Source organism: Dufourea novaeangliae, unplaced genomic scaffold, assembly GCF_001272555.1.
Source record: "Dufourea novaeangliae isolate 0120121106 unplaced genomic scaffold, ASM127255v1 scaffold16, whole genome shotgun sequence".
NCBI classification, from domain to species: Eukaryota; Metazoa; Arthropoda; class Insecta; order Hymenoptera; family Halictidae; genus Dufourea; species Dufourea novaeangliae.
In genome coordinates, this window is record NW_015373891.1 from 747,884 (window position 1) to 817,141 (window position 69,258).

The following is a 69,258-nucleotide window of genomic DNA, read 5'->3' on the forward strand; positions in this document are numbered from 1 at the left end:
ACAAGGGAAGATGATAACCATTTAGGTGAGATAGGGACAGAGTCAGTTGTCAGCTAATAGTCTGAGTTTAGCACGTGACTGTTTTGGTTACTTTTGCTGATTCCGTTTCGGTAAACGGATAGAAGGTTGGCGAAAATTCATTACTGTGCCGCAGAGATGGGCACAATTTTATTCGAATAATACATAGTGAGAAGCAGCAGTATCTAAGATCGTCATCCTGACCTTTAAACATTTTATGAGATTAAATAATTGTTTGCAAAGTGTCTACTTATTCAAGAAGAAATATTATTTTATGATAAAAATTGGAATTACCACGTTCAATCAAGTAAAAATGACGAAATATTTTTTTCCTCTTTTATTCGTTATTCGAAACTTTTTATCTAGATAATGAATTTGCCCATCTCTGCTGTGCCGACGACGAAAGGTTTTCTCGAAACGATATACGATACATTACACGAGAACATTTTCTGCTATTCAAAATTGTCAGCTCTTTTTCCCGGGTACAGGATCACGCGGGAAAACTCGAAGAAAGGAAAAATCGTGGGCCAACACGAGCAGCAGAGAGTCAAACGCCGTCGCTTTTGGGGCGAGCAAAGAAAAAAAAAATTGGTGAACGCGTGTCGCCGTGGGCGGTTTGCACAATTTGTCAGCGAGGCGGTTGGATGGCACGCGAAAGGGTGGAAAAGACGTGTCGCCGATATTTGCCCCGGCATACTTTTGCAGGAACGTGAAATTTCATCACGATCATGAATATTTACGGTCGTGCGCTCCAATCTGGAAGAACTGCAGCCCCTGGCCATTGAATTGGGACGATTGATACTTTTCAATATCTTTCGTATTTTCACTCAAATTGAAAGGCGTAAACAAGATTTAATTACAAACTCCAGTAAAATTAAGTAATGACATACTACTACAACAGGAAACAGTAAAATATCTCGGGGTTCATATAGAAAAAAAATTCATACCAATTAAAATTAATATAATCTGTGCTAGTTATCAGGGTAGGATAGATTGCACACACGCAGACTACAATAAAAAGAAAAAATTACTATCAACTATTAAAATTTGACACACATACATATTAATGTAAACTTGGAAATCCGTGGAATCGCCGCGCAAAAAAGCTTTTCATCGACAGAATTAATTGCCCGGTTACTGTGACGACCCAGGAAAAGATCTGAGAAACCATTGAATAATGTTCCCTCTTCGAACGTGAAGCGGAATTAACGCCGAACGATTTTCCTGGGAAACGAAGTTCTTACTGGCGATACGCCACTTCTCGTTCGAACGGATTTCCATAGAAGAAAAAAAGGTGAACACCTTGGATCGTTGAACGGCTGGATAACGGAGAAGAAGACCATAAAAGGTTTCAGACGCGTCCGCACGCGGAAAACTTTTCATGCCGGCGCATAAAATATCGCGGGCAGCTTTGAATTGTAAATTATGATCGACGTTCGTGGAGCCCCTGGAGCTCCAATAAAATAGTGGGGTTATTGTGGACAATGTTTTATCGCTGCCTCACGTTAATGGCTACCTAAAAGCTGCTTTCGAGAACCTCTTTATTCGGTTCTATGAAGATGCGACAAGCTCCTTCCCATGAAATCGAGGAGATAACACACGTCAGTATCGAAAGATGTTGAATAGGTAACTTTTCAAATGATCATTGAATGATTGCTGTTTACACACACATATATATTTCAATAATATTCCCAAAAATTTTAATAATAACTTCATTACATTTTAGTCATAACTCCTTTTTTTAAAAAGCGCAGATAACACTTTTTGTGCGTCTATATAATTCTATGTTAAAAACTGAACAATTTCATTCGAAACATTTTTCGATACACGACGAAAAATAATTCAATATTTCTTCAAACTATTTTTAGCGAAAACAAAATAAATGCTTGTTCGATAGATTTTAATTCTGTACAAAAATTATGCCTGTTTAAGCGAAAAAAAATGGTCACATTGGGGATGTTTCCTGTCAGTCTAGATCCATTAACATTCTAATATTCTTGTTGTTAGTTTTAACCCTCAGATATTACACCAGCGAAACATTGTTTCGTTCATTCGTTTTGAAACCTTAGGTTAAAATCTTAGTTTGTACTAATCAAATCAAATTTGCTCCGTCATTTCCCGTCCGATGTGCTCGTAGCTTTAACTTCCGTCAATATTTCCATTCACATTGGTCATATATGTACATATCTCGCGTTATAGCGACCGGACGGAAAAACAAGTTCCCGCCACGTTGTCTATTTTTTTTTTTTTTTCAACGACGAAGCCCGTAATATCATCCCGTCCGTTCCGAATGAATTTCGCGGCCGCGACGAAACGGTTAAAGCGCGCACGGCCAATTTAAATCCGTCAGTCCACGGGGACGCGCGGATCTGTTCGAAGAGTAGCGGCGGGGGCATTTGAGTGACGTTTATCAAAACCTGCCGTTAATTTTCCGTTATTTATAGAGACGTGACGGCGGCGTGCTGCTTGCCCCCGTGACGTCGAATGTACCTGAATTAACTACTGACAGAAACGTTATCAGTGCAATCGAGCTGAACACGCTTGCCCGGCCCGGACCGTCTTTGCGCGTTCTATGTCCGTAATGGACGAACAATGCTGCCCAATGGGCGGTGTTTCGCGTCGACAATGACCACTAAGTAGACCACAATATCGCCCTTATGTATTCACAATTGTACTGTACTTGCCTCGAGTTTGCTGTGGCTCCCCTTGGTCGCTGACTTTAACATTCTGTCGATGATTTCAGGATTAATTGTTGAATTTTGTGAATGATGATAGGGGTTGTAGAACATTTGTCCTCTGCAGTGGCGAGGATGATTTTCACTTCTGGCCAACAGTACCGTTCCGTATTTGATCGGATCGATCCTCATCCCCTTTTTAATACCGCGATAGAAAATAAATGATTGTATACTTCGAGAGATTCTATCGGCTTATGATTAGTGGGATTAATGGCAGCCTGGGTCAGGTGCAATATGGATTTACTATATTTCGAGGAAGTCTGTTCATTACTTTGTTTTTTTATTTATACGCTTCTTACTTATTTTCTTTTTAGTCTCGTTTGTGCGTTATTATTATTAATCTTGATAGAGTGTTCCATTATTTTCTGGTTCCTTCAAGCTTGGAGGGTATATGACTTTAGTGACTTGGAGACATTGTTATTTTTAATTATCCAACTATAAATTTTAAATTGGTTAGTTTTAATTTTAGCCTTTTATTTTCTGACAGTATTGTCCCACTTCTATTACAACCAGTATACCTAGAACCTGGCTAGGACTTATAAATATCTACTACTTCTTTAAAGTCCTCTAAGATACTATTAAATTTTATAACATCTTTAGCTAGTTCAATAAAAAAATAAAAAATACAAAATTAGCTAGTTAGCATATAATAAATACTGATTGAGACAAATACCATTAAAGATTAGCGATACACCGCAAACCTATAATAGATATTTAAAAAAAGTGATCATTTTCGTATATACAATTCTATTATCCAATGGCGGCGTGAACAGTGCTGACCTTCGACCACACTTATCGTATTATGCATATTCATAGATACCATTGTCCACGCAATTCTTTTTCTATCTATTACCCCTTCAAAGAAACCAACGACACTACATGACCACCTGCAAATTCTAGCATCAGAGTAATTTCACCTTTGACGTAAAACCCGTCGTTTTCATGTATCATTAATTCTCCATAATAATTTTCCGCATGAAAATACCCAGCCATGAATATCGAGAAATCGAGCAATTTCGAGATTTTCGGGATTAAAGCACGGATTTCGGAATCACCGACGTTTCCGAGGCCATCACGAAAAATGGGAAGCTTATTATGATTTTCGTCGAAATCGTGGCGTGAGCTTATCATTCGTATAGAAATATAAAATCCGGGAGATTGGTCTCGGATAGGGGTCAAGCTTGCCACTCACGCTCCTCCTCTGCAAAACGAACGCCCCGATTCGAGCAATCTCGTTGTCCGATACGCGCGTGTCCTGACGGACGGCGGATGATTGGATGCGAACGAAAGTTGCCATTTCCATTTCGCGTTAAACTCTGTCGACACGCTGTTGCGTAAATTTCCAGGTACAGTTTGACTGACAAGAGATATTCGCGAAGTGATACACGCCGATTATTTCTGTGACGTTGCTCACTTGTTTATGGGGCCAATATTATCAATCCGTATTTATTTAGGAAGCGTCTCTTTTATTTACTCGCTCATAAATTACAGAAGATAGGATGAAGAATACATCAGTAAATGAATATTATATATATGAATATTATGAATATTAAACCGAGTAAATTATGTTATTAAAATAAGCAAATGATAAAATATTGATTTCTTCAATTGTTTGTTTTGTGTTCAAACAATTGTCGCGCTATTGGTTAGAAATGTTCATTTATTACATTTTGTTCATTTACTGGTGAAATCTGTATTTTTCCTTTTTAATTTAATTAACCACATTTGCGCAATTTTGCAAATTGAAATCTATATGTTATAGAAAGGTATTGATATTAAAAAATCTATTTTTCATGGGCCAAATATTTATTAATGTTATTATCATGTAAAATTGAACTTTAATAGTTGCAAAATTTTTTAAGTGTCCGTTCATTGGTGTGTTCACTCTATGGAAAGGAAGTTTAAATTACTTTTATATCGTCTTTATTTGTCCATATATCGATAGGAACAAATTTTTTGGAGATTTTTATTGATACATGACTTGATTGATGTCCCAATAGAACTAATTAATGAAGTAACAATGAAATGAATGAAGTCCACTCGTGAGACAGTTGAAGAACGTGTCCCTCAAGTAGAATGACCCCTAGCATCAGACGTATTTCACGCATATTTTGCCCGTATCTCTTGAGCAATTAATAATTAATAACTCTGAATCCTATGAAAGTGTCCACATGTTTATCAACATTCTATGTAAATTTAAAACGGGTAATTTTTCACCAATTCGTGGGTATATATACTTAATTGTTTATGTATATACATATATTAAACCACTTCTATTTAATATGTAAAGCTAAAATTAGATTCGGTATTCATTGTTTCAACTACATCGGACCCAACAAAATGTTACCGTCTCGTTACGAACAGCCGATAGACGAAACGTTACATTAAAGGGTACCGTTCCGGACGAGTACGAACGTGGTAACCCAATTGCCTATCTCCGATCAAAGGGTTAATTCGTTTTCAATTATCCGCAACAGAATACCTGGCCCACCCGTTCACGTGTATGTACGCGCGTGTACCGTTGACAGTGACATTTACATTTGTTTATAGCCGTCTCGACAAGGGCGCACGGTGTTGTCGCGCCTCCTTTTTAAAACGTGCCGTCCGTTCACATATTAGATTAACGATTTAATGGATAACTCGATGAATGACTCTATGTATGGTACGTGTCGGTGCGTAAATTGAACAAATTATAGAAGAATGTCTTCGGTGTTGGTAGATGGACACCCTATGCACGTACACATAGCGACCGGCGTTGCAATAGGGTGCGACGGTTCTCAGCTCGTACGGGTCTCTTACCCGCTTCGATCTCCTGAACCTGTTAACTGGGTGTGACGAGTGAGCTCGTTATTGAAAAATGCTTCCATACACGAACAAAACGAATGAACTCGTCACTGAAAAACGCCTCCATAATTATTTGTTCTTTATTCTACGACGTGACCATTTGATTTTTTTCCATTTTGAGTATATTATAATTCTCAACACCCTTATCGTAGATAATATTATATTCACGCGAGTAATTTATTTAGTTCTTAATCTGGGACCACATGCCGTTTATTGGCTTTATTTCTCTGAACCTGTAACTACACGCACAGGTGATGTTTTTGGTCGATGAATGTTCGAGTTAATAGGTCGAGAAATATCACATCGTCTTGGAAGAATGATTTTTGAAAACAGAAAGGAATTATGTAATTGTACTATCTTATTTGATTATTAACACGTTTACTGCACAAATTTTTATTGTTTGGACAATATTATGGTAAAATACAACATTTCTCGTAATAATTGTTTAGAGTCGTTGACACGACTTTGCGATCACTTTTATTGGATGACCACCTACTCGCTCCTATCTTGGCCAGTCTATTGTCGACTAGAGCCACATGATGATAGAGATGATACTGTAACCATATGAGGGGGTTCACAAAGTGTGACCTTATGGGGGAACACTGTACTTACATCTATCGAGTTTCCTATTAGATACACCGTTCAACAAATTTTAATTTTTTTCGATTTTGTAACTTTTAATAGGCGTTTTTGATCGATCTTTATGAGCTGAATACGAATCTGGAAACCGTTTTTCCCTTAGTACGTACAATTCTTGAAAAAACCAGTTAAAATAAAACTGTGCAAATGTGAATAAACCGCGCAACTAACATTGCAAAAAGAGACCCAGGTGCATTTAAAACTCATCGGTAAACTATTATAACGACTTAATTAACAAACTAAGAAAACTTAAAATCCAACTACCCCTTCAAATAGTGAACCCAATTAATAATTACTGTCACATACTAATTATCAATAAATCGCACTGTACAAAATCTAATATATAGCATTATAATATTATGTACAGTATTGCAAAATAATTTCTTTCCAGAGATTCAAATAGCATTAAGCAAAAAAAAACTATTATAATCATTACTGTAGAAATTTCGTCGTGATCCTTGGAAAGACAAACTTGTGATCGTTCTGAATGACCCGAGTGATGTTTCGAACGGTCGGGTGGGTTACGACATGAGCATCCCTGAATCGCAGAATGGGCAACTGGTCATAATTACAGGCCAACATGTGTGCGTGAGGAGACAGCGTGCGTGTCCTCTGGCGGGTCTTTGTGTGCGTTCGAGATCGCGGGGACACACGATTCACCATCTTAAGACCAAGATCAGTGTCTCGTGAAAAGTCGAAGGGTTCACGCGCGCGCGCCACCACGCCGCGACTATCAACAATATTTCCTCTTGTTCGTGAGTTTCGCGGTTCGAGGGCTGTGGAACGTGTATACATCCGTTTTCCCCTTTTCAACATGGTGCTACTCGGTTGGACGCTTTGCATTTTCGTCGTCGGTGAGAGAAAAAAGCACAGGACGAAGGCACCAGTAAATGAACACGTATCAATGAATTAACGTTATACATAAAAATGAGTAAATTGAGTTATTAAAATGATCAAATATTGATTTCTTCAATTCATTGTTTCATATTCAAAAAATTTTCGCTCTATTGCTTGGATATTCATGTAGGTGCTGATTAATATTATTCATTCACTGGTGAAATTTGTATTTTTTTCCTATTAATTTTATTAATTACATTTTTTTAATTTTTAAAATTGAGGTTCAATTGTGTCAAATATTTATTACTGTTATTATCGTTTAAAATTCGACTTTAATAGTTACAAAATCATTTATTGATTTATTGATGCGTTTGCCTGACCATGCATTTTCTGATAAATGTTCGAGACCCATTTGCGTACAGCCACATTCGTTGCTCTGAAATATTATTTAATCTCTCAAGTACAACAGCAGATCCTCTTTTACTAAATGAGGACATATGTGTTATTTTGAATCCCTGTTATATAGGATAAGCGTGTCTAAGATCCGCCTACACAAATTCAAATCGTTCTCGATTGCCCTAATCGATATTTTTGTGTTTATTATAATTGATCTTAGATGAAAAAGAAACAGTTTTTGTTTTACGTACGGCAAGTTAAAATTGTTAAAAATCGGTAGATTTCCAAGTGTGCTTGGAAAAAGAACAGGACAAGCCAAAATAATGATAGTGAACAAGTGCACGTAACCTTTCAAGTTATACATATATACGTGTGTTTATTATTTTTTTTAATCATATGATTATTTAGAAGCCTTGTATGAAATTTTGTTTAACTGGACTATGCTTGAGAAATATCTTTATTATAAAAGTAAAGAAATACAATTTCAAAATATTTATGGGTGCCAAAAAATAAATACGTTAAAAGTTTAAGTACCCTAGATTATGCACATATCATTTTTTTAAACGATCTGAATTATGTACATATTTTTTTAAACTGTTACAATACCTTTACACACTTTGCAAACAAAGTTCTGTAGATTTACGAATTTCGTGTTCCTGTCAAATACATGCTGGCCAAGATACAAAAAAAAACTGTTTCCGTTAACAAAAATGTTGGAACCGATTAAATTGCGGAGTTATTCAATTAAATACTCCCACTGAATATTCATGCATTCGTAGAATTTCGAGGAATCACCTGCTCCCGATATGATGAAAAATTCCTGGAAAAAAATTCTAAACATTTCTCCAGTTCCTTTTTCAGCTCGAACAACCGTTTGGAAATTAGACCACCAAAAATGTCGGAAACGTTATCGATGCGAATCAGATCCTGGGGACACTTTTTCCACTGTCATTCCTCGTTGTCCTCTCGTTCCAAACCAGTAGTGACAGTCGACCCATCGCAAATCTCTGCCGGATAAAATCTTTGACGTTTGTGCACGCAGCGTGACGAAACCGCGCGCAGGTTCTGACTTTCGGTGGAAAATTTCACGCGACACCGAATTCCGCGTGTGTGAATCGATCCTTGGAAAAGTGTAAAAAAAGGATAATCAGACACCTGACGTATTCTCGCGACCCCGTGTTGTTCGAGCTTTTTATTCGCAGAACAAAAACGGTCCACCTTTATTCGATTGATTTAAATAAAAATTTTCGTTCTGACATTTACACCTTCGGTCCGTTATAATAAAGTTATTGAGAGTAATAATAACAGGTGTTGCGATCTAACGTAGTTCTAACCCTTTGCACTTGGAATTTCTAATTTTCCATTCATTTTGTCGCTTCAGAGGCGACAGTCGAGTACAAAGGGTTAATAGAACCTGTCTAACTAATACATTTCATGAAACATTATTAACCCTTAATTTTGTTCTCTGTCTAGTTTCAAAAACAATATTCATATATCTTTGCCTAGAACAACTCAGTACTTTACATTTTCAGGTTTCACATTATATTTCCCTTTTTTGGTTCAGTTTTTTTCCATCGCTCTTTTATTTTCCGTTTCTCCATTGTGCCGTCGTTCTACGATCCTTTTGTTTTCTCTCACGCATCACCTACAATCCGTTTTCGTTTTCATGTTGTATTTGTACTTTTGTACCTGAATCTGTCCTAATCCTACGGCAAACTAATAAAAAAAAATAAACTTATTCTATAATTGAAAATTTCGCCGTTTATTTCGGGGAACAATGGTCGAATAATTTTTACTATCCATTGTCCCTTATTCGAGGGCTCCGTAATCCGGATAATGAATTTACCCCCCGACTACGTTCTGAAAACGGTATATAGAAACCGGGACGAACGGAAATAAACGGGCAGAGGACACGCGAGGACCGCGTTAACATTTTTTCGTTTATAAACCGATCGGAATTTAAACCGTCACAATTATTTATTCAATTCGCCGAGGAACTTTCCCAATTTCCTCGGTGGCTCGGTGTTTAATTTGTTGCGAATTAATTTACTTCGAAACCGATTGTTTTCGCCCCTCCATCCTCTCCCTGATTTGTCTTTTACTGATTTACCACACGGCAAACTTCGTTTCGAAAATGTAGTATATTCTTAATAAATGGTAGGCTAAATGTGTTCTATGTATAAGAGTTAATGGTTCATCCCCACTATTGGGCTAGTCCTCCTTCGAACCAAGCAAGTATATGTAAAGGTACGTCTCCACTGATATTTGTAAACAGTTCACGAAAAGTACATACAATTGCTCTTTCTAGGGATCACCTATTCGTCCTACGGTAACTGACGTGTTCCCAATGTATACAGTTATCTGAGGCGTTAGTGATTATAAAAAGTTTTCGAAGTTCTTGCGAGTATTGTTTGAGAACAGTGTTCATGAATTGTTTGCCCGTGAATACGTATCTTAAAGGAGTATTCTAGTGTCGACGTCCCTTTTCAACAGCACTGTACTGGTAGTAGTACTACTCTAATGTATTATAGCAGAAGTAACAGTAGTATTGTACTACTTCTACAGTAGCAGTGCTCGTGGCAGTAGTAATGTACTGCAGTAGTATCAGTATGTTATTCGATTCTTGATGAAGTTAGCTGCAATGCTCGCGAAACGTTGGTATAATATTTCCAAGAGGGTATAGCTTACAGTTAAAAGCCTCAACAGTGATAATCGTATGATACAATTATATTTATCGAACCGTACTTATATGATATATACGATCACGAAGAAGGTTGCGATGCCCTAAATCCTTAGAAGAAGCATAGAATTCTAATTGGCCCCGACAAGATTACTAATACGATCGTGGAGATTATACCATAATGCTGAGATCGTCCATGATTCTCATTTTTGATGAACTATTAAGCCAATTACAGAATACTAAGTTTTATAATATCATTGAAATGATTTCTCAAAGAACTCATAGACGATTCGAAAGTATGCAGTCAAAGTTGGATACAGTTTGCAATGTACTAACGAGGGATTTTCGGTAACACGATAATTATGATTTTTTTTTAACTTTGCAGGTTTGTAAGGAATCTCAATAGAAGTAGGTGCATTAGGTAATTTATTTGTTCCTTTTGGGGTTCTTCAGGGTGAAAGCATCCCTTAAAGGTTAATATGTGTTTTCTTGTTTTTCAGTACATCCTGAAAACTATAGTAGATATGGAACAATTTTTGAAATTAAAATTCAATGATCAATGGTGCTCTATTAAATGATGCAATGAAATTGTTAAATAAATTTGTTAATTTATTCATTTGTTTATTTAAATGATACATTTTGTAAAGAATAAAAGGCCATTAAATTTCCTTTGTAACAATTTCTTTCTATCTGCTATAATTTCAGAGTTATACAGGAAAATATGAAAATCCACATTAACCTCCAACGAGTGTCCTTCATCCAAAAGAATGAAAAAGTAGCAATAACAAAATTGCTTGGTACCTCTATCAAGGGCACCCATAAACCTGCAAAGTTTAAAAAAAATCGAAATTTTCAGGTTCACAAGATCCGAAACTGCTGTTTCTCCACCATTTCCCTTCTTTTCAATGAGTTCTCCACGATCGTTACACCGAAAACTTCCAACGACTCCGTGAAAATCACGGCCCGATGTTCCACGCGTCGACGCAAAATCCCGTGTATACATAATGCATGGGAAATCTGCATTAAACTTTTCGCGTACGCGCCGCGCGAGACCGTGAATTCACCACCGGGGGACCAGAAAAGCGAATATTATAGCCTCACGACGATCTGAAAAGTAGAATTCCGAACAGCCGACAAAAATCGTACGGATAGGAAACTAGTTGAAACGGAAATGTGCAGCGAAAAGTTACGTTTCCTTGTTTTTAAGCAATTTTTTCGAAACGTTGATTAGTCAACTCGATTTCCGCTAGGGAAAAGTGGCGTACGGGAAGGGTCTCCTACCACTTGGTAAATTTATTACAAGTATGCTGAAGTAAATGTTCAACCCGAATGTTAATTTGGCATAAATTTCAGTAACTCCCAAGACCACATGGTAAGAGGCCCTTCCCCTACGCCGCTGATTCCCCTAGCGGAAGCTGAGTTTGCTCGTTAGTGTAAAGGGTGTAAAGAAACTAATGGTAATGGCGTTAGGGAATGAATCTCACATCCCTGGGACATTGGGGACATTTATAAATGGAACTTGCTGCAAAATTGTTTATAACATTGAGAATTAATATTAAATTTTTATTTTGTACCAACACGTTCTTTTCATTGAGAAGAGAAGTTAAAAAGTAGCCATGTACTAAAAGCTTCAAAATACATGAATTAATTTTCCAGGTAGACGATATTATGCGCACTCTTTCATGATAAGGATTTTTGCTTGTTCTGTTTTTTAAAATCGTGATTGAAATATCTTTAGATTTTGAACAGTTCCAACCTGTCGTACATGAAACACCCAAAACAATTTCCCTTTCTTATTCGAAAGTAATGTCAAGTATAAAAATATCGATTACCCGTCAAACGAGAATGATTTGAATTTCGATAGGCGGATATTAGGCGCGGTTACTCTACATCTCGACTAACGGTGGCGCATCCTTTGTTCATCAAACAAATAATCCGTTGTTTGCAGGAACTCGGGCGGCGGTGAACAACGGCTTCAAAAGTTACCCGACAACGGTGAAGACCTTCGAGAACGATACGGTTCTACTTCCGTGTTACGTCGAGGACCTTGGTAAGTTCTTCGAGTAAATCTCTCGCTCAGGGGAACGTCTTTCGGGACGCGACTGATTTCACTCGATATGGCGGGACCGTGAACTTCAGCGAATCGGCCAAGACCGAAGACGTCCTTGGGGATGTTAATTGATTGCGGTTTAATCGAGACCTCAGGGGAAGTTTGTCCGGCTAGATATCGATAAACTGAACGTATAAATAGGGGAAGGTTGCTAAATTTGGATCATTAAAATAGTTTTTATTCTAGGCTGATCATAAAATGTTTCCCTCAACGAAAGTTGAAAAGTGTCACTACTTATGTCTTCAAGATAATGTAATTTATTTTCTCACGATATAATACAGAAAGGTAGTTTTTTATGATTGTGGCATCGGGCCAATCGAAGCGATTTGTTTCCGAAGATTCTTTTAGTTTCCAAAGTTGAACAATTAGATTAAAGTGTAAAGATTAGGTTTTCTTAAAAAGAGCTATAAAAAAATCATTAATATAATTCGCAAAATCTGGTAGTAAAAGAGTTTGCTCAATACATTTTGCCATTATGAATAAAAACGTCAATAATTTGAGCAATAGTATTCTTGGATTTTTGCACTGTGACTCAAAGGAAAGAAGAATCACGGGAGCGAGTAAAAAGATCGTGGTTCGCTCTAGCTCTCGGTCAGAACGTTTGTAAACAACCATGTCACCTGTTGCGCCTCGTAAACTGTTACAACGATTATATCTTTAGGTTCTTTACGGTACATCTCACTGGGGAATCTGGATTCTGTTTTCCTTTGAGGAAAAAGATTTCAAACCCAAAAGATGTATTAGGTCGTTTGAAACATCTATCTTTCATGAAATCGCCGAGCCACGGCGTGACTGGAATGGATTCGAATTGTACCATTTAATCGGTTACAAATCGACATCATTCGTAGGGAAGACAGTTGTGGACTTTGTAATAAAGGTCTATATTATCAGGAATATGTATTGCATCGTGTATTTCTATTGTTCATTAACATGTTGACTGTCACAGTGAAAAAGGCCGTACATGGTCGGACACACTTTATTTCGTCATAAATCATCGAAAGTATATGCGTTCAGTTAATAGTGGCTGTTAGTTTCTTTAAATTATACTGCGATATTAATTTTACACAAAAATTTTGTGACGATATTTAAATAATCTAGCCTTTTTACAATTTACGTGTCACCCATATTTGGGTGACGGGGCAGTCAAAGTGTTAATGATTATCATTTTCTTGGATACTTAATTTTTCAAGTACGTAAAAGTCCAATTCGTTTTTATTTTTCTTTCCTGTAATTTACTGGTACGAACAATTAACTTTATTTTATTCAGGCTTTATAGGTTTTTATAATATCATAAAACAAATTTAATCCTCGAACCTTTTGGTTGAAACGTACGGTTAAATAGTTGGCTACCAAATGACCATGCGCTTTCGAGATTTTAACTAAAAGTTCAGTTGCGGTTTCAGAGCGTCTGAAGGCAACTGTATCGTCAAAGCCACACGAACTTTCTGACCAACTCAATATGTGCAACTACGTGTACAGTCCCTATGAAGCACAATTTTGCCATTTTAGAACTTTGAACATGTCATTTGTAAAAGAATTAAGAACCTTGTAGCAAGAGGAAAGCAGATCCATTTTTGACATATTTTTGCCTGCCTTCTTACACTTCCTTTGCTTTTTCTACAACCTACCAATCACATTGACGGCAAACAATTATGCATTCCGAATTCCTTGAAACTTATAGAATAATATCTCATTAAGAGTTCTGGTATCGGAAGAATCATAAATTTGACTACTTTTCACCTTTGAAGAATTCGCTAAAAATTGAAATAAAAACTTATCAACTGAATAATTACTAATTATTGCGCGAAAAACATATATTTACAATTACTACCTTCTTTTTAATAATAAATCAAAGCAATAATTATACAAGCAGATTTTGTTAATTTCCTCAAGTCCCCAATTTCTGTATTACAAGTCGAAACACCCGATAATCGGTGGTCATAGCCACGTTAAAATCAAGAACATGGGTCGGAATTTCGGCCAGGTGATCGATACTAATTTCCCTAAGCAGAAACGCGTCCGTCGGATCGCGACACTTGTACACAGGTACAGGGAGTGCAAACCATTTGTCGTACAATCGATCCAAGCTGTCATCGGTGGTCTCCTTTAACGGGATTGCCTGTCAGGTTATCCGCTGTACCTCGTCGCAACTTCGACATGAGGTCATGTACGCTAAGACGATCAACGATTGCAAGATCGCCGTGGATTAAGGACTTGATACGGATTAAGTACTTGGCCCTTCGGTCCCCGTCATGAGCACGAACTTTACCTCCCCCTCGGTGAACTATGGCCTCGACACCCTGTCGGGGTCGGGATTAAGGCTGGAATCAGGTCGAAGGAAGAACACTTAACTGACTCCCGCGGTTACGTATCACTTCGGAGCTCCGATAAACTGCAGGTTGACGCGCAGTCTGTTCGGGGAAAAGGGCAAGAGTAGGGGAACAGTCATTGTTAAACTCCGCCGCGATTTAAGGAGTCCGGGTTATTTGGCAAAGTCAATTTGTCTTAGCTTTTAGAGAACGGGAAGCTTATTTCTAGGTTTTAAACTGTTTTCAATTTAAAATATCCTACATGAGGGCTTTTCCGGTCGTTGGAATCAAATTTCATTTGGGAATTAAATTTCGACAGGTCACAGCTGTTAATATTATTAATAGCTAGATAAGTGTCGCTGTTTTTATGTAGTCTTTAGATATTATTTTCTTACTCCACTTTCATGTCGGTGATATTTGTCGAAGCGTTCATGGGTCGTAAATGTGATGTCTCTGTGTGTCATACTTTGTTTCGAAATACAGTAACTCCTCTATGACTGTTCGAAGGCTCCTCGGCAATGAGTGTTCAGACGTCATCCCCACCACTGGGCGCTTCACTGATTCCACGCCTCCTCTCCTCCAGTGGCGGGGATGACGTCTGAACACTCGGTGCTGTGTTGTCTTCGAACACTCATCGATAATTTACTGTATATCGAAGATTGAAGTTTCCTCTGCAATAAAGCTCTGCCACGGATGGTATGTACTTACACACAGAACGTGGTTAATTTTGTTTTCCTATTGAAGCCCTCGTCGAAAGTATACCACCCGGGTAAAGCAAGACCGGATAAGAGAGAGTACTGTATATCGTGTTCAAAAAGGGACTACAGATTGCTGCGGAACGTTACGAAAGCGTCTCAGCGAAAGCAATTGAACCGACCGAACGGATTAACTGCTTTTGCCTCGCGGTGATTGAAAAGTGTCTTTCCTCCATTCGTGCATTCAGATAACGTGCAGACCAGGGTGAGATGGTGGAGGGACGGAATCCTTTTGGCTGATAGCGGTGAACCACGACACGTGTCGCCCGAAAGAGTTCGAATGTACACGAACAGGAGCCTGGAGGTCTCCCACGTGAAACGGAACGATACCGGGGAATATGTGTGCCAGGCGTCTCGACCCGCTCCCTGGGGACACGCCACGCAAGTACACGAGATCGAAGTGATGTGTGAGTACATCAGCGCCTGAGCTATAAGCTTTCCTCGTTTATCCTGTTTATCCTGCAAATACCTGGTCCTCGTATCAGCCTGGATTTCCTAATTTCGAACGGCTCGAACATCCCGTGGATGATCGGTGCCCACGAAGCTTTCGAAGAGGATTCAGGATGTACAGGATAAACGGGAGTGAGCAATCTCTCAACGAGAAATTCTTAACGGGGGACAAAACGTATTCGTACGGTAACATCTTGGAAATAACGAGAAGTACATTTTAAAATGGAAAGTGTTATGAATCTAGACCTCCTTTATTCGTGTATCATACGCATTGTACCAGTAATAACATAAAATATAGAAGAATAAAGTTGCTTATACTATTGTCTGTGTATAATATACGAAATGTACGAATACTTTTGTCTCTCACTGAGGATATAAAAATGAACCTATTGCCTTAGGATACCTTCAGCAGATAAGTACGTAAGAATTACTTTATCCAATCTTCAACGAAAAGTGATCATTTTATCTATTCTCAACTGACTTCTTCGCAACAGACTCCCCAGCTTTCCGACTGCATCCAACAGTCATGGTATTCCATGTATAAATTCCTAACCTAAAACTTCTTCAGTAAGAAGTAAAAAATCACTCGGACTCGCATTGTGCTCTAAACGGTTTAATAGCACTACTGTATCGTCCGTTTAATTATAAAAAAATGGTTACAGAACTGTATCACCTTCAAACTATAGTGAATCATCGATGGGTGTTCGAAGGCTCCTCGGCACTAAACATTAAATATTTCATAAACTAAGGGTCATATGCGCGTGAAACAAATAGCATTACTCCTGAGGACCTCTCCTTGTCAGTGCCGAGGAGGCTTCGAACACTCATCGATGATTTACTGTAGTCGTAAGAAAGCCTCCTACTCTTTTGTAAATCATTTCTGGAAGCCTTCTACCCACGAACGTATTCAAGGCTCTACGAAGAAACTCACTTCGACGTTTTGGCCCACGAGAATTAATAGGACAGGTCGCAATAGTTTGGCAATTTCGCCGCCGTTTTAATTGCTGGCCTGGAAGAGCGCAACGAGGCGCGGCAATTAATTGTGATCGATAACTTAAAACCACCGTGCGCCGAGTGGAAAGAACGAGGCGGGTTCCCCTCCACCGTTGAACGAATAGGTATCGATCCAATCGGCGTATCGTTGTCCCATCGTTAAATTTGTTGGACGAGCAGAGCCTTCGAACCTTCCGTCGTTCCGCAAACAAATTCCGAGAAGTTTCCCCGACTATCGGAATCCTCCACGGAGTTCTTCCCAGCCGCGAGGATTTCTGTGCCATCTCGCGGATCCCGCTACCTTGTGTAAAAACAAAGAAAAAGTGTCCCCGAACCCGAACCATGATCCTCCGCGAAATCGAATTTTTTGCGGTTTCTACCCGTGTCCCACGGGACCGGAAACGAGCGTTCTTCCACGGCAAGTCATGGATGGGTTGGATAAACTTCGTGAAATTGGGTTTGCTTAATATGTACATACTTACACTCACGTTCATAAGTGTTAGGACATTGTTACAAGGCATTAAGGAATTGCTGTAAACCTGAAGTAAATATTGTTTAGGGGATATTGAAGCTAGGTGGACAAGGTTTATGCTAGTATGAAGTTATAAAGGTGAGCTGAAATGTACACTTTTTACGAAATATATTTTCCTTACATAGACCAAGTGTCGTAATACTCATGAGTGCATTTAGGGGTGGGGGCGATAGGGGCGCTCGTAAGAGTAATAAAATGTAAAAATATTATGTTACTTATACTTGTAAAAGTTGGTTCAAAACTCCCACTCTTAAAAAAGTTTCATGGATCCGCCACTATGAGCAGTAGTGAACATAAGTGTTAGAACTCAAATGTGAGCCAAATTTGAACAACCATTAGACAATTACTGATGCTGTTGAATACGTATCGTCTAGGGTCTAGAGAATATTAACCCTCCAACTTACATAGATACCTGTATGTGCCGCCTTTTATTTGGCTTGTGACATAGTGAAATTGAAATCGTTACAGGATCTATTGTACCTTAGGTGAGGCGTTTAGAATCTTTTCAACATTTTAGTTCATAAAATACGCGGTAGGGGCTCTAGTTTGATTCATATTTTACAATAAATTCACAATAAATATGTTTCACAATATCTGACGAAATGATTTGTTTATGGCAATAAGTGATAAAAAATTAGCAAAATTATCCATATCGAATTACTATTTAAGCTACGGGAATTTGAAGATTAAATTTCAATAATTAATACTTCAATTTCAACATCCAATCTTGGAAATGGTGCAAAATGTGCAATCTCTGCGAAATGTCACATCTTCACCAGTCGAAACAGGTGTCCTAATACTTACAACAGGAGTGTACATATTAGGTGTATAAATAAGTGATCCACTTTTTTTTGTCAGATTCATTTTTCACAATTTATGCATTGGTTCCCATAAATATTTTTATTTATTGTCGCATCTTTCCGGAAAATTGCGTGTTCCAACTCAGAAGACAGATTGTTTTTATTCGTGGAAAAGTCGCCAAGCCCTTTTCCTTATTTCGTCCACATTTCTCAAGTTATTTTTCAGATAAGGAGTGTTGCATCGATCGGAACGGATGATAGTCTGTTATATCTGGCGGACACGCCGGATGGGATGAAACGTCTCACGCCAAGTTGCAGCAATGTGTCCTCTGGTCAATTTCGCCGCGCGAGGTCTGGCATTGTCGTGCAACAGTTTGACAGGCCGACTATTTTTCCTTGTGAAATTTCGGTCTCGTTCCGATTCCTCGCGGTAAACTTCGATTGCAATCTTGCTGTTCCTGTTATTCCTAACCGTGATGCAAGTTTCTTTCGACTTTGCAAGCTGCCGGAGCCCTGCGTTTTCTCGCTTTGGAGGTCGAGCTGAACGCTGTCGACCATCGGAATTAAAATCGCTGTCTTCTAAATCGTTTAAACCACAATTTTTCATACATCGACACGATATTGTCAGCAAGAAAACAACAAATCGTTTCGCACCATTATGAACCCATGTTAATTTCATTGAGCTTTTCTGTTATTTCTAACTATGTCAATGTAATAATTCCATAAAATGGCTAGTAAAGTAGCTCGAATTTAAATTCCATGTTCACACGTATAAAACGATAGTAAATTGTTTATTTTCTGAAATAATATTCCCTGACTTTGAATAGAAAATTCATACTGAATTATCTCGAAAACGAAGCAAGCTACGAGAAACGTTTATCCTATATTTTCCTTTTCTGTTTTCGTATAGTATCACCAGCTTTCCACTTGTACCACCAGCTACGAAATATCCTAAACAGCACACTTTTCTTATCTCCCTGACGAGATTAAGCATTTGAAGCACGAATATTCAATTAAGCTCCTAACGAGATAGCGGTCGTTCGTTTCACTCGAATGCATTTTCATAGATTCTATTAATTTCGAATGATCGCGAATGAGCCAGGAGTAGAGGCCAGATTCGTATCTAGTTATCGACCGCGACGGTGACGGACAGATGAGAATGGTGCAGAGCCTGTACATATAACGGAAAACGTTACTTGCAGACCCGCCTAGCATCCGTCCAGTGCCGGAGTCCGGAAAACTGGAAGTTAATTTGGGAGAGGAAGCGGTTTTGGCGTGTGTGTCGAAAGGTGTTCCGGTCCCTATCATATCCTGGATGAACCAGGTAATCAATATCTTTCAAAGTCGACCGACGAACAAAAATTTTTCAGATTCATGAGGAACATCTAACACCCGTCGACTGTTTTTTATTGACACGTTTTCACGTTGAATTTCGAGCTACGATGATGTACAGGGTGTTAATAAAAACGTGGTATACCTTCACTGGGTGGATTCTATTCGTCAAACTAAGAGAAAAATCAAGATTGACGAAATTGCTTTCGAAACCTCGTTTCTGAGTTATTAAGTGTTGAAAATATAGGAGAAATTTCTTTCTCACGGTGGATTAATATTTTTTATAACTAATACACGGTGTCAATCGACAAAAGTAGAATCAGCTCCGGCAGCCAGTGTGTTAACCCTTGTATATTGTTTGAATAAAATTATGTCTAATATTTATGAACGGCTGTGTGTACGCGAAGGAATACAGTGTATAATTAAAACAATACGTCAAAAGCAAGCGATATTATTTTTGTTATCGACAGAACGGTGAGATACCGACTTTACATGACGGATCGCATCTGCGATTTCACATTGACAACCCTATCCTCGCTGGCCGTTACACTTGCGTGGCGAACAACGACGTCGGCGAACCCGCAACAGCGAACATAGACCTATACGTCCGATGTAAGTAACGATTTCTGCTTAATTATCCGTGTGAAATTGTTTCGTAACTGTTGCATCGGACTCCTGTCGACACCAGTTTGATTAAAACTTAATTTCGTTAGATTTAATTTACTCACACTGACGGATTTTAACTACAATTTGCGGAAACAATGTTTCCTGTAGCGTGGAACGCTGGGTCCAAATACTGTTTCACGGTTCTGTGCCAACATTGTCCCGTTTCCCTTCTACTACCTCTGGGAGGAAGTATGTAATCGAAAAAGTTAACGTGATTAGTGAATGTTGGAAAAAACTGGAAGACAAATGAGATGCGGAATGTAATATAAATTTTGTAACTTCCAATTGTTGTAAAAAGAAAAATATTTGCGATATCGGCTTAAATGTGGTTTTTCATTACACGTCGTTTGTTCAAAATACATTCCAAAAGATGACCCTAAAATTGCTTGTCTAGACCAAAATGTTCGTACAGAAAGTTCCCGAATTTTTTCAATCAGACCTCGTACGTACAACTGCGTAGAGGTGCAGACGTGTTCTTCACGGTGCACCTACGTGTGCTCGACTTAATTGGCGACTTTGCATACGTCCTCCTGTGGCGCGCGGAAGTAATCGCGGACAGCATCCTGCACGCGCTCTTAAACGATCGTAATTAATTTAGGAAATTGTCTGGCATTCGCCCCCTTTAGTATTCCGATCAGACATCTGCACGATCTAATTACAGCCACGCGACGTTCGGATGCGTCGAATCACTCGACGGCTGATAGACTGGGGATTATATGCATTTGTAGCATATACGACTGTGGGATATATGATGAATAATAAAGTTAACATCAAGTCTGTCAATTCTGTTTTATTGATGTTATAATGCAATTTTTAAGAAATTATAGAAATTCCAATCTTCACATCTACCTTTTACAAATCACTTCGAAAAATGTTATTTTTTATGAAGTTCTGTAGTCTACTGATGAATTTTCGTCCCACGAGATAATTGACGTCGATCCTCCTGACACAAAATCGACGACGTCAAAAACCACCACCGTCCGCGAATCCACGTTCTGACAGCAATTAGCCGGCGGGATTGTTCGAAATAATTTGGCGATTAGGCGTGCCGTGATATTAATTGTCGAGACTATTGGATAATTGAATGCGTCACTGCGCTGATGTAATCGCGATCCTGACAGTACACAAGCCTGAATGGAGACGACGATGGTACACTATAATGAAGATTTTCTCGCGAAGAATTTGCTACAGGTTCAATAACATAAAGTTCGCTTTGATCTATTCAGAGAAGGTATGCGTTCATGTTGCTTCATTTTGCAGGCGATTCCAAGTTGTTCCGCTTTGAATGATTTAATTGGAATTAAATGATTAAATGGAGAATAAAATGTATTCTTTAAGAGAGGAGAATGGAGAATACAATACTCTGTTTCAAGATCTATTGAATCGACTTATAAATAGTAAATTTGGAGAATATTTCAAAATAAATCGTGAATTTAACTAGTGGGCATGGTCCAAATATTGCAATGTCTATTTGTCACATTCAATCTAGATCAGAGATGGACAAACTAATTATCTAGATAAGAAGTTTCGAATAACGAATAAAAGATAAAAAAGTATTTAGTTATAGTTAAACGTTGAAATTTCAACATGTGTCGAACAATTATTTAATCTCAATAACTGTTTAAAGCTCAGAACAACGCCCTTAGATACTGTTGCTTTTTAGTGTGTATTATTCGAATAAAATTCTGTTCAACTCTGCTCTAGATGAATTATCCGCGTTGGATATCCAAAAGTATAAATTCGCATTTAGACTGTACGAAATCGAAACTACGTGTCTTTTGAAAGAAATTATAACTATTTCCTTGAAACGTCGTTTGATCAATTTTTCCTCTTTTTTACATCGATCCTGCACTTCACCGAATCGACCGACCAAATACACACGCAGACAAGCCGAAAATCGAGGTGGCAGAAACCTGGATCCACGCGCCGCCTGGGATCCGTGTGCAATTGCATTGCGGTGTGACCGCTTGGCCAGAGGCGAAGGTGAGAGCAGTTTTTACAAGACAATTAACAAGACTTAATTACTAACCCGGTTATTAACACCTCGAACAACAATGTACACGACTCGCGAAGAATGAAAACCTAGCTACCCAGTTAGGCACTCACAATCTCGTCTTTCGTCGGACTTTTAATTACTTTCGACGGTGCTTCCGTTTTCGGTTTCGATAAGTTTCCAGGCATTGATGATGGGATTCGTATTCTTTGCCCTGGGCTTATTCTGTTTATATTATTGGGTTGAACAAAAAGTAATCTCGTATTTCTGCAGTAGATGATGCTTTTTTTTTAATACAAAACACTGCTCGTAATTACTAAAATATACATATATTACACATATTTTGAAAGCTGACAACTCAACATGTCGTTTAAGAAAGAAGGCATCACGATTGCTTGAAATTTTCTTGTATTGACCTTGTTTTGAAAATCAGTGACGAGAAAGTGTACTTTCGAGAAATTATGCTTTTTTATTTCCGAAAAAGGAAAATGCGGTATAAACAAAACAGAAATGATTTTTTGAACATAAGAAAAAGCTTAATTGCTCGAAAGTACAGCTTCTCGTCGTTTATTTTCCAAACTAGGTCAATTCAAAAACATTTCACGCAATCGTAATGATTTTCCTTTTAAATGACGCGTTGAATTGTCAGCATTCAGAATATGTATATATATTATTAGTTAGAAGCAATGTTTTGTATTGAAAAAAAGCATCATCTACCATAGAAATAGGAGATTTATTTTTGGACAACCTAATATTAACCCTTCCGCTCCCACTTTTGGGCATATCTGTCAATCCTGAAAAGATCCTCAGTGTCGAATCTATTAGTCATCCGAAAAAGTGTCATTAAACTTTCGCTAAGGAACGATTTTCTTTCAGGAACAATATATAAGAAGATGTATACGAGTTCGGGGAACCCCTTTACGTTAGGCTTCCGCGTGACGGCTCAGGTCTCAGAAGTTCTAGGGTTAATCAATCAGGTCTAAATTCGACGAAGCGGAATCACTCGACTTGTTCGATTAAAGCTTCGTCGAAGTGGTTGTGATGATCCCCCTCCCCTCCTACCCAGCTACGATACACGAAATCTTCGAGAGCGATTTCTCAGCGTTAACCCCTTCAAGCCGGTAACACGTGACAAATCGATTCGCGAGGAACGTGACCCGCCGACGATTCTCCACGCGGAAAAGTATATACCTGGTAGGCCTCAATTCCACGCTGACTAGGCGTTCTTCCAGATTCCTCGGCGGCCAGGAAAAGAAAAGTCCGATAAATACTGACACTTTCCTCGAATCATGTCGCCATGCGCGCTTGACGACTACCCCTTTAACAAGCAGACTGCGGGCATTTTTCATAAAAATGGTGGTTTTTTTGGCAGAAAATGTATGTACATATATAAAATGTGCAGTGAACTGAATTTCGAGTTTTGTCAGTGTCCCAAAAAAATATGTTCGACAGGGTACGGTAGTAAAACAAAAAATTTTCTATTTTTTTGTTTAAAGTATTTCTGGGGATTTTTTATATCGCTGGTTACGATTCTGAAGTTAGATTTAAAATTTTTTTAGAGTATAAGGCCTTCTTGCCAACGTAGGAGTGGATGAGCAAATGAACATATGCATTTTATGGAACTTTCCTTCAGCATTAGCCATAGCTAACGAAATGGAGAAGTTATAATTAAATTTTTTTATTTCTGTTTTCTAGTAAATATGTGCGCACATATGGCGTATAAAAGCGGAACTATATATTAACGATGTACGGAAAAAGTGGCGAGTATATCAATTTCTTTTGTTCCTTTTTTGCTTGGTTTGAGCGACAGGCAGCGAGATCCTCTAATTGTTTTAAGCAGTGTCTTCTTATTAACAGTCGCTTCTGGAACAGTTTCAACTCCTGCTAGAAACTTGTTTAGCATGAATGCAGACAGACGTTTAAATTTAACATGCAAAAGTTGTATTGCTTGGGGGTCGGATTGGTCTGTTTCGAAACTTAAAAAAAACAGTAGAGGCAGGACAGTTTTTTGCATGACCGCGTGGAAATTCTGTCTTCCGCAGGTGGAGTGGTATTTCAACAACAGAAGCGTGAAATATTCGTCGAGGATAGTGAAGCACAACTCGGGCCGCGATCACAGTTTGGTGATAAGGAACGTCAGGACGACGGATTACGGTTTCTACTTGTGCAGGGCTTCTAATTCCATAGGAATCACCGAGGCGGTGGTCGAGTTATCAGGTATTGCGAACCCAGCCGTCTTCAAAAAGATCTCGCACGGTCCCTCCAAGTCCTCGTACGATTTCGTCTGGGAGGTCTACAGTTACAGTCCCATCGACCAGTATGAGTTCAGGTTTCGAAAAATCAAGGTAAATCATTTGAACACTTTTTTAGCAAATATAAACAATAATTATTGCAACGCGTGTAAGGTAAATCTATGTCTACACTGAAGCAACAACGAGGAAATTTTTAGTGAGGACGTGGCTTTAGGTCCGTACAAAGTGCATTTTCACGCGTTCAGTCAGTCAAGTTTAGTTTATATTCTCTCTTAATTCGTTTGTGAAAACTAAGTCTCAAATGAAAAAATGTTATTTTATATTTTCGACTTATTTTTTCACGTAGAATCAACCTCTACCCGGTTGTATCACCAGTTACGGGACACCCTGTATATCTCCTAAACATCTGAAATAAAATTCCTTATTTTCCCTCTGACACTTGATAAATGTCCAGAAAAGTACCCGTATCGATTAGCACGAGTTTAATGTCCATTTCTCATGAAATATTAAGTATCCAGCATGCTCCGTGTATTTTATTCATTAGAAATTCAATTCTCGATTAATGTTCCACGGTTCCCCGATCAGAATGGCGTTCCCGGCCAATGGCACACCCTCTACATACCAAATGGCAGCGACGGCTACAGTTACGTTCATACGTATTCATTCGTCCTGACCGGGCTGGAAGAAGCGACTCACTACGAGGCGGTAGTTTTGTCGAAAAATCGTTACGGTTGGAGCAAACCCTCGGACATAATGCGTTTCGCGACGGAAGGCGCTCGTAAGTAATAAATAAATTATTGTCGCGAGAATTCCTATTCGACTAGGTTCCGCTGGTGTTCACCAATTAAAAATGATTGGTTCCAGCCGACGAGAACAACTATGTGACTAACGCGATACTGGAGGACAAGATAATTCCTGGTAAGGGTTGAATCATTTAATAAAATTCTTGCTTAATGTACAAGTTCGCTTTCGACGTAAAAGTCGTTTTCTTCCTTCGCCACACTTCGAGGCCAAGTAGTTTAACCTCATTCGTACTTGGGAGGCTACGTACCATCGACACGCCGAGCAATACTCCCGATTTCGAGATCTTTTCTGATTAAAGTAAATCGTAATGAAAAGTAAATTTTTCTAGTGTTCTAAAAAGTGTACCGAAATTTAACAATGAGTTACGTTTCGTTATATAAGATTCGAAAGTGATGATAGACACAACAATTTTATCAGAAGCAACCCTCGACGTGATCGAGTTAACATGGAAATCAACAGTGAATTCTTAAAGTGGAAGAATAGTTCTTTCTTCAGACTGTTTTTTATTATTCTTATAAATTCATGAAACAACGTATGTAGCAAAGAATCGAGCGCTTTAAATTAACCCTTGAATGCCTAAACCCTTAAATTGTTATTTCAAAATTTAAGAGACTGGTATATATGTTGTATCTCGTTATTTTGAAGTCGAAAATGTCGATATTAAACAGACTTACTTTTTTTTTCATTTTTTTTCCTTTTTTATTTATTTTTGGAGGGAATACTTGAATTTTTCAACTGAAAATGTGAAGATCTACTTCACATCAGTGAAACTACGGATCTTTGAAAAAAATGAGATATTAACCGACGACAGAATTTGACACATTTTTAGAATGAGGCGGTGCTAAAGGGTTAAACAGCTACCACCTCGGGAAAAATAAATATATTCTAAAAATTGACTGAAATGAAAAAATGTGTTTTGGCTTCTTAGGAAAGACACCCATGTTTGAATGTGATCTATAGTTTGAAATTTCGTTAACAGTGGTACAACTTGCATCGATGTCGCATCACTCTACCTTAGGCGCCGACAGAAGCGGGTCGACACTCAACCGAGTAGAAATGATGATAATGATTCCTGTATTATATATGTTTAGCGTAAACCTCTAAAATTTTCAATTATTTCTGTATAAAGTAAGCTAGACTTAGGGGATGGAGGCTACGTTGCGTGGAGAAGTAAGGGAAGAGTATTGGAAGGAAAACAATTCGTGTCCTATATTAGGATAAAATTTCGTAGAATAAGGTTGATAAGCTTTAAAATTGTAAATAAAACTGGATCAATAATATTTTTCACATTATTATTATACATTGTATATTTAGGAGTACTTTCAAATTGTTTTTTTTTTTCATTGGAGATAATGGATACCGTTATCATTTGGTTTAGGTACAGACAATTGTACAATATAACTTCCATTTTAAATGTAGAAGATATATGATTGATCCTTGATGTCTGTACACTGACGGTAAGATCTAATTCCATGTTTTGCAGTCATTTACGAGGGAAATTTAAGACTAATGTGACGTGTGCTTATTTTTCAATTATACTAGACATCTATTAGAACATTGCTAAACCATATCAAGACTAGTTCTTAATATTAATTATGTAAACTTTGCGAGAGTTGAGTCACATTCTAACAATGCAAGGGTTTAGAAATAAAAATAATGTGAATACCGACATATAGACTACATATTACTAATAGTGTTTATTTTACATTTGCATTTATACACGAATTCAGAGGAAAAATATAAACTAAATAAACGCATAAATCTATGTATTATGTTTCCTAGTATAGTATTATGTTTTCCTACGTTAAATAATAAAGACTTCCGTAAACCAAGATGCGTTACTTAAATTGTATGTACTAATAATTAGCATAAACGCTGTTACGACGCATTTTGCGCCGTGCCCCTTCCGGCCCGAAGTTTGACTCGAGCGCGGAAGAACCGAGAAACGGACCACCCCTCCGCCCTCCTTGCTCGCGCGAAATAACATCCAAGCGCTCCTGGAGGATTTGTAAGGGAAATACTGCCGTTAGAATCCGAACTAATCACGTGGTAATCTCGCGCCGAGTTACCGCTCGCGATTACAGGGCCGTCACGATAGGGGTCGAGGCAAGGCGAAGGACGCGGTATCGCCCGTACCCACCGACTATGCTTCAGGGACCGCCCCGGAATCCCGTCGAGCGGTCGCTCGATCGGATATGCCTGCCCTCGCAGCGAGCACTGGCTTCGAAAGGCGCTTGGTCGGCCGAGGGGGCACCACGAAACCACCCACCGGACAAGGATCGGCGACCCGGACGTCTTCCTCCACAGAAGGACCCCACGATGGAGTCAGGGGGCAGGGAACCCATGAGGAGTCGCAGCAACCACGTTGGAGGATGCAAGACTGGGCTCCTCACACAAGGGAAGCGATCTCCGTGGCCAGGGGATCCTTCCTTGGCGTGTCGTCCCTGGGCCGAAGGAGCACGGCTCCGCAGGAGTCACAGGTGGTACGAGGGGCAATAGGACCGCTTAGTGGGGGAGCCCCGAAATCGTCACTTGAGCGGCCCGTCTTAGCGAGTAAAGTAATAGCGTATCGCGCGTGTATCGAGACCTGGCAGGGAGCGAAGTCGAGAGGAGGACTACCGACTACTGTAAGTGAGCTCTTTCTTCCGTTTTCACACGGCAATCTAGATCTCGTCCGCATGATTATGTCGCGATCGACAGTGTAATATCGTGACTCGCTAACGCGCGCGAGAGAACCACGGGGGGGTTCGCCGGGAGAAATAGTATCGAGAATCCCGGGCAACTTTCCTCCCGGACGCAAAAGTAGCGCGCCTGCCACTCAAGTCCTTGTATTATATTTTGTTATCGGCGGTACCGTGGTACCGTCCGACCGCGTCTCTGTAATTGTCGTGTTAAACATCTGGAGCGGCCGCAGACCGCGTACGAACGAAGAATCTAAGATCCTGCCGGGATCCGGTGTTACCGAAGGCGCGGGCCGCGACGATAGTCGACCGCCGAATTGTTATTCCGTTGTTAACTGACCAACACCTGTTGTAACGCGGTCTCGTCAGAGGCCGGCGAGAGAAATGCAAAAAATTGTTATTCGATCTAGTAACCGATCCCGGGAAGTGGCTTGAGTTTATTTTACTTGTCTGTGTCGTCCGACGGGAATCCCTGTCGCGAGGGAAGTCTATCGTTCCGATATTTCCGAACCCTGGAAACCCTAGTTTTGTAGAAAATCCGGTGGTGGGTGCTTTCTTCCAGGTCGTTCGGTGGATTTCAACCCCTTCGTAAGGGCAGGTTTCGGTCCGATACTCGGGGAGTATCGGTCGGTACGTGATATCGTACCTGGCGCCCGGAAAAAGGTCGGCGGAACTCGCGGGGACGCGAACGTAGGCGAGGGACCGGGGAGGAAGCACTTTGTTCGTGCCGTGTAACGGCCGTGCGACCGGCCGAAATCGCGGTTAACGTAACAATGCTTACTAAGTACATTACACTATATAAACTGTCAACGAAAAATAATTAATATCTCCGATTAGTTAATATCAAGGAGGACGTAATTTTCAGTAAATCACATTAAGGTAAGAACATAACAGACAATGTAAAGGATAGACCTAACACCACAAACAGCGTATAAGCGCAGACGAGATATAAGAATTGGACATAGGTAATATGTAATGCATTTACGTGGCCAAATTCTCTGATGTTCAGAAACCATTATCATTTTAGTGTTAATACTTGACATTACCGATAACTCGAGACAGACGACATAGAAAATTAACGTCCAATATACATAATTTCTGTCACATGCTTCGGGGCTCTAGAGCCCCTTTACCATTTTAGTGTCAATACCCAACGTTACCGATAACGGATGAATTCTAAAACAGCAGGAACTCGTTTATTCAACACTCGGGGTTGTAGAGGGCTAAATTTTCAGAAATCTGATTAAACGAGATTCAATCAATATAATATAAGAATAGACCTAACATCTTATGGGACTTGGTGGAAACATGGGACAGAAAACTACATTGCATGTTAGGTCTATACTTATATCTCGTCTGTGATAATACTCCGTATTCATGCTTTATCGGTAACGTCGGGTAACTTATATGTACTGAAGTGGTAAAGACACTTATCGAGCCTTGGGAGCATCTGGCAGAAAATTACATATATTGCATTTTTGGTCTATTCTATGTCTCGTCTGCGGTGTCACTACTCACTGTTTTCATAGCGTAGATTCACAGTTCTTATAATGTTGAAATCGCAAAAATTACAGGTTTTTCTATGCGTCCGTACTACAGATTAGGGGGACCGCCAAGTTCTGTAAGGTGGCAAGTCTAGTCCTATAGAGTAGAAGCTTAATCATTTCTTTTGTAATGAAAAATATGTAAATTAAACGGGACACAGTATGCATTACATTACTTGCTTGTTGGGCGACAGAGTGAGGGACGTTCCTATGCTGCAATAAAATAGTCTACAATAAACGAGCTTCTACTGTAATGGTACAAAACTCGACGTTCGTTTCAGAAAATGTTTCATCACAGTGAGACCACCTGAAAGGTGTAGTTAACTCTGCCACGCAGCGATAGATGGTGCAGCAAGATCGCGTTGCCGGCAATGCTGTAACTCATTCCGCGTAAAGAACTCCACAATTTAAAACAGATACTGAATAAGAAGCATCTGACTTTTAAAAATGAATCACAATGTACAAAAAGAATGTATAATCTATATAGTAAATCATCGATGAATATTCGAAGGCTCCTCGGCATTGAACATTAAATATTTCGTAAACTAATAGTCATATGTCTCTGAAACAAATATCACCAGCTTCAGAATTCCAAGCTTTATCACTCTGCTAAACTTCATTAAAAAGCCAACATTACACCTGGTGATTTCTCCTTGTCAATGCCAAAGAGCCGTCGAACACTCATCCAGAATTTACTGTACACCCAAAGTGGCCATGTTAGCTCACCCCACAATACCCAACAGAAATATCGTCTGACACAAGGTTTCGAGCGTATTTTCCAGAAGGTAGGTCCGGATCGCGAACGCTGGAAGACGTTGGGAATCGGGCCAGGGAATAACGGGCGTCGCGGCGGGAGCAGGAAACGCGGGTACCGGATCGAACAAGAAGGCGAGCCGTAAAATAGCAGTCGAAGTGAAAGAAAACAAAGGAGAAAGCCACGGTGGGAATACAATATGCGATGTACATATATGAGTGGCCGTGTATCGGACGACAGGAGGAAAAGAAGAAGAACCGTGTGTATACGGTGGTAGGAACGCTCGGTTGTGAACGACCGGTAAACAATTAGTCGCGCCGTATGGCGATGAATCATTATTAAAGACGATGACGAGCCGACTGTCCTCGGCCGGCTCCGTTGTCCCGGTCATTCGAGCCGGTTCGTCTGGGGACCTGTTAGCATGCGACACATTAATTTGCGTAAGGTGTGTTTTCGGGTGCTACTTGAAAGGCAGCGGATGTGGGTGCGCGACAGAAAAGGAGATGACGGGCCAAAAGGCCAAGGGGGGGGGGAGGGAGAAGAGCACCGCTGCTCTGCCTCCTCATTTGCCTTTCAATGCCGGCTCCCTTCTTGTCATTGTGACAACGACGCGACCATTGTCGTGCCACCGTACACACCGTGTATTACCTACCTGTTCGTTCGTGTTCCCGCCGGCGTGGGTGGCGGCGGCCGAGCACGGCAGCAGGCTCGAATGAGAGACGCGCACGGGAACATCCAGAAACCGTGTTTTCGGCCGTGTACGCGCCCGTTTTTGTCGACGATTCACGGAAAAAATTGTAACTGAGAGTTGGAACCAGGGCTTGAAAACTGTTATGATTTCGGTTTAGGTTCTTGAAACAGTTATGAAGAACCTTTATTCTGAATAACTGTGACGAAGAACTTAAATTTCAGGCTATATAAGTTTCAGTTACGGTTCCTAGTATATCAGCTCCCATATCAGTATTATTTAGGTTCTATATCGGTTTTATAACAGTTATTTTTTAGGTTCTATATCAGTTCTGAATATATAGAGCCTAAAAAATAACTGTTATAGAATTGATATAGAACCTAAACAATACTAATATAGGAGCTAATATAGGAAACGTAACTAAAAATTATATAGCCTGAAATTTAGGTTCTTAGGTTTGTTAAGAGAACTCGACCGATAAAGAGAAATACGTGGCCTTTGTTTTTGCCTACTTAGCGAGGGTACGAGGTTTTATCAATATCGGATCGAGCATACTTCCGTACCTTTCCTTGTTAGTCACTTCTAATGGCTGAGGGAGAGTGGAGATGTTTTGTGGCGGTTGGAGCAGAGATAGAATTGATTTTTTAAGAATGGAATTAATTTATTGGGTAGACTGTGGTCAGTGAGAGAGATTTTGACTGGTTTGTAAGGGAAGAAATGTTAGCAGATTCGGTAGCTGACAGCAATCCCAGTGTCCCTATACCTGTCACCACAAAAATTAAAGTTAATTCTTATATACGTTAACAATTCATTTTGTACAATAGAAATACGTTGAATAGTAAAATTACGGATCTTTCTTTAGTACGATTTCACTATCACTTATTAATTTACGTAATTGCGTTTTTGACTCTCAAATTATACTTCCATTTTTCAATCTTAATTTTTAAATACCAAGAACATACAGTTACATGTATTACGTTGTTTCTATTATAAATCAGAGATACAATCTAATAGTAAAATATTTGGTATACAACTCTTTATAAATTACCTTTTTATTAAGTACAATAAATAAACTGGACAGTATTAGTGACACTGGCAGCAATAGGGATATTTACCCTACATTACAGTCTTTATAATGTTTCTGAAAAGCATAACGGAATTCACGGGAGACACATTTCAGGTGTTCCCATTGACCCGCAATTCTCCGGGTAATTTCAATCTCGAAGAGAGAGAGAGAGAAAGTGAGAAAGAGAACGCGCGATTCGTTGTTTGAATGCCGAACGGAGTAATGGGGCGCCCTTTTACAAGAATCGGCTGGTTTGTCCGACCTTCGGACACTTCCTTTGACGGGGCTTGGGTAAGCAAATGAGCAGCCTCGTGAAATTTCAAAAGGCTGGAATTCGCCGAGGTGATCGCTTCATGCGTTATATATCCCAGTTTGGTTGAACGAGAGTTTCGTGAAAGAGGGGAACGTTGGGAACGATCGACGGTTCTCTATAGAAACACGCACGTAACCAAAAAGAACAGTATTATCAAGGATCGAGGAGAATCGTCACGCACCGACAGTTACACTCCGGCTCGTGAGTTATTAGAACATTTATCGAATATGTAGTAAATGTTATAAAGCATTAGGAAGTCGTTGGAAGTCTGAGATAAATATTGTTCAGGGGATATTAATCCTTGGAAGACGGACATTTCTGATAGACACCTATTTATTTGTCTTTACAAGTATTTTCGAACGATGTTTTACAAAACACACCGATCTTCTAATAAAATGCTTAGAATAAACAATCGTACGGTTCAATTAGTTCTTGTAAGCTATATATTGCGCGATGTTTCCGAAATTCTCGGTACAAATTGACTTTCGAAAGTTCCTACAATTGACGTTCGAAGGCTCCTCTACCCTGACAAGCAGGGATCCCCAGGTGTAACGCTGACTTTTTAGCATATTGATGGTCCTGGGATTTCTGAAGCCAATGATATTTCTTCCAGCCGCATATCGTCATTTGTTTATGAATTACTTAATGTTCATTAGCGAGGATCCTTTGAACAATCATCGAGAATTTACTGTACGTTTCGTACAGGCAATTCAAGGGTTCAGTGCAATAGTGAGCTATACTACAATAGCAATGTTGTCAGATATTAAGGTTTTTATTAATGTACATCACAGTATATTATGATTGTATATTATATACAATCAAGTAGAGGCAGAAATTTTGCAACGTAGTTATAAATTAAGGTATAATAACTAGACACTAGAGTTTCCAGAAATAAGTCTCGTTATCCAACATTCTACAACATAGTTCCCCCCTGCTCCAAACCTCGATTGTCATTAGAAGAAATTCCTCGTGAAATGAAATTCGCCCGAACTCATTGGACAACCTAATACGTGCATACTTATTCGCGGTAGCGTATGTAACTTCGAATTTTTCTCGTTCCAAACGCGTGCACGGATCGTGTTCAGCGGCCAGTCATCATTTGCGTCACCGCGTCATTATCCGTTTCTAATCCGCCTTGTCCGTGAATACCGCGACGTCGTCGTCGTCTGAAAATTCATCCGATCGCGTAACTTCTCTCCCGTGTGAATCTTTCGAGCGTGATTCGACATCCCATCTCGGCACCACGACACAACGTTAATTACACAATGCGGAAGATAGAGAGAGAGAAAGAAAAAAGAACTCTACCCGATGAAGCCACGAACACCGATGTTCTGTCACGTAACGTTCGTTCTAAGGACCCCCGTTCTCCGTGACGCGTAACAGCCTAAAAAGCTCTCGTGGCTCCTAAGCGGTTTAGAGGGTTTTAAACGAGAAGGCGTGGCGGCGGTATCACCTGGATGGCCGTCGCAAATGGCCTCCGGCCGTTATCTGCCTGTCCCGTGGCGTTAACGTAAACGGGAAAGGATCCCTGAGAGCCAAATAGTATACCGAACCACCCGTAAAAAAAATGTGGTTCCTCCCTTCTGTGTTCTCGAGGGAATGGGGGGGGGGTTGAAGACGGTGTGTCAGTTGGCGAGGTTTTCCACTCGAGAATCAACAGGGGTAATAATCCGTATAATGGCCGTTAAAGACAGACGATGGCTGGAGATGAATTGAGCCGAGTGGAGCGTACAGGGTGAAAGACGTATTTACTGCCATATACGATGTTATTGTCATCCTAGACTGTTTTACGTAAAATAATAAATATACGTTGTGAAATTATACGTAAAGAGAATTCTGCATGTGATTGAAACTGCAATTCTTGCGATAGAAAAAGCAGCACTTATTTTTCTTTTTCCAGTCATTTTTGTAAGATGATTAAAAATTCGCCAATCAAAATGTGCCTTCTCAAACAAAAGGTCTAATTTATTTGCATAAAAATGGCTCCTTTTTTAACCTGCAAATTTGTAATTTTTAATATATCGAAAAACTCGTGGTACGGGCTAGAATGACACATCTAATGTACAGATATGCCAAGTTTGAACTAAATCGGTCAATTAGTTTTTAAGTGATCATGGCCTCCGATTAAGAAAAAGTAGCTGCGAGAAAAACGCGATCAAAGTTTCCAGTCCTATTTTAGAGCATAAAAATAGAAATGTTTCATACTTACAGCTAATCACCTATTCCGGGCCATATAAAACACCTTCGTTTTCCTAAAAAAATTGTTGCAAATTGCAAAAAAGAAAAAACCGATTTTTTTAAACCGTCACACTAGCATAGCTCCTTAACTTCAGGTCAATAAATCAATAACATACAAAAAATCTAAATTTGTATAAAGATTCGCAGTCCAGTAATATCCAGTGTTTCCACCGATTTTCATCAAGATATATCTTATAGTAAAAAAGTTCTAAACGAATGCAACTAATTTTTTCACTCTACTACGTACACTTCGAGCAAGTCCGAGTATGCGAGGAGGAAGAGGAGGTGGCAACGAAGCGAGGCGAGAGGCCACGCTACTCTGTTTGTACCGCTTAAGCTAATGAGCCACAGATGGCGATATATATCGGTTCCTGGCCCCTCTTTGCACGGTGTATATAGAGTAAGGTGGTCCCCCGAATGCGAGGGAGAGATAGATCTTCCCGCGATAGCTGGGAATCGTTGCAAGGTGGCTGAAAAGTCGAGCGAAAGGGGTTGGCCACCTTCGTTTCTCGGTCTCTCGATTCTTATCTCGGCCAGCCGGTCGTGCGCCCGGCTACCGCGTCCGATCCGATCTACCGATATCGCAACCCCTCCGTTTTAACCCGGTGCACGACGGAACCTGCAAGCCGCTAAATGCACGCGCCAAGAGGCCTACGTCTTTTCGGTGGCCGCCAGGCGCAGATGTGCCGCCCCAGCACAGTTTTGCACTGCTTGCGCGCGTCTCGCATGCCTACGGACAGACGATCGAGGAGATCGCGCGCCGACAGACCGCAAAAAGATACGGCTACCATGGGTATACCTTGATACCGAACGTCGTTTACCGGGCCCTCCGTTGCATTCGTAAATAGCAATCCCCTTTGCTTACAACCACCGTCCCTTACCCCCATCTTGATTCGATACTTCCTTCTTTCGTGAGATGTTCTTTTTGCAATTCTTGAATAGGATTTGCAACCTTGTCGTGAATTATTAATTAGCGCTTGTTGACCTGGATCAAGGAGATCGTAGATTCTACGGGTATGTGTTTTGGAGGTTGTGATCTTGTTGGTTGTTGTACATGAAAGATGTTTATTAATATAGAGAGAACCAACGACAAGTGAAATTTAACAATGTGTTCAAATAGCTATTAGGTTAGTAAAAAATAAATGGTTGATTGTATCGACTTAGACACGTGATAATGAGTATGAAGCATTGATGTACCGTAAGGTGGGGTAATTTTGTTCCAAACTCAGAAAATGATCATTTCTGATTTTGCAGCTCTTTTGCAAGTATTTTTGTAAAATAATTTGTTTCGAAGAAAACAATTTAATAATTTGCAGAGCTGCAAAATCAAAAATTATCATTCTGTCACTTCAGATAAACGGAGCTCCACATCGGATTTAAATGGAATGTCACAGAGATTGAATCTTTTTGTGGCAGTCTGTTGTCAAGGTAACTCGAAGTAAATCGACGGTAAAGGTGCGTATAAAGGTGCACCTGCAATCAGAGTACTGAAGAGTCCTTGGAATCGCGGTTCTTCATCACTTTCATATATACCAGAAATCGTCTACTTTCCAATATAAAACAACGATATCTTTAATCCATCTGACAACGAAAGAACCTAATTTAACAATATCCACAAGAATATCGAATCAACGTCTGCAACATCACATACTCCATCATCATTAGACTGCGGATTTTTATGCAAAACGAGATTCTCTAAAGTAATTTATGAAGGCAAGAGTAAAGATAGGAATTACGTTCTTCTGTTAAGTATCTTGTTGGGTTCAGAATAAAGTAGAAGACTCATTGCGTCTGATGAAAGTTTCAACTTTATCGTTCTTCCTATGATTCATTATCTTCCATCTGGAAACGACTAATAGCCTAACGTCATTTTCGTATACAATAGAAACCGTATACTGTACAATATAGAAACAATGCTAGTCTTGATCAAGCCGGCAACTGAAAACCCTAATTCACCAACATCTACAAAAGTATCAAAGAAACGTCTGACAATGGTTCAAAATCAAAATTTCCCACCTCATACGCTTATTTGGCTCAAGCAATCAAAAATTGAGACTTACAAATTTTATTCAAATAGCAAGAGACAAATAAACAAATTTTAATTATTTTCGGGATCCTTCTCGAGGACGTTATCATTCACTAACAATGTTCCCAACATTTTCCTGAAGTTCGCAATTTTTTAAGAAATCTCTTTTTTAACTGAAATTTTAACAAATCTTCCTTGGTTAACCCTTATGTAGGTAACCGGGTACCCAGGTACCCATTTCTAAATTTCTTTTCACAATTTTTTATGTTCCTGTCTAAAACAGCACTTTAGTGTATTATAGGAAGGGAAACGTAAGAATTTCGGAAAAGTATGGAAGTAAAATTATCTATGTTTATCTAATCTGTCAGAATAGGTGTATATGTTGGTTGCCCACATAAGGGTTAACAATAAGTTGTCATGAACTTTATAGAAGATAAAAGAAATTGTGTCCTTTCCTACCATTCGAGCAATTTAAATTTTAATTTGGTACCACTCTGCAATACCCTATCAGTATCCTCCACCTGGAAACAATTAACATCCAACCATTATTCTCCAGCAAGCAGTAAATCAGTTTCGAATAAAAAGAAAAAGGGAAAAGGCAATTTGATTCGAAGGTCGACCATCGTAAGCCAGCTTGCTAAAAGAGAGTCGCCCGCCGGTGCGCATATAAAAAAAAATCGGGGCACGTGGGCCTCGCGGATCGTAAGCGCCGGCTGAAATCTGTCCGAAACGGGAGCAACACCGTGAAAGGGTGGGAGGGGTCAGAAGAGACAGGCCGCGATTTCACACCGCGGCCGTGATCCGCGATTTCACGGCAGCTGCTCCCGACAGGAAGCAGGCGTACGCGCGGGCCCGCGCGCTCGCGAGCGACTGGCGAACTTTCTTGCATAACGTGAAATCGGGGACAGAGGCGTTTGTCTTCACGGGATGTATATGTATGTATACGATCGGTACAGGTACGTATGTATACAGGGTGTCCCAAAATAGCTTCGACTCCCGGAAGTGAGGGGTTTTTGGGATGATTTGAAACAACTTTTTCTTTAGCAAAAATGTTATCCGAGGCTTCGTTAACTAGATATTAACGATAAACTCCGACCAATCAGAGTGCGAGTCTGCTGATCGAGTTCTCCCGCAGTAGCGCATGACTTCGGCCCGGATTATATTGGGCTAAATGATACGGCAAAGGGTTAATATCTCGTTAATAAAGCCTCGAATGACATTTCTGTTGAGAAAAAAGTTGTTTCAAATCATCCCAGGTATCCCTCATTTCCGGGAGTCGAAGCAATTTTGGGACACTCTGTATGTATATCGGCGCAACGGCTGGTTCCTCGAGCGAACGCGGAAAGAAACGGAACAATGAGCCGCCCCGACACGTCAATCCAATAAAACGATACGGAGCGTGGAGCAGGAGCAGCACCACCGTGCGATTCGTCCCGCGATAAATCGACTCCTGATACATACAACTCTCTTGTTTGCGCTACTCTGGAAAGTGGGAAGAGAGCTTCCGCCCGCGGGGCGGAACACGCGCATCCTTAATTACCACGACGGGATCCCGAGCGATAAAAGGGGATAATAGGTGGACGAACGGTTGTGCATCCATTTCCTTCGTTCCCGCCATGCTTGTCCGCGGTCAGTTTTTCCAAACGGTGGTCGTTACCGTGGATCCCATTGGCGCGTGAATATACACACCACGGTATACAGGGTGGATCACGAAGCGTATATAACTTATAATATTCTATTGTCATAAATAGAATTAATTTTCTGAGCTAACTATACAGGGTGAACCACGAATCGTGATCAGTAGTGATTACTCTGTTATTAGCAGTCCGATCGAAAATGTTTTTATCAGGTATAGCATGGTTTCAAGAGAACTTTAACGTGATTATAGCAAATTTTTTGTCAACTCTTTTTTTTTTATGATTTTTCAAGGGCACCTTCAATTTGTTACGCCTATCTGTTAGAGGATTTCAAGACGAATTCGGTAAGTATCATAACATAACATGTGTTACTTTTTTTTTTTAATTGTATTTTTGAAAGAAAATTGACGGTGACCTTGAACAATCATGAAAAACTATAGGTCTATCTATAAAAAACTAAAAGGAACCTTGAAAATTCTGGAAAAAAAGTGGTTCACAAAAAATTTGATAAAATTATCTTAAAGCTCTCTTTGAATTATGTTATTCTAGGTAAACAAATTTTCGATCGAACAGCTAGTGGTAGAATAATTTAAGCTGATCACGTTTCGTGGTCCACCTTGGGACACTCATTTATACTTACTTACCTACCTGTCTAGGTACACACTCTCGATGAACGATTCGACGGAGCGTCCCCGCGACGCTAGACGCGGCTGGTAATTTTCGTCGTTTCTTCGGCTCCCACGGAATAGTAATTACGCTATCGAGACATCTCGAAATTGCCCCACGCCCCTCGGAATCCGCGAACCGACAACGGAGAAACAGCCCGCTGCCCCTGGACTGTGTTCGTTTGCTCGGTTGACTCGTTAGCGTGTCTCGATTCTTGCGATCGTTTTCACCGGTTCTCAGAGGAAGCTTCGAACGGTAACGCTATCGGTGGAACATCGGTAATTATCGGCCCGAAATCTCAACTGTATCTTCTGGTTTATTAACCTTTTGATTGTTATGGTCTCATTATATGCGTTTAGAGAAACTTCGCTGTAGAATATTTGACAAATTAAATATCTGGGATAGTGTTTGATAAGTGGTTAAAGTGGAAATTTAGTTATGCGTTGAATAGATACATAGTTTATGGTTTTATACGATGCGCGATATGAAGAAAAAGATTTTTCTATAACAACCACTAGACTGCGAATATTCTTGCAAGAATAGAATTTTATGAATTAATTTTTTGGAACTGAACGTAGAGGAAAATTTGTTTAACCTACTGACCCCTTGCCTTATATAATCCAATTACACCTGCTATGATGATTTCAAACCTGAATATCATTAATTTTCATTGAATGGCAGAAGCGTTATACTTTGTTCTGCCGAAGTTTTCATTTGACTTCAATATCGTGTTATTGTAATAAGAACTTATTATTAAAATCAATCGTCCGCTGTGCAAGTACAAAGACAATTCCAAGAAATTTTTAAATATGTTTTGAATGTGAAAACGTAAAGTTTATCTGGATCTAAGTTATTTTGGATATCCGATCTGGTAATCTGTCGTGTAGTGTCAATAACGTAATTTTTAAATTTCCAGTTGTTTACTTGTAATATTTCTTATATGTTTAAAAGGGGCATCGATATTAACCACCGTCCGTGCAAACGGGATTGTCAGTTATCCATAAAACAGTTGTTGCGCGACGTGTAGGTAATGTGAGTCGCACCGAAGCCATACCCATCAACTCCACTTTCTATAAACTTTACAACTGTGGTCCATTTAACATAATTATTCTTAACTACATTACGCGCAGCGATACCACATGTACATTGTAGGTAACGTACTACACTTATAATTCCCATTTGTCAGTTCTCAGGAAATTAAAATTGAATCCTTTCAGACCTGAATTATCTTTTAACAGTAAACACAGATATTTGACTGCACATTTTAACTCAGTAAACTGTGTAGATAATATTTTGTTAACAAATATTTATAAACAAATTTTTAATAATTTTTAAAAGAAATGGTTTGTTATGTAATTCTGAATTTACTAAACGTACCAAAAACATTCCGAACGTGACAAAATTCAGATTAATAAGAAAAATATGGGTCTGCAACACACTGTACTTAAGGCTTTGTGTGAAATTGTAAAAAGCGGAACCGAGACATTCACACTCATCGAGACATTACCGTACTTTCAATCAAATAAAAACGGGCTCTATCTAAACGCGTATATTTCTGACAGTTTACGACTCAAAATACGAAATAAAGTGTGTCTGGTTACGTACGGCCTTTTTCACTGTGACAGTCAACGTGTTCCAAATAAAGACAATATTTAGATATTCGATCTTAAGCGAGACACCTTGTAGAGTACAAACCAAAATCGACTAAAAAACGTGCACAGAGATGTCAGAAGCTTATCTATCACCAACGATCTATCCACCGCGAAAATCGTTTCGCTGTTACAAAAGTTCTCGTCGCGTAACGATTTTCCGCGACTGCAGGTGCCCGCGGCCGCGCTTCTCGGAAGCCGGGAGCGTATTTCACCTGAGGGGGTACACGGGGCCGTGTTTAAAATCCACCTTACGAGCTCCACGGCACGTCCATAAATCCGTGGCGTAACGGCGGCTATATTATCGTGAAAATTACGTGCAAAGCGGGCCACGAGTCGGCTGGAATCGCGCGAATAACAACAACCAGAAATTTCCACGTCGAGTCCAAGGGGATGGGAGGAGGGTTGGGAGGAGGATGAGGCTAAAAGGGGATGGAAAACGGCGGCGACGACGTCGAGGGCGACGATCCTAAATCCCCAGGGGTATTTTTTTTTTCTGCCCCGTGCACGAAACGACATGGGCGGCTGCATAAAATATCCAACCTGCACTTATCCAGAGAGCGTGCGCGCGCGAGCAAACCACCGCAGTTGCGACGAACAACTCGGCTCTCGTGCTTATGTTAAATTACAGGTATGGACAAACACACACGCGCGCCCAGCACAGCCTATTAGTTCTCTCCCCCCGTATATGCACGTTTAGCGTCTGCCCTTCTATCATTCCTGGGCTAAAGTGTACACTTGGTGTATGCAAGGTATTGGCTAGATTTACAGGGGGTTGGGGGGTAATCGAGAGTCGACGGATCGAGGGATGAAGGGAAAACGTGGCTGCTCGTGAATCATCGATTCCCCGGATCGATTTCCACCCGTGTTGTTTAAATTTTTCAACGGAGAAAGCACGAGTAATCGCCAAAACGTTCACCATTTGACACGACAATTGTTATATGTTCAAAAGACACCCGGCGATTATAGATGGCGAGGACCCTCGTAAACTTTCGACAATTTTCGAATCCATTCACGTGACTGGAACCGCGAAAGGGATCCATTGTGCGTGCGTGTGTACACGAGTTGAACACTGTTCGATTACCAGGTAACACTTGATTACCATTCTATATCGTCTCTTTTCAATTCCTGGCGAAAATTCCTCGGTTTTGTCCACCACCACGGGACACAATTCATCTCGTCGACGAGGTTTCTTTCTCTCTCCCTTTAATCGCGGTCTGGTCTCAGTCAAGTTCCTGGAGTGCACGATCGTGTGGTCTCCTTCTCACGGTTTCACCCGACGACGATCGAGGGAGGCGTCCCCGTCGAGGTGAAAAAAAAAACGGAGAAAGAAAGGACTCGGACCAGGAGTGTGACGCTTGTTGGCTGATCGAGAGAGCCTACTCGCGGAGAGCCCCACGAAATGAGGCGATCGCGGTAAGAGAAGACGGGGGCCATGCAGAGAATTGAAAGAAGTTATGAAAATAAGGCGAAGCCGGAAGGGGGAGGACGATAAGCGCATGCGACGATCGACACGCAACACAGGCGCTCTAATTTTAGATCTTGTCACTCTGACGCCAGCTGGCGTGCCCCTCCCCGCCTATTACGCGCGTTTACGCACACTTACGTGTCCCGTGTCCTCTCTCCTCGCCTGTAAGTACTCGCCTCTGATCGCTTTGGTTTCCCGCGACGGCGACTCGATACGGTTAGGGATGGGATAGAATACATCACATGCAGGTTCGAATCTAACTGGATTGTTTCGAACGTTTTATAAATACTTCGAAAAAGGAAAGCAATAAAAATTCTCGATGAGTGTTCGAAGGCTCCTCGGTACTGACGAAGAGAGGACCCCAGGTGTGACGCTGACTTTTTAATCAGGTTTAGCACAGGGATAGAGCTTGGAATTCTGAAGCCAATTGTATTTGTCTCAGTCCCATATGGCCGTTAGTTTAGCAAATATTTAATGTTCACTGCCGAGGAGCCTTCGAAGACTCATCGAGGATTCACTATATGATGATGCAAATCTGCGAAATATTGAAAATTGCAGTTTTATTTTATTTTATCGTCGGGGAATTAAACCTTTATGAGAAAAAATGGCACAAAGATATGAAGTCAGAGTGTATAAAGCTCCGCCCTTTTTTTTTTAATTATTTCAGATCTTAGTGTCTTGATTAGTGCTTGACAGTTTACGTTATGTTGTACGCCCCTGAACGACGGTAGAACACAGTTTTTACAACTCAAAGGATCGAATGCCAGGATTAGGCTACCGAAACATAAACTTTAGGGTCGCTCAGGTTTATGGTTATATCTTTATCGCTATATCTTTGATGCAGCTATAACTATCCCAAGGTCCAAGGAACGCTCAAACTCGTTCGCGTTCCTTCGGCTTTGAAATGACACCCCTTGAACGCGAGAGCATATCACGCATGCACGGGGCTGCAGCGCGCGCGCGCACGCACGCTCGCGAAACGTGCGTGAACCGGACACTTACCTGGCTATTACCAGCCAGGTCGATGGTAGCGGATCCGCGTACTAATTACCCGTCCATATGTTTCCCGCGAGACTCCTCGAGTCGCTTGATTTCACGCGAAGCCATTGTGAACGTTTTGGCTCTGGCGCCGCGAGGGAAAGCTGTTGGATCCTTCGAAAAACTGATTATACCCTTTAAAGCAGAGAACCAATCGCGCAATTCCCCCGGTACGAGGTGAAAAGCGCGAGTATTCAATTGCCGGACGTTGCGATTCGCCATTGTGGTCTTCCAGAACGGACAATAGAGACGCACTTCGGATGGATTGACACGTTTCTTGCTGCGAAATACACTAATATAACACGGTACTCTGAAAACATGCTGCAAAAATAGCGACAGCCCTGATATAACACGATATTCTTGCAACACGGCTTCGATATTGCAGGACTTAACACTTAGCTGAAGGGAGGATTTTTTGTTTCCAAATATACAACTTCAGGTGTTTTAAAAATATTTAGAAACTAGTATTTAAGTTTTATTTGTCGAAGTTTACATATGGGGAAAGTTATTTTTCTGTATTTCTTACTATTCTAGTTCTTATCTAAAAAATACGTACAGTGGACTCTTACGATATTGCCTTGGCCGGGACTGTAGGTTACTTAAAAATGTTAACTTATTAGTATTAATTTAAAGTGTGCAAGGGTTAAAGAACTCTTTTTAAACAAATATGTGTAAACCGAACTCCCATCCCTAGTCTACCACGCTACGCTATAACCGTTGAAGTTTTCACTTGGAAAGCGAAGATAGATTCGAATTCAGGTTCCGATTAGCCAATTCTTTTTTTTCTCCGAGAAATCTACATAATCCAATGGTCGTGGATCACCGTCGCTCGGGTAATCTTATAATTCACCTTCGAAGTGCAGGCAATGTTGGCGACTTATCGGTTCTCCCGCCAACGAGAAACCCGTACAACTATCTGGTAAGCGTAGACTTGGAGGTACTGGTCGCTTATTAGATCTAACCGATCGAATTCTCGTGATCGTGAACATGGCTGGACGCAGCCACGTAACCACTCTATCCAGCCGCTTCTTCGAAACGCACGTAAGATAGATTCGAATTCTGTACTTATCATACTGTATTTTCACTGTAAAAAGTGAAATATTAATGCCAGCAACGTGGCATTTCACTTCGACCCAAAGAAAATTGTCGACACGAGTCTAACACGATGTTATAGGGCAAGGGGTTAAAAAGCCAACGTTACACCTGGGGGATCTCTCTTTATCACTGCCGAGGAGCCTTCGAAAGACTCATCGATGATTTACTGTATTTCGATTCTCGTTGCTCGCGCTGCAAAATCCTCTAATGGTGCGTTGAAACGATGGAGAAATAGCTCGACGGAAACGTGTGTCTTCCATGCCGCGGGGAAAATTATACAAATTACCAGCGTCATGATCATAATCGTATCAGCGACATAATTGCCGTGGTGGGCAATTTCGCTGGATGTTTAATGCTTCGCTCAGGCCACCGGTTTTTCCTTTTATTCGCGAGTAACTAGCTGGCTGTCAAACAGCGGTCGAGTAATAATCGCGAACGACGTGGATTCAATCTTCCGTGTCCCGCATCCGGGAAAGCAACTCGTTCCCTAGCGAAGCCTATTACACGTACGGAAAACCGCTCAGTCGAACGTGGATTAATTGTTGGTTGACTATTCGCCGTTTAGTATACCGTTTAGTGTACTATAATTGTGCAGTTACGTATTCGCCTAAGAATACATGCACAGTATCTAGATAAACCAAATACGGTGCAAGTGCAAAAATCTTGGATCACTTATCGGAAGAACACATTTGACAGGTGGTCGTACGATACAACAACTGGATACGTCTTTTTCCATCGTTATGATTGTATTTTCACTAGAAGTTCCTTTACTTGGACCACCTGACGATCGGTGGAGATTGAATAACAGCAACGCGTGCAACCTGCAAATGATTCATATTCAGACTGATTCATACACTTAGTTAATGCAAGGTGGGCTTTTGTAGTGTACCGTGCTCATGGTTAACAGAGTTGGGTAGAATTTTATTCGAATTATAGACAGTGAAAAGCAACAATATCTAAGACTGTGTTTTTTGACCTTTAAATAGGTAATGAGATTAAATAATTGTGTTCACTTATTCAAGAAGTATTTTTGTGTTACAAAAATTGGAATTTCCGCGTTTAATCGATGGAAAGTGGAAAAGTACATGTTTATAATGTAATAGGGACTCAATCCTAATTAAAGTTGGAAGTACTTAATTAAATTGAATACTATTATTATTATTACGACTTTATTACGCGAAACATAAAAGAGATAATGTACACCTACATATAAAACAAGTACAACCAAAGGCTGTACGGATTACTTTACTCTGTTGACCATTACTTTACGTTCTAAATAAAATACAAAACCTCATAGAATTCTATTAAATTTTTAACTATACTGAATTGTAGACACCGTATGCTGTGAATGCATCAAATCTGCGGTCTACTTATCACAAGTAGAAACAGTAGGCAATAGTCAGACATATTAATCCTTCACATTCTAACGCAATTGCCTCGAAAACTTTTCAATCCCGATTCTCTTAAGAACAAATCCCTGAATGAAGAAACTTTATTCCAGATTTTTGATACTTTTTTTACACGAGATATCACATCATACCCAATTATACTATGATCACCGCCACAGCTCGTGTAAGAAGACATTCCCCGGCTATCTAAAAACATGAGCATGTTACGCGATCACTCGATGTAATCATATTAGGTACCCGTATGACTGCTCTCAGGCTGCAGGTCGTCCAGAAAATACTGTACATACCTCGTTAGTGAAAAAAACGTCGGATTTGTCCATTTCTTGATATACCAACCGATAGTCGCCTGGCCGTGCGTCAACGTGGAATTTACAAGGAAACAATTTTGGCACCCCGAAAACTCAGATTCTTTTTAAACTCCGTAGGTTTGTAGGGGATAGAAACAGTGGGCAATATTTCGGTTCTTCAGGGTGAATCCACCCCTTAAATGTTAATGTGTCTTTTCCTACTATCCTCTTTCCTTCTTTCTCGAAAAGCGTAGTAGATATCAAAAATCTGATAAACTGAAAATTGAATGGCAATTTATTTTTTAAATAAACACAAATTTTTAACAGAATAATGACACCCCTTTATATCTACTACAGTTTTTACGATATATAGGAAAATAGTAAAGCACCCATTAACATTAAAGAGGTGGTTCCATTCTGAAGAATCGAATATCATCAAAAACGAAAAATCGTCCAGAGCTTTTATCGAGGGCTCTAGAAATTTTCGATGCTCGCAGTTCCCTTGTTAGCGAAAGGAAATCGATCAAGAGTGTCATAAATTCGTCTCACAAAGACGTTAAGGGTTGCGACACAGAGATGACATTCGTTACGGTATCGTTGTCAACGACGCATCAGCGACGCTTCCTATCTTTTCTCTTTCCTCGCTGGATTACCTTGTTTCTGCCTGGTATCTTACGCCAAACACCACACGCACTCCGCGAATCTAAATTCAGACGAGCTCTCAACGTTCCACGGTTCGATCTTCCGTATCCGGGAAAGCAGTCCGCGCAACGTGGCTATCGAGCGAATAGAGTCGGTCGAGGAGAGAAAGGGCAATATCGCGAGAGGGACGCTCTCCCGGTAGAAGAAGAAGCCCGTAATTTAGAATGGCACCGCGGATGCATAGGCTAGGTCAAGCCGATCGAGATAATGGGCCGACGTCGAGGGGGCCATCGCACGGGCAGATAGATATATCTCGGTTGGATGTACACCTAACGGGCACGTTGATGAGAGAATGGAGGGACGGATGATATCTTCGGTTAAGTTCCATGGCAATCGGGGGAATGGAAAGAAGCCGCACTCGTTGGACCTTCACTTCCTTTCATTGTTCCAACCTCGCCTTCCCTCTCGCCATCCCTCTATCGCCCTTTCTGTTCGAGCAGCCTCGTTCCACACGTTCCTCTTGTCGATCTGTCCGTCTCTGTCCAACGACAGCTTTCTCAGCTCGCCTTAATTCGCCCGGTACTCCGTAGTAGCCCCGGTGTACTTTCAACGCGTAGCCTACCATCTCCACCTCCCCACCGTAGCAACAATATAACATCCGATTAGCTCATTATGCGGAGATCGACAGATCGATAAATTCGACGCGCCGGATCTGGGCCGAGTACGCCCGCGATTATTTTACGCGCGATCCGTTGCGACCGACCGGCTGTTCCGTGACTACCCGGATACATCCAGAACTTGGGAAGAGATCGCGTTGCGTGTAAACGAAAGATTAGAGATACCGTTTCGACGACGACGATGGGAAAACGTCATCGGTTGATAGACGGGTGACCGTACGGCTGTGCACCGGAGAACACAGTTTAGAATTCTTCCGCGAATAGAGAATTAATGTGCAGACTCTGGTGTAGGCTTTTTTCATTTTGTTTTAATTGGACGATGGATGATAGTCGTGATGGTTCTGCGGAGCAATAAACACCGTGGTCCGCTGGGACCGTGCTGGCGGTCAGGTAACAGGGTCGAACGGTCCATTGGAGAACCTGGACTGAAAAGTTTCCGTGTGGGATTGTTTTAAATGAATACTAAAGAATTAATTAGTAATTCATTATAATCTGTGCGCTATCCCAGTGTCGTTATAATTATTATACAGAGTAGGTCGTGTCACGTGATCATCTTTGATTATTTTACTGTCATAAGTAGGACTATTTTTTGTAAGATAAATATTTATAAGATTATTGTACGTCATACGTAGAACTAAGCAGTCGTTTGTTAACCATTTACGCAAGTCTGTTGCAGCTCATAGACACCATTCTGAATATAGTTTTAATTAAGGTAAAAGATACTTTTCTTAATATTTCTTTAGTTTAGTAGAATAAAAATTATTATTTTTAAATTATTACACATCAGAATATAACAATACGCATTAAGGAATAACACTCGCCCCGGTTCAGTGATCAGTAACTCATCAGTCACAAAACGTTTCCTCGACTAACCAGCTGACAGGACCGATCCGAAGGGATTCCATCAGGGGGCAAAAAGTCCGGCGCGTGTGGATCGATTCCGATCGAAATGCACTAACGAAGTGGACCCCGCCTCTAATCGTTCCCCTATCCCCACCGGGCTAATTCGTTTCGCGGAACCACCGATCCAGACCATCGAACGAAACAAAAGAGTCGCGAAGGGGTTGGTCTCGAGCACGATGATCCCAAAAACCGCACTGCCGCTCGCCGTCGCCGCGTGACGACGACGTGTGTTCTTGCCCTGAAGATCGTGTGGCGGAAAAAAAAGGCCCCGGGAACAGCGATACAAGGCCCGATTAGCTTATTATACGGCGGAGATCGAGCGGATAAATACGGTCGCGGACTGGCCCCTGTGCCGAGGATACAGAACGCAGCTGGTCGTTCGCGGTTCTTCCGCGATAAGGGGAACTGCTCGTAATGCACGATCGCGATCTTCGCCACCTTCAAGCCAAACCATCTGGCTACGGTATTCGATGCTTGTAGAGAGGACGAAAACGACCAGAAGCTAACGGTGTTCGATTGACTTTAAAGAATCGATTTTCGAATCGATTGTCGAAGTGAATCATGAGAACCGATTCTCTTCAAAAATCGAAACCGTAGAATCGATAAAGATCGATTCTTTTAACCAAAGGGTTGCTTTTTTGAAGAATCGATTTTTTTAAGATTCAATTTTTTTAAGAATCGTTTTTTTAATTTTCAATTTTTTTGAAGAATCGGTTTTTTAAGATTCAATTTTTGAAAAATCGGTTTTTTTAAGATTCAATTTTTTTAAGAATCGGTTTTTTTAGATTCAATTTTTTTAAGAATTGATACGGAATCAACATCGAATCCTACCACGAGTGTACTTTGGTGCCGCGCGCGTGCTCCACGGAGCGCCGCAGAGCGCCATCGTTCGGCAGACAATTCGGCAGGTGATATCACCTTATTACGCCCGCGGCCCGGAAGCGAAGGTGGAGAGAGAGAGAGAGATACTGGACTGGGGCGATACGTACATACAAGCATCCTTTCGATGTTATGATTTATCGGGAGCACCACCGGTTCTTCCTTGTTTCAGCCACCGTTAAAAACGTGGAGCATCAATCTGTTCGCTTCGAGGCACCTTTCACTGGCAGCCTGATCATAAGCCTTTCGAATTGTTCGGGACGGGCCATAAGTTGTTTCGTTTGAACCGGGGGGTTATTATAAGCGATGTCGTGGATGGTATACGAGCTGGCTATTCGGGAAGAAATATTACCCTTGATAAGGCTCGTGTTTGTACGGGATTGTGCGGGGCGATCGAAACGATTGTTCGAGTGCTGACATCTGCGCGTAGGATGTATTGGAGTTTTGGGCGGGAAAGTCTTTTTGCATTTTTTTTTTCAACGTGGCGGATGTATTGCCATTATCACAGACCTTTATATTATATACTGGTTTGTTAACCTCTCCAAATTTCGCTTATATAAAATGTCCTCTAAGAGCATGCACTGAAGTATCTCATTCTGCACATGCATAGAAGCAATGTGATTGATTAATGGATTCCTGTGTATATTATTTTATAGATACTTTAGTATATACTTTTTAAAAGTATTTTATATAAGTTAGCGTTCTATATATATTTTCTTCGTCACTATTTCTTGGTTCATTTAGATCGTACGACGTTTTCAAATTTGTAGATTGAAGTATTTATAACACTATGATGAACCAACGTTTTCTTAAATCGAAGACATTATTTGGTGTATGTTTCTTATGTAGTAGGCTTTTATAATAAGGTCTATAAGTAGTATACTACAGAAGAAAGATACATCAAAAAATTTCTCTGATGTAAGAAAAAGTTGTTTTAGTATTTGGTTATTATACTGCTATAAATACTTGAATCTCTTTAAATTTCAAAACGTTGTACAACCTAAATGAACTAAGGAATAATGCATGAATAATATATAATGAATTCAATAATGTACAATTCACTGAAAAGCCAATTGCGAGTGAAATGTTGCGTCAACGTTGAGCCCTAACGGGTTAGAATAGCAGAATAAACACCGTCGACGATCTTTCGAAGACCACACTCATCGAAATTGGTCCCGATGAGAAGGAAGTCGCGCAGCTTAGGATTAACCAATCGGTAGGAAACGACAACGCATCACCGTTTCCTGGGATTATCGCAGAGGGTCATAATCCTACCTGGCGGATTAGGTTCGAAGGTAATTTCACGAATGTGTTTCTTCGGATCGTCCAAGCAGAAATCCACGGATCTTAACAGACTAAACGGAAAGAAAAAGTGGGTTATCGATCGGTCGAATGACCGTAGGCTCTCTCTCTCTCTCTCTCTTTCTCTCTCCCTGGACAGGATAAAAAAAACTTTTCATTCCGCGAAGCGTGTATACGCGGTCACGCGGCGCACGCGGCTCGCCTAGCCGCGCATTAGCCAACTTGCAAATTCACCCGACGATTACAATTTTTATCCGTCGTTCACCGCGCGTGCGAGTTCTTTAGGCTCGTCCCACCGCGGCGACCTGACTGATTACGCTGTTTACCAGCCGGGTTCTGCACGCGAGCTACACAGTTGCATAAATAATAACGAGCTCGCACGCGAATTAAGGATTCGAAGTCGGAAAAGTCAGGGACGTCTCTTCCCCGTTGCCTGGGGGAAGGGGGAAAGAGGATCGACAAAACCTGGGACCGGTTTCGACAGTAAATATCTCGATCGTCCGTCGATCATTTGTCGAGTACCACGTAACCAGAGGATGCTTTCTGAAAAAAAAATGAAGAAAAAAAACAAGCAAACGATTCCATCTGTTGCGTGTAAAACATACATACAGGACGTCAAAGGTCGTCCAGAATTACGAAGAAGCGTAGGAGACGGTATACGTACGTAGAACCCCGAAGGCAATCGGTTAATTATACCATGTCTTTAACGCGACAGCAGCATCCTATTATATCATTGTGTAGTGCTTACCGATGTCTAAATCCCACACACATTCAGAGCGGGGGATTTTGCACACGGACCGAAACCTTGCTGTCGCTAGACGCACTAATTCCCCTCCCCTCGACCAGAAGAACGATCCACACGACGAACAGTGGTGCGAAGGCGGAAAAACCCCCATTTCTGAAAGTATGATAGCCAATGAACCAATGTATCTGTCTATCAAACTGGATTTAGTTTCTTGATTGTAATAAGGAAGAAAAATTAATCTAAATTGGACCAATTATTCACTGACTGGAAGCTTACATTTTTCTAACCAGACATCCGATGGTTATACTGATTTTTTGGAAATATATGTAAATATTTGTTTGATATATTATAAATGTCTACAGTCTTAGCTTGTAGAAGACATAAATACTTTTTGAAATCACTCAGCCAAAATTACATAATACAGCCCGAAAGAAACATAACTTAATACGGTAATACACGTTGGTTTCCTTAGGCATATAAAAAAAGCTACACGTTTCTACACGTTCTTACTAGTATAAAGCTTGGCTAGCAAGAAATCGTATAAAACAAGAGGACATACAAAGAGAAAAAAGAACTTGAGACATACAACAGTTATGAGATTTTTTCCGTGATTCTTCGGCACCACTGTGCGACGTGTCTGCAACGTTCAAATTTGCGCAAGCTCGGAGGCCGTGTAATTCAATTTTCTACACTGGTCCCTTGGATCCATGGAGGCAGAGAATAGGAATAATGAAAGATTCCTTCGGATGATCGTAAAGGCTGCGGCCGAAGAAGCCAATCTGCACGGATGCCTGACATAATCCATTTCTGCGTCACGGTGATCAAGCGGAATGGCCACGTGGACACGCGAGTTGTAATTGTTTCCAGAAAGTCGCATGCGACGCGCAGTTTCACGAATCCGCCGTCTGCACAAACGATGAGATCGAAACGAATGAGAGAGAGAACGCACGCACGTACACTTAACGTGTATGTGTGTGTGTACGTGTACCTGGGGATAGGGAACGGTGGCGCCGCGTCGAGAATCGATGAATCGAAAGGGGCCCAGAGAAGCCGAGGGGCCCACGGGTGGACGAGGCGAAGAATCCCGGCGTGACGGCCCACCTGTTTTGTCCACCCGTTCGCTCGTCCATCCGTCTCTTGGCCCGGTTGCGCCCCAGTTGGCACAGGTGTTCCTCCGACTCCACTATCTCTCTTCCTCTCTCTCGCTCTCTCTAGATTTCTCCCACCCCTGTTTTTTTGGTTTCAACCACCACATCTCTACGTTCCTCGTTCGCCCTCGGCGCCCCCGTGCATCTTACTATTCATTAGAGAGCGACACCGGGACCGAGAGTGTCGCTCAAGTGGGAAGAGGACGGACAAGGTGAAAATGACGGATCGTCGGGTAGTTAAGGACTGACAGCTTCAGGATGGACGGATGGATGGACAACCGAGGCGCGTGTTCACGGCTAGAACCGGAACAGAGATCGTTAGGAGGGGATCGATGTACGAATAAACGTGTCACTGTTAACCCATTAAGTGACGAGCAGTGAAATAAGGCGATTTTGGAGGATACAGCAAATCATTTAATTTGTCAAAATGGTTAAGTCCAGAAAATATGTTTTGAATATAAAATGTCAAGCACCAATGGAGTTTGAAACATTTTGACTTCGTATCTTTATGACATTTTTTCTCATAAAGATTGAATTTCCAGGCGATAGAATAAAATAAAACTGCAATTTTGAATATTTCGCAGATTTGCATCACTATCACCGCAGTATGCGACTGAAACAAATATCATTGGCTTCAAAATTCCTAGCTCTACCACTGTGCTAAACCTAATTAAGAAGTCAACGTTACATCTGGGGACTATTCTTTGCCAGTGCCAAGGAGCTTTCCAACACTCATCGATAATTTACTGTATATTAGACGTATCGGAAAGAAATATCGTTCTTTGTGATGCTGATGAATGTCCTTTTAATTTTCCAAACTATCTTGGTGTAAGGTTAATAGAAGGCTTGATGCAAGGCATGACGATATGAATGCATAAATATCCGCAGTCTGGCTATAAATACTTAAATTTCTTCGAATTTCAAAGCTTCAATGATCTAAGTAGAAGTGACGAAATCCTCTGAAAGCGAGTTGAAATCCTCTTTCATAACCGTAAAATGGGAAACAGAATTCAATAATGCAAATTCACTGGAAAAAAACTAAGGAATGAAATGTTACGTTAACGCAACGTTGGGTCCTAATTGGTTAAACGGTGGGAGACACTTTATCAGGGGTGTTTATTATACGTTCGTGGGATTGTAGAGTAGAAGGGGAGAAGGACGGCAACGGTATTGTTTATCTGGACATCGTACATCGTCGTTATGATAGATAATATACATATGTAAATTGATGGAGGAATTCATTAGGAGGCGGCACGGTTTTTCAGACGACGGCAGGACGAACGTCTTTGATGGGGAAAGAAACAGATGGACGGATACACGCGGATTGTGTGTATATACGCGCGATACGAATAAAGAGACCGCCTGCGAACGAGCATCTGTCCTGGGGAGAGGGAGTTTGTAATGAAAAAAGTACACTTTGAGACATCAGGGATTCGAAGTCGAATTTGAATACAACAGTTAATACATCGCCTTGCCAGTGACATTGACAAGGCGTTAGTGTCTGGCAGAGTTGGGCACAATAAAAAATACATCCATATGTATTCAAATTCGTAATAGACAAAAAATGAAACCCCATCCTTTCTCTCTTGTACTCTTCAATTCATTAGATAATTATTTATTATTACATGAAACTAAATTGTACCTTTATCGTCAAGTTAACCCCAAAACAGTGTACGAGGGTTGAGCGAAACCTGCAGACCGGCCGTATGCACAGAAGCAAAGTTGGGCGAAACAAGACGTAAGCTCATTTCCCATTCTACTCGAGCGTTCCTTCCGCGGTCCCGATTTCTTTGAAATCGCCGATCGTGCTGCGTCGCCGAGGGCCAGCGGCGAACAGAAGAATAAGAAGAATCGACCGCGGGTAGAATTTATCGCGGCGTCTGCCACACGATCGCATCTGTCCCCCTTTAGCCAGTCTTTATTACAACGCAAGAACATAAGAACTCTCCTCCACGGATATTAGCCCCGGCCGTATCTCTTCTTCACGGTGCGCGCACGCACGGCCCAAAAGAACATCGGGCCTCCGTGTCACGGTGGTGTGCTCTCGCACGCACACGCTACTGGCCATCCATCAGCTTCCCTTAGTGCACGACCGAACGCCACCGACGCGAGCCCTTTAGGCGTTTTTTCGATCGCTATATTGAAATTCTAATAGTCTTGTCTTTGAGGGAACTATAAATTCGGGGAGACACGAGGAGCTGACATTTTTCTGGTACAGCAAAACTTATCGAGGGACCAGACGGATCGATACAGTAAATACTCGATGAGTGTTCGAAGATTCTTCGGCCAGAGTTGGGCGAAATGTAATCTAATTACAAAATCCAAATCACCATTGCAGTGTAATTGCAAGATAATTACAATTACAATTACATCATAATTGCAATGTAGATTTTGTAATTACGGGAAGTTACAAGTTGTAGGTTTTTTGTGTGGTTTAGAACAGTGATAGAGGTTGGAATTCTGAAGTTAATGATATTTGTTTCAGCCCCACATGGCCACTAGTTTATGAAATATTACGAACTTGGGAAATATTTGTGCATCGCTCTATGATTTCAAGGTTACTTCTCAAAGTTTACTTCTTCAAGGTATAACCATTTATCCTAACAATCAGTAATTACTGCGAATTTTTGTTGCACATAATCGTATAGTCTGATACAATAAAATGTCTAGGCTTCGTGTCTGTATAATGACTCCATTATTAGGTTATTCTCAACTGACATTATTCAATATTCAAGAATTACCACATTAGTCCCCATCATTATCCCCTCGTGCTAAAGGTCCTCAACCATCAACCCTAACTACTGTCCAGTTACAGTCATTCCTCGTCAACTAACCTCAATCCCTCCAATCGTAAATCCAAAGGAGTCAGACCACAAAAACAGTGTTCGTTACTATCCAAAGAAAATTAAGCAATCGATCGCACCTGTGCTCGTTCTTTCGTAGGACAGTTCCCGTTGACGAGCGTCTTCCTGCCCCCGAATTTGCCCGCGGCCGTTTACGTAGGTGTGCGTATCGACAAAAGAAAAAGGGGGGTGGGGGGCAGGCGTACGTGGCCAGTCACGATGGGACCGACGAAGGGACATTATTATGCCGTTCTACGAAGGTATCGGAAAGGGTTGCACGGTCGTAGCACAGAGGCCCGATAGATTCGTGGCGATAAGCCGTGGCGGTGGACTGGCCCACCGAATTCATATGCATGAGCCCTTATTATATGGTATTAGCTATGCGCACAGGTGGTTGCCTTCTCGACTAGGTCTGCTTGGGATACGGTCCTCGTTTAATATGTAACACCTAAGTATGCGAAGCTGATGCGGCTGCTGGTCTGGCTCGCTCACGTTCTCTCTGTGTGTCTGTTGATGGATCCGAGAACGGCTGAGCCGCTTGTGCGTCGTTATTAGCTGACAACGGTGCCTTCCAATTATTTAGGCGCGCGCGTCAGCCGCGTCGACGATTCCCGAACGAGCTAACAATAGGCTCCGGCTCGAAAGGATTACGACCGTGGCGGAATGGTAGCTTGTTGATCGAGTGAATATTCTAATCCGACGTGTGGATCTGGCCTGGCTCCGTTCGTTCGGTACACATGTCGCCTTTTTCCAATCGTATGCCTCCACCATCAGAAGTCAAGTAACCCCTTCCCATTTACGAGATGTTTACGAAACTTAATTGGAGCAAGACACTCTGCTTTCGTTGCTTCGATTGTTAGACCAACGACGAGAGGCAGAATAGGAATTCTTCGCGACGAACTACAGACGTTGTTGATCTCTAGAACTGAATGATGCAACTGAAGTTCTGAATCTGATGTTTCAGAAAACCTTATAGAACCTTGAGAAAAGGTTATATATCGTTTGAATGAAAATTTTCATGCACGAAGCGAAACCTGCATTTGTACAGTTTGTTGGAGTGCCTCGTCTTTTGTAGTATGTGTTACGATGTTTTATTTAATTTTTAAAGTAAGTTAAGCAGAATGTAAAATTACTACTTACCCTGCTCTAAATGGTAATAAAACAAACTTGCTATTTGCTGAAATATTAGTTACTTTTAGGATGAGAACATACAAGAAAAGAACAAGAAAAGGTCCTACTTCTAAAGAAGATGTGAAAACTGCACTGATAGAAATATTCCTTGTATCTGTCAATGAATAAGCAATGATTGTTTAATCCATGTATATCAAATGCTTAATAATGATATGCATTTTCATTTATATTTTGTGGAAATGTTTATTTCTACTCATATTTGTATTTAACTAAATAAAACAGACGTGCTACAATTTACCCCAGGCTGGGGCACATTGCAACAAAACTTCAGATTCGTTTAAGATGAACATAAATGTGTAAGTATCAAAGATTTAGTCACATATTTACACTCAATGAGTTGACCAAAGATGTGAGCAGTAAGTCACGCAAATTATTTCCTGACTGAGGAATACACTTTTAAGAAAAAATTGTGTATACTTTTTTTCTTACAATCTGCCCCGGTCTCCCCTACCCATCGGGAGGATCCATTGTTAGGACAGCGGGGTTGGGAAGGGCCGTGGAGAAGAGAAACTCGCGATTACCAAGGAGCAATACTGCCGGTTGCGTTTCACGTTTGGCCGTTTCCCGGGTTGAGAAATCGGCCCCGGCTGCGTTTCCATCCGGTCTGTCTCTGTCTCCATTTCTCTCACGGGCGTATTGGTACCACGAGGGATCGAGGCTCGCGAGACGACGACTTTCGAGTAGTCGAACCCGGGTCCGTTTCCATGTAGCCGCCGAGGGAAAGCCGCGCGTACATACGCGAACGGAAGGGCGGGCCTCGGTTTGTTCTTTTTGTCCGCGTCGACGTTCGCGCAGCCGGAACGAAAGCGGCCGATGGTGTGCCCCCTTTTGTTCCTCTAGCTCTCTGTTCCGGTGATCCGTGGTAGCCTTTAATCTTCGGCGTTGCACAATCCCGCGGACACGCAGGGCAAAATTTCAGTTAGTGCCGAACATCTTGATCCTTGGGAAGCCCTCTGTGAAACGAAGGAGACACTGTGTGTCAGCCGTCGAAAATCACCGGGGATCATCATCCACTCCTTTTGTTGGCTCGATCCTCCGTGTGTCCAGATGGTGCCCACGAAACTGGGTTAACGGGCTGCCGGGCGAAACTCGAGGACGCAAAACTCGGTCACATCCTCAGATAATCGGGAATGGTCTTCGTTTATCCCTTGTCCGGTTGATGCTGATCCACTTTTTATCCGTGTTTAAGGGAAAATTTGGTGAAACGGGGTGGATAGGTCGAATGGGGTATTGTTTGTCTGTGATCGGAGCTGCTGCATGCGGCCGACGCGTGATGTTTGATTAGGGACGTTCCAGAGTGTTTTGAATATTGGGTAAATGCACGAATGAATGAACATTTAGGGGATTTTGTCACTATAAAAGTCGAATTTCAAATGATCGTAATGTTACTAAATATTTGGCACTTGAAAATTTGATTTTCTAATGTCTATGTCTTTTTGTAAGGTACAGATTTCAATTTGAAAAATTAAAAAAATATTATTAGTCAGATTGAAAAGAAAAGGTACAGACTTCACCAGTGAATGAACAGTATTAAGTAAATTAAAATTTCTAACCAATGACGCGGAAATTGTGTGAATATTAAACAGGAAATTGAAAGGAAACCAGTACTTAATCATTTGCTTATTTTAATAAGTTAATTTACTCGTTTTTATATACAATGTTTATTAGTGAACGAAATCAAAGCGTAGAACTTCGTTAACAGTACATTCAGGCTGAAGTAACCAGGTACGATCGAAGTCTAGCTCGGCGACGATGAAGAAAATGGCGGGCCGCGTGCTTCAGCCGTTATGGCTGAAGTCTAAATTCATCCTTTCATCCCTTATTCACAAGTATTAGGACACCTGCTAGTCTCATGCAAAATGTGATAGTTGATCAAAATTACAATAACTTTCTCTAGTTTTATGAGATCGTATTAGCAAAAATATATACTGCGCTACATGTATTTGCTGTTAATATTGTTAAAATTGACGTGTTGGCCCCCACAATCCACTGATCTAAACTCTATTGAAAACATTCAGGATTAATTAGGTCGTAAAATCCGAGAAGTCTGCCCAGAATCGGAAACTGATTTCTAAAGTTATTTACAACACGCTTGAAACCAAATAATAATAGATATAACGCATAAACTAATAAGATGAATGCTAAAATTGGCTAAAGAAGTTATCGAGAACCGCGGCGGATATACATATAGACGAGAAAATTTAATTTTCTTATATATAATTGATAAGATTTCCACTGTAACATTGTATATATGAATTGCTTATAGTTCAAGGATTCAGACTACATTATAATTATTAAACGTTTTAAACATTTCCTAATGATTTTACAGATTCACTCACTTTTCCGTAAGTGTCCTAATATATTTGAACATACATAAGTGTACATCGACTTTCACCAACCTTTCAGCGAACTTATAGAAACACGAAAGGGGTTAAAGAACCGAAAAACGAACAGATCTACGTGTTACAATCCCATTCATAGCCCTTTAGATCGTGCTCGACCTCGACTCGACGAACACCGATTCGCGAATATAAATATCAGGCCCTAAATCCACTGCGAACTTTTTGCATGTTCTTTCCGTTCGAGTACACCAATAACTTACAAGGATTTTCCATATGTAAATGGTGTTCGTTGAAAAAAAAAACCAAGTGTAGGTTCGCGATAAAAGTCTCGGTGGTAAACTTCCTTTTGGAAAGTTGTAGACACGCTCTACACCGGTTACACGCTGATTAACCCGATCGTAATGCAGCCTGTCGCGGGCCACGGACAAAAAGGGAAGACGCGCAGCCGTGACAGAACAATTAATTCCCGAATATCGCTGGTCTCATGCAAATTGCAGCAACCGCGATTCACGCTCTCGTGGCCACGAACCGACGACGTATTTACAGCACACACATCGCGGAACGGTTGACTTACGCGAGGGCCGCAATTAGCCGTGCCCCCTGCGACCGACGCAAATTACTTACGGTATAGCCGCCGTGTAGAACTATCGGTCTCGACGATCGCATAATTTTGCTTAGAACGCCGCTGATGTTATTCCTCTTGGCGTTATTTTGTTCGAGGATCTGAAGAATATTGGTGAATTTTATGAAACGTTTGCTGTGTTTATTTACCCTTTTCTTAGTCTTCGTGCACTGTTCTGGTTGATTTGACCGAAATTCGAACGTTAAGGTTTAATTATATTCTTTGTTAGAGAAAGCTGTAAATCAATTTGACAACGGTAGTTTGCCTATTATAATGTTAACACGACATGGAAGTAGGTATACTTTCTTAGTTCGATTTTAGTTTACTGGGAGAGGTCCTCAGATGTAAGGTTGTGTTTTTAATGAGGTTCAGCACAGTGATAGAGCTTGGAATTCTGAAGCCAATGATATTTGTTTCAGCCGCGTATCGCCGTTAGTTCATGAGATATTTAATGTTCAAGTTGTAGCCTACGAGGGTTTCCCAAGTGATGGTACAACCAGAAAGGATGTTATTTTACATGCAAAAATATGTAGAAAATTTACAATAACATTTTTTTTCTACGGTGCTTCGGTTCCGAGATAATTAAATTTCGAAATTCATCTAAAACGTATACGTATTCAGTGGCAATAAGTAGAGAAAGAATGCAATGATCAGACGCGTTAGCCAAGTCGCGTATTTAGCAGGTTTTCAAACTCGATTTTCGCGAAAACGAAGCATTATAGAATAAAATGTCATTCTACGTTTTTAACTTATTTTTGTGTATAGAATCACATCCTTTCGGGTTGTACCGCTATTTGAAAAACAGCCTATATATTTTGAAAAGCGAACGGAAAAATAAGTGCGAAAATAATATTTTGTCAATCAATTTTACGCTACAATACAGTCGATAAACGGAACTTCGATAATATAAAATAATTCAACGCATAAGACTTTTTATTTTTAAGAGAAAATGTTAGCAAGGTGTCAACCCCAGGAAGGCGAATGGAACGAACGCAATACGGCGAACGAATACAGAATTATTTTAATCTGTAACAAAACGTTTCATTATACCAACTTCTGACGATCGTGTACATCTATTATTAATTAAATCGTGTTTCACAAAAACAGATACATAAAGTAAAAACTACGTAAAATACTAGAATAGTAAAACTAATAACGATCTAACAATAAAAAACAAACACAATAATATTTCAACATCATCGCCCGACACTTTCAACCGATCAGTTTCCGTTTCAGAACGAACAATACGATGTCAATCATCTTATTGGATTAAAATGATCCTACATCCACCTTGATCAAGAGTCACCGAACATCTATCAAATCTTCCAACACCCCCACGAAATCGTCATCTAACAAACTACCTAAATATCTACAAAACTATACGAAAGCAGACATCGCTACAGGACATAGTGTCGCAAGAAAAAACCGCACCAACAACGATATATCGGTGCAACCGCGACGAGCTAAACCCATACAAGCGTCCCGGTAACGAACGCAAACCGTAACGTTTCCCAAAAACAAAAACAAATTCATACCTCGACGGGTCGCTGTCGATCTTTTTCTGTATTTCGAATAAAAAGGCCGAGCATCGTGGTAAAAGGGGAGATTCGAGCGCAACGAGAGGACAAGAATCCTTACGTTCCTCCGGATTGAGGGGACCAGGATCGACATTGCAGCTCCGTGGAACGTCGAGGAAAAGGATCCTCCGCGGGCAAGAAGGGTTCGCTGAAGGTGCCCGGGACACGGCGCGGAGAGAGCCGATAGCGCGGTGGTCGCGTCGCGTTACCGCGTCCCGCGGGGCCGTTCGACCAATCGCCGCGTGGACTGCCCCACCTTGACGGCTGGGTCGGTCACCGCCCCCTCCCCACTCCCGTCGATGCTCCGCCCCGGTTCGTCCGGTCCTCCAGCCTCGGTAAACGGTCCCGTCGACTGGTAACACAATCGCCGCGAAGCAGCCCCCTCGGGGGGATCCAGTAAAATCAATAGACCAATGGCTACTGGGACGCGTGCGTACTTGACGCGAATGACGGACATTGCCTCCCTCTTTCTCTCTCTCACTCTCTCTCATTCTCCTCCACGTAGCTCTCCACAGGCCTCTGCCCGGCTAGGTGAGGAGGAGGGAACGGGAGGCTGTCTAGCGTTCGAAGTCACCCCTTCGAGCACACGGGGAAGAGGGCGTACGATGGAAAACGAGCGAGGGGCAGTTTCGAGCGCGGATACGTGCGAGCAGCAATTTAGCCGAATCATTCCTGTCGCATGATTTATCACCGTCGACCCCACACCAACCGTGGCTATATACCCAGCGTAATGGTAGTAATAGCGCGACCCCAGCTCGTGGACGAACTCCACCGGTGTCGCGGTGCAGGAAGAGAACCCACCGACGACCACGCGAAGTGCCCATGATAAATCTTTGTTCCCCCGCGATCGTGTGGGTGGGCAGGGGGCCAGGAGTAATCGTTGTGAATACGACGCGCAGGTCGCGTGGCGCATTGCGTGAAAAAAGGGAACGCGTTCTTAATTGAATTAGTCACGAGCTCCTTGTGGCGGTTCGCCGGGAGGATTTTCTACGGGAACGGAACTGGGGACCCGTACGAACGACTGGCTCGCGTGATTTTTCGTCGGATTTCTACGCTCGTAAAAGATGATCGATGGGGACGATCTTGTTTTTCGAACTGGTGGTAAAACGAGTAGACAGAGAGATGTGCGTTGGTGAAATCGATCTCGGGAGGGGGGTGGTGGTAATGTAGATCGAATAGGGTTTGGATTTCTGGCGAACAGGTTGCGGTTATACTCGATCGCTGAAGATTCATCGTTTGATTGTTCGTGAATTTGATAAATATTATTCTGACGAAATGCAGGCTTTATGGGATATGGAACCGGAATCGGAATATATGTGTGCACCAGAAACTGGATCGACAGTACGGGGTCAACGACTTCATTATCTTGTAACAGACGTGCTTTATTCAGCTGTCCAAACAAAGTGGATAGACTAATCTCGTTAACGAGAAGATGAACATCGATGCGCCATGTTTCCACGTTCGACGGAGGCTAATCGCTCTCTGAACCAGTAGAAATTTCGTTCCAAGGAGGGGAGGGTCAAATATTTAACGATGTTCAGGAATAATCGCGATAACCACGAAAAATTAGCGAGTTAACGAAACGTCGTTCACGAAGCATTATTTAAGTCATGAGGGCTGTCGAAGAACCAATAATATCTTTCTTTCTATCTTTTGCAAGCTCTTTCGGTCTGTTTCGAGGGGTTATTCGACTTTAAGCCCTCGAGGGAATGGGAGCCAGTTTCGTGGTCGATGGCTAAATTACTGTGACCGCATCGTTTAGCAGATTTGGGAGGGCGCAGAGCGAGCAAAGGGGCCGAAAGTTGATGGGCACCAACAACAGAATCCTAACAGGATTTATTTTGGGGAGTGACGACCACGGGAATCCCGCAACCGTTTCACTCGGAAATTGGAACAATTTCGTAATCACTGGCCACGACAGCTTAGCCGCGTACGATGCTCTCTGTCTTCCAAACGATACGTAAAAGCTTAAACAATGTGTAGAGGTTTGAATGTTTGAAGATACCTTATTTGAGAGCAGATGGGGTCTAGAACGTGAGTTGTGTCAGTGTCTTTGAACTTCAAAACTTCAGATTTTCGATATTATGTGACTTATTAGACCACAGTGTCCTTTAATATTAATTTCTAAACACGTAATTGTGCGTGATATTCTTCAATGTCCAGGATATCGTTGATATTAATACAACGGAATATAAAGATATTATAAAGGAATGTTGCGGGTTAATACTTTTCCCAGTCACTGTATGTTCGTTTCTATTGACATTTCTAGTGACTGAGAAATCTTTTGGAACCTTAATGCTAAGAAAAACACAATTGAAGGAGATTGGAGAAAAGAATTTGATCGATATTATTCCTCAATACATGTGAGTAAAATGTAAATTGTAAATAAAACGTGAGTAACTGTGAATGTAATAAAATGTCAGTGCAAAAGATTTGATGGATTTTGCTGTATAAGAGTAGACTAATAATAATTTTAATTATAATTTAGCCCTCAACCGTTTCGCATTTTCTCAACATAATTTGTCCCTCGGTGTCAAATCCATACAGTGGTGGAAAATTGATGTAATGAAGAGATAAATAGTTCAATATGCAAATTCGTTAAAATAAAAGTCACGGGGCCGCAGCTATATTTACCTACACATGAGAATAATATTTCTTAGGTGAAAAATATGTCAAATTGACACAAGGGACTGGACGGATGGGGGTTAATAATAATTTAATGAAATACAAAATGATTCCTTTATAAAATATGTATATTCAACGGAAATGTTTATTCTAATAAACAAAATGTTAGGGTTATTATTATTTATTGAATGTCTATAATTAAATAATATTAATAAATTCTCTGTTTACCACAGAATTAGATCTACATAACATAAAGTAATGTTTATTCCTTTAGTTTTCAAGTTCTTTTTTCGGAGAGCTCGATTTCAATTTTACGTTAAACAGTAAACCACACTCAATCGCTTGAATTATTGTCCTAAACGACAATTCACAGTGTTACATTGACATCGACACAGAATACATGAAAATAAAAAAAAAACTGTCTTACACATTTTCTGTTAGCGCGTAACTATTATTCGTAACATAACGGGCACGGTCGAGGCAAACAAGCACAACATATTTTGATCGATACGTCGGAACGTTTGCCTCAAAGGTAGCTACCATCGATCTGCTGGTATGTATGTACCCGACAGACCGGCACGCGAGGGGCCTCGATTGTAAGAAAGGAATTTGCATCGTGCTCATTACCTTTCTTCTTCCTTCCCGTCACTTCGATTTGACCGCCGCGATTCGCGTGAAGGAACCTCGAAGGTAATCTTTGCTGGTGGCTTTTAGCGGGCCAAAAGTATACTTACAAGGTTCGTTCGGCCGTCCGCTGATACCTACATACTCGAGGTAACCTTTTCTACTTTAACACGTTCAGAACAACCTGACCCCACCGGTGGGTCACCGCAGGCAAAATGTTTAGAATAACGATAGAAACAGGTTGTAACACGGGGTAAGTTGTAACAAAGTTAAAACTTTCTGAACAACTAATTTCGCAACGCAGCAGGATGCCAGAGCGGTTTGAAAATATTGATATCGTCGGTTTCATTGCAACAATCGATCAAGTGTCTGTTTTGTAGCTACAGGTTAGATTTTTATTATTTGGAGCACGTAAGTAAATATTGTCCTAGCACTTTTATTTCAATTAACCACCATGAGAAACCGTTTGAATTTTTGCTTCTTTGTCGCAAACGAATTGATTTATTATAATATGTATGCATTTCAGTAATTTAATGTTTAGTTTCTCATTTGTTGAGACAAATCCGAAAAATTCAAGCTCGAGGTAATTTGTATCAAATTGCTTGGGGCAAAATGTAACATATTACTACTTACCCTGCTCTAAATGGTAATAAAGCAAACTTGCTATTTACTGAAATATTAGTTACTTTTAGGATGGGAACATACAAAAAAAGAACAAGAAAAGGTTCTACTTGTAAAGAAGATATAAAAACTGCACTAATAGAAATATTCCTTGTATCTGTCAGTGAAGAAGCAATGATTGTTTAATCCATGTGTATATTTTTTGAAAATGTTTATTTGTATTCATATTTGTGTTTATCTAAATAAAACAGACGTGTTACGATTTACCTCGGGCTGGGGCATATTGTAACAAAAGTTCCGATTTGTTTAAGATGAACATAGATGTCTTAGTATGAAAGATATTATCACATATTTATACTGAATGAGTTGACCAAAGATGTGAGCAAGTAGTGATACAGTCACGCAAATTATTTCCTGATTGAGGAAAAAAGTTTTGAGAAAAAATTGTGAAAACTTTTTTTGTTACAATCTGCCCCTGTCTCCCCTAGTACTAATATCACATCTAGCACTGCATTATTTTATCATTTTCTATTACAAAGCACGTATACTACCGCTCATAAGTGTTAGAACACCTGGTCTGTATAATGATCCATTCTAAGCCACATTATTATTTTGTACCGGCACAATGATTGCCCATCAGCTCTAATATCTAATAAACAATATTTATTTCAAACTTTTAGCAATTTCGTAGTTTTTGTAACATATTTACTGGATATTCGATAAATGTCGTAATACTTATCAGCCGGAATGTATACCTAATGGGTGAAAAGATTACAAACTAAAAGATAAGTATTAATGAGAATAAACGCTTCGGTTATAACTAAACAAGTTTATAAAAATTCACAATATCGGATACTAATATCTAAAATTTAAAATACTAAATCGTCATTGACAATATGACGTCAATTCCAAAGAGAACGACATTATGCAACGCGGAGCTATTACAGCCGTGGCAGGACCGATTGTTTTCGTTTTTCTAGGCGTACATATATATCTACTCGGGACAGATTTCCCGCGAGTCGGGTAGAGGGTACCCCTCTGGTGGCACGCAACCAAATGAAACCAATGGATCCACGGGTTAGCGGGGACACTGGCCCCAAGAAATCATCGCGTGATGGATCCACGTCAGTGACTTAGGAACTGGCAAATTGTTTCTCCCCGCCTTAAACGGGATCATTATATCTTCGCTCGCCTCCGGGTGCAAGGCCTACTTGGAACGATTTTCCACGATCTTCCGTCGAATCGATTCTTTTTCCATTCCGTTCTTACGGAAACGACATATCAGCGAGGCATTAAAAACTATGGAAACCTGTTCGGATTAAAACGGTATCCAGGTTTCGAGCAAAAAAAAGAAAGAGGAAATGACAGGCGGAATTCATCTGTCTCCCTTTCTCCCTCTTTCTTGCTCTTTCTCGAATCGAGTAAACTCGAGCGAAGTCCTGCAATGTTGCGTGGACTATGAAGAAATACGTTCGTGCATACGCCATGCTAACGTTACGGATTTCCACTATACTCCGAGTCGGCTACAGAGCCACGATTTTCCCATGAACGCCAACAATCTAAATATAGGTACTTAGGTATTCCTCCCTATCGGTAATTACGCGGGAAATGGTTATCTGTTCAGCAGCTTACCAGGCTGCTCGCTGGAAGATTGAGAAATGAAGTACCTACATGTCTAAGGACGGGTCGATGCACCGTGTGATATTTCTTTCATATAGTCTCTTGGTTATTTTCGGAACGAATTTTCTGGAAAACGAACGGTATAACTCGTTAACCTGAAAGAAGTCGTTCCAGCCGTGGTGCTAACACGTTCGTCGCCATCAGAAAATCATGAGGGACGTGTCATATACCACCGTTTCGTATACTTATCCACATACACACACGCCGTCTTCCCCTTCAATGAAATAATTCAACTTTCATTACTTTTCATCATATTCGGTGTTTCACTTTGATATCGTCTGATTCTTAAGGTCGGGCCTGATCGATATAGAACCTAAAAAATAACTGTTATAGAACTGACATAGAACCTAAATAATACTGATATGGGAGCTAATATAGGAACCGTAACTGAAATTTATACAGCCTGAAATTTAGGTTCTTCGTAACAGTTATTCAGAATAAAAGTTCTTCATAACTTTTTCAAGAACCTAAACCGAAATCATAACAGTTTTCAAGCCCTGATGTTAGGTCTATTCTTTTATCTCGTCTGTGCTAATAGCTAGACTAAGAAACAAATTGAAGAAATCGTTACCGGTAGCTGATTAACCCTTTCCCTATTGGCGCTGATGGGCATTTTGAAACTTCATTCGAAGAATATGCTGTTGGCTCTTATAGGCGTTCAACCGATACATCGCTCACCAACAAACGTTCATGCTCTGTTCTCCACAACGGCTGCCACAAAGCGCTTATTATCTGCACGATTTGCAAGAGCACACTGTTGCGACCATCGTCACCGTGTAGCTTGAAATTTTCCGGAATCGTTATCGTTGATGAAAAGCTTTCCTGTCCGCAGCGTCGATCGCAGTTAGATATATACAGATGCCGTCTGTTACGTACGATTTACATTGGAATCTGTCGAAAGGGTTATGACGATTGCGAGAAAAACCGTGAGCTAGTTGATCAAGGTAATAACAAGGATCACTCTAATCCGGTTTCGTAGTTACGTATACAAGAAGACTCAGCGGATCAGCTATTGGATGTCACTCATTTTACGGAACCCGTCTCAGGATTCCTCGCTATAATATAGGCGGTGGTCCAAACACAGGTTAGGGTCTAAATATGGGCTAGTTGAAAGTATAAAAACATGTTAAGTGTTTCACCATTACGTGAATAATGTAAAAACTACGTCACTTGTCCAAAAGAAACTTATTTTACTCCATTATCGTAAAACAAACACGTTCCGGATAAACTAAAGCGTTATCCTAAAGATCTTCAACAGGTTTAGCAATAAATCCTGAAGTACAAATGGTAGCCCACAGTTAGACAATCTACTCTACATCCTTCAAATGTCCTTTCCTCCAACACGTAGAGCATATATGTATATCTATTTCTTCATTTAAATTCCACACTAAGTTATCTAAACGTTCTCATTCCCCGTGTTCTCCAAAAATCACCGAGACTTCGAAAGCCCGCGCTTCTGCCGCCGGCGTCGTGTCCCATCGAAACGGGACAGACAGAAGCTGCCCAGGTATAATCGTTGGAATCGGCTCATCCGGAGCGTAGCCGGGCATCCGACATCGACATCCGATTCGGTGAATTAATCGATCCCGTCCGCGGGAACGACAAAGACCGGGCGAGGTTTAGCACGGTGGAAGGCGGAAGGGCCTTCGCCGTTTGGCTGCTCTCGTACGGCGTGGGCGACGACTCGCGCTAGGTCGGACAGATCGGTGGGCGTCCACCGGTTCGCCCAATTGGTCGATCGAGCCGGTAATGGTCGGTGGGCGTCGGGTAAGCTCAGATGCGCGGCATCGAGTGCGCACTTGGCTGCCTTTAGTCGGCTTGTTCCATGCATCCTCGTGCGTCTCCCCCTTGCCCACAGTTAAACCGCTCCTGTCTCCGTGTACTCTGTCTCACTCTTTCTCTCTCTTTCTCTGCACCTCTGCTCACCCTGTCTCTGTTCGTCGCCTCCTCTCTTCGAGCAATCTGGGCCTGGCTGCGCGTGATCGTAATCAACGCGCGAACCCGCGCTCCTCTTCGGGCTGGTTAGCCTAAGCTAGCTGGCTCTCTTGCTCCCGGTACACCTCTGAACCGCCTCGTACATGTACATTCCCTCTCGCCGTCCTCTTCCACGTCCTCGACGTATACGCGCGTCCTCCTGTTCGTCTTCGTCAGCGTGTGCTGGGTACAACGCGGCGTGCCGCGCCACACCGCGCGCCGCGGCGCCTTAAATCTTGATCTCACCTCGACTGAACCGAGGCCGGGAGGGTGGGGGTAAGGCTAGTCTGGGCGCGCTTCGAGCCACCGAACGGAAGGCAATCTGCTCGAATCCGGCGGACCGCGAGCAGGTTACCCCATGTACGCTGCGCGCTCCGATCTTCTTCTTCTTCTTCGTCGTCGTCTGCTTCGTCTTCGCGAAAAGGGGGTGGGCGGCGTCTTCGTTCTGGAGTGAAGCTCCGATGAGAAGTGTATCGGAAGGAGTCTCGGGAACCATAGACAGGAGAATCACGTGCCGCGTGTTGATAAGAATCGATTCTGACTCCGGTGTTCGAACAGTTAGAACCGGGGCTCGAGGTCGATAAGTGACGGATGGACTTCGGGGGAAGCGAGATCGAGAATTTGGTAGCCGAACAGAGTAGAAGACTCTCTATATCAGACGGTGCGTTAGTTTCTACAAATATCAACGACTTTGACCATGAACAATCGATCCAGGAAGAGATAAACGATCGAACGAAAAAAGAGATTCGAAGGAAGAAGAGCAGCAAGAAAGGTGTCGCGTTTACCTGAAATCTGGTGTCTGGACACTCGGCCTAAGTAGCCGCCCGGTGATTCCCTTGAGGCGTGACGAGGGTGGGGGTAAGGTTAGTCGTTGGCGCGCTTCGTAACCCCGGGTACGGGAAGGCAATCTGCTCGAATCCGGCGGAGCACGAGCAGGTTATCCCGGTGGTGAGTGCACGCGTTTCTCGTCGCCCCGTTATTGGTGAAGGGTCTCCCCGTGAACGCGGACGGACGGGCGGAAGGTGGACGAGAAAGGAAGACAGAGAAAGGGACAGAGACGTGATCCGCTCCGGTCTGAAGCCGTGAAAGAAGCGGGAGCACATCGTAACGAAAGAGACAGTCAGGAGGAGCAAGACAGAGAGTGTGAGGGAGAGGGAGG

The 69,258-nt window shown here is 41.2% G+C and overlaps 1 protein-coding gene across 1 annotated transcript; it reads left to right on the top strand.

Annotated features, from left to right (window-relative positions):
• The first annotated feature begins 7,049 nt into the window (after nt 1-7,049).
• LOC107188401 (neurotrimin-like) lies at nt 7,050-26,285 on the top strand. The gene is made up of 10 exons (XM_015576690.1): nt 7,050-7,090; nt 12,098-12,199; nt 15,512-15,730; nt 19,301-19,422; nt 19,901-20,042; nt 21,982-22,079; nt 24,132-24,434; nt 24,927-25,119; nt 25,206-25,259; nt 26,125-26,285. The coding sequence occupies exons 1-10, from the start codon at nt 7,051-7,053 to the stop codon at nt 26,247-26,249; spliced, it is 1,398 nt and encodes a 465-aa protein (XP_015432176.1). The 5' UTR covers nt 7,050; the 3' UTR covers nt 26,250-26,285.
• The last annotated feature ends 42,973 nt before the right edge of the window (nt 26,286-69,258 follow it).

Excerpts from the sequence above, each read along its gene's own strand:
- LOC107188401 (XM_015576690.1), top strand. The coding sequence starts at position 7,051 with ATGGTGCTACTCGGTTGGACGCTTTGCATTTTCGTCGTCG. Across the intron at positions 19,423-19,900 it reads TCATATCCTGGATGAACCAG|AACGGTGAGATACCGACTTT; the intron begins GTAATCAATATC and ends TGTTATCGACAG. Across the intron at positions 24,435-24,926 it reads TCAGGTTTCGAAAAATCAAG|AATGGCGTTCCCGGCCAATG; the intron begins GTAAATCATTTG and ends TTCCCCGATCAG.